This window comes from Puma concolor, chromosome C2 (genome assembly GCF_028749965.1).
Source record: "Puma concolor isolate L17-30 chromosome C2, mPumCon1.1.hap2, whole genome shotgun sequence".
Classification (NCBI taxonomy): Eukaryota; Metazoa; Chordata; class Mammalia; order Carnivora; family Felidae; genus Puma; species Puma concolor.
In genome coordinates this window covers 46,599,019-46,671,107 of record NC_141675.1, presented here as the reverse complement: position 1 = coordinate 46,671,107, position 72,089 = coordinate 46,599,019, and the positions used below count along the sequence as shown (strand labels likewise).

Here is a 72,089-nt window from a genome sequence, read left to right as displayed (position 1 = left end):
ATGATATAGAAAATATTATATGACTCTCAGTTTACATCTGAGAAAATTGAGCTAAAATGATATTTGTCTGGTACAAAGTTATTCAATTAATTCTAGAACCAGCCTTTAAACCTGATTCTCTCACCCTGAAGCCCTCATCTTACTTTGCAAATTAAGAGTAGGCTAGAAATCCAGCAGAGGTCATTTGTCCCTAAGATGCAGTAGTTTAATTTTATTGTAACAGTTTTTTGACTTCCTGTTTTTGATCCCCACTTGACCTAACTGTACAACTCTTTTCTCTCTGACTCTTTTCTGGTCATGTGAAGTTCATATTCTCTATTCTCACCTTCTCCATTTTATTTGAAACACCCCTAGAATAACCAAGGAATGACTAAGACAGCTTAGAGCATCCTACTCTGTATGGTATCTGGCCCAAACTCTAACAGATCAAGAGTACTCTTACTTGACTGAAATGACAACAACGTCAAATCTATCCACTGTCTGTTTTGACAGAAAGGCATAACTAAACAAAGCTGAAATAAAAGGAAATAGAATCAGAAACTAACCAGTGTATCGATGAGTGTTTCCATCAACACAGAGCTTATAACTAAAATTTGTTCCTCACTGAAATGTTCTGGGAAAACTATTTCTAGGATTTCATCATAGCTATAAAACATGAATTATTCTGCTCAGTGATCCTATGATATACTCATTGTCAACTCTCTGGTCCTTCCCCACATTTCACCCTGGATAACTTAAGCCAAATTCACTCTCTAAGATCAATCTCTTCCTCCTTCATTCAGCAAGTAGTAGGTGGTGAAAGAATAAACACAGACAATTAACCCCCTGGCTTTCAGCAAGTCACAGTCTACCACAGACAGGGGCAAGGAGGGCCAGGCACATAAATAAAAAGCAACAATGCAAAAAATATTAGTTGTTTTAATGGAGGGGTACAGAAAGTGTCATGTGGAAATGGCATTAGATTTTATTAAAACTGCCAGAGAAAACTAAAGAAAAGAGGAAGTAGGGAAAGCTAAAACCTGATTTATATATTTGTATGTTCTAGGCAGACAAGAAAAAATGTGTTTTCTGGAGCTTTTTTGGCCTTGTGAGCAGAGTGGGGATGAATCACACATATTTGCTATTGGGATTGGGTAAGTGCTTCCTTTTGCAGATAAGAAAATTTCAAGAAGATAAAATAGAATTTGCCAGTAATGAGAGGAGGGAGAAATCACAAAGTGTTACAAGGGGAAGTATCAGAATATGTAGTTGTCACAAACATTAAATCATGTGGGCCATGAAAAGAAGAGATTCCAAAGTCAGGTACTGAATATTCTTAAAATATCAAATACACACCAAGTTTTAAACTTTTACTTAACATTTATATAAAAAAGTCATTCTTGGGACACCTGGGTGGCTCAGTTAATTAGGTGACTCTTGATTTTGGCTGAGGTCATGATCTCATAGTCGTGAAATAGAGCCCTGAATCAGGCTCTGGATCCAGACTGAGCATGGATCCTGCTTGGGATTCTCTTCCTCTCTCCCTCTCTGCCCTGCCCCAACACTCTCCCTTCCTCTCCCCAACCCCTCTCTCATAGATAGATAGGTAGGTAGATAGATAGATAGATAGATAGATAAATGGTCATTCTTATATTTTGGATTAGAACATAGATTTTTACATCTTTTTAATATAAAAATAAAAAACATCAAAATTTTGCTTATTGCTAAGTAAGCTTATTCTTAATTAGTTCCTTTCTCTTGGTAAGCATATTCTCATTCTTCAGTAATACTGTGATGAAAAGATTTTTAAAGAAGGGCTTTGGGTAACAGGGACTCATGGAAACAAACTGAGGCATGGCATTATCAGACTTTGTCTTAGAAACCTCACTTCATTGCCAGCTAAGGCCTTTACTGCCTGTATTTGTAGAAAATCATAGAGAGGATCACATCCTTTCCTACTTTGATTTATGTTTCCAGTCTACATCATTCCATCAACACCTCTTTTCTTCTTGTCGCAGAGTGTGTTTCTCTTCCTATGTGTTGCCAATCCTTCTCCTCTGTACTAAGTCCAATTTCATCTCATATCTTCTAGATCAGGCAAACCTCATTCCATCCTCCAGCCCCCTCCCCTTTTCTACAACTTATTTCTATTAACCCCCACCTTTACCTTGAGTTTACAAACATGTTCATAGATCTCCTACAGGTAGATATAAAATAAATATAAAACATGCTTTTATACATAAAATATAAAACTTTATATTATATAAAGTAAAACTATATATATTACATATTTAACATTTATGTAAATATTGAAAATACATAAAATTGAAATACACTTTTTTTATATAAAATAAAGATAAAATACTCATACTCAACTCTTCTTTTCCATCTAACACCTTTCTCATTTCTTTCCATATCTATGCTGATTGAAAGACTAGAGTCACATCTCCATTTCCTCATTCCTCATTCACTATTCAGTGTACTCCATTTTGGTTTCATTGCAACATCCCATCATTTCTGCCATTAACAAGTTCAATAATAAATTTCTAAGTTCATGAAACACTTTTCTTTCTTCTGAAATTTGCTACAGCCTTGGCTATTGATTATCCCTTTAAGAAAGAGATTTAAAATAATTCCTTTAAACTAACAGAGCTCAAAGAAATGAATTTCAGACAACTGAAGTGTTAGCTTATCTAGGATGTTGAATAATATATCTTCTTGATATGTTGAAATCACCATCTTAATACAATGTGTGTTATATGATAAACTACAATCTCTAAAAAGGGGCACATACCAGCACTCCCCAAACACCAACCACCACCATGAATATAAAATAAGCCTCTTCTTAGTCTCTCCGGCTTTCATTTTGGTACATATATGCGGACAGGAACATTGTTGAAAGTTGTCTCCATCACAGTGACATTTTCATCAGATGTGGGTGGGACTTCTTGAAAGCTCATAAAGAACATTACAATGTTCATGGCATGGTTGATTCCCAATAGTTCAATAAACAGAACCTGAAAGGGTGGGGGGAACCACACCAGGTTACACATAGCAAATATCAATGTTATTTATGCACGTAGGAGTATGCTATATGCTCCCAATGGTCCTGTGTCATACTGTCACAGGTAAATCTGAATGCCATGGTTAGAAATTTCCATGACTGGAAATTCAGACTTTTTACCATAATAGTTGCTTTAGATTTAAAAAAAGATATGTAAAGAATTATTCAAGTATTACAACTTGGTGGGTTCTAGGCTTCCTACTTTGAGCACAAAGATCAACAGGGTAAGTTCCCTACTTTAAATAAGGTCAGAGTCAAGTGGGAGAAATGGATATATATAAGCAGTTATAAAGCAACATAATTACATAACTGCATGTCTCATAGACAAGTACAATGAACTTTGGCAAGGGTCAATGGAAAGGTAAACTAGCTGCCTGGATGTGAGACCTAGGGAAGAGTTTTCAAATAGTAGGTGACCTCTGATACGGAACAAAGTTTGGCTGGACAAAGGAGGAAATCTCACTCTAGGCCAAAATTAAAGACACAGGTATACTCCTACTTCAATCAGAGAAATGCAGGTAGCTTAGTAAAGCTAGGAAGTCAGGTCCCTACAGGGATGCGTAAAAGAAAAAGGACCTCAAAAGGTAAGTGGGAGCCAAACCATGATCTATAATATTGGAATTCCAAGAATCAAAAAAAATTGTTTTCCAACCTTACGTTGGAAACATGTGGAGTATAGTCCTAAGTGATCGATTAAAGAGTTGGGTCAACCTCTGTCCCATTTAATGAAGATAAATGCAAAGGGAATAAACAAAATTATCTAATTTCAACACCAAATTATCCCCATGTTCCTGAAAGGTAGGTCAGGGAGATACATTTCCCAGAACTCCTTGCCAGGTTAAATTGTGTTACACAGAGGCACTCTTGTAAGACTGATAGGGTAGAAATAAAGAAAAAGCCATTATTTCCTCTGAGCCCCTATGGATATTTATGTGAACATTGACAATTATGTGGCTTTCCGTACCTCTGGTTGTCCTTTTGAGAATTACCAGTTCAGTGATGCAAGCAGCTTCAAGTACTGGTGGCTTCCCTTCACCCCACACTCTAAAGGTTGTATACCTCAAATTCTATATTCTCAAACTGTTCCTATTGGGATATTTATAACAGTATCTATATTGTAAGAAAACAATGATTGATAGAGAATATAGCCCAGAAGTTCTCAAGAAAGGAGACCACTTAAGACATGTGCTGGAATTAGATAACTGACCTGGTTAGATTTACATCTAGTAAATTGTCTCATTGCTAATGCAAAATAGAATCTGTTCACACATGAAATGTAGTAGCAAAAAAGTTATTAAATTAACACCTGTAATAGTTCTTATTAAAGGATAGTTTTGAGAGATCAAGTAGCTGTTGCAATAAAATATTATGGTGAAAATAATGAGTTCAAGCACTAACTGAACTTGAAACATTACTGAAAGAAAAATTACTTTCTCAGTTATTTAGGTTTTCAGTTCAAGTTACAGTCAGTAAAGCAGATACTCTGCAAACTTTCCCTAGAAGAAATCTCATCTTTAACAGCTCTAAAAGTAGAACCAAAGTTTGATCTTGTAAACTGTAGAATTGCCATGCAAGGTAAAGTCACCATCCACCAGACATTTAAAAAGCTTGGTCTAAGTTTCATATGTGGGTGATATTCTGAGTAGATTACATACATTTTTATGGGTTCTGAACATCCTCAACTCCCAAATCCTCCCAGACCTCCCCTAGTAGAAGCAACAGAAACCAGCTTCAGTAGTAGAAGTATTTAAGGAAAATGAGGCACCAAATTTCCCAGCTATTGGAGGGGAAGAAATCCAAAGGCTGAGGGAAATAGTAATATCTAATATCTAATTTGGTATTGTAAATAAATATCTAATTTATTATTGTAATCCATAACCCACCGCAACGCTGTGTATTCAGCAAACTCCGGAGGATATCTATATAAAGACATTGAGAAATGTATTAGTGAGTGGAACCTTACCATCTTAGCATACCAAAAGAAATGAGAAAAGATAGTATAAAATCAACTAACAGATTGATGACAGGTTGATAAATACAGCTACACACACACACACACACACACACACACACACACACACATAAATATGCACTCACATGTATATAATGTACTATATATATTTATATTAAGTTATAGATCTCATTAATATCTAAGTCTAGCCCATGTACAAATCTGTATTTATATGCACATCAATATCCATGTCTGTTTCTATCTCTATAAAACTTTTAGGTATTTTTCTAGAAATTTTACTTGAACATGATTTTCAATATTTATTTTATCCAGGATTGCCAAGGTTCAGCTGGGAAATTTTTTCATATGGTTTTATCTGGCTATAAAATCACAAGCATACAGTGATAACACAGGCAGTTGTATGGAGATAGATATAAATAGCAATAATATTTACTGTGTTTAGTTTTTGCCAGGTACTGTGCTTATTCCCATTCAATTCTTACTAAGACCTGATAAGTAGTAATATATTCCAGATTTTCAGTTGAGTACATTGAGATGGGAGAGTTTAAAATTTCTGTTCATGTCCACCTAGGCAGTAGATGCTGGATGTGGGACTGAAGTCCAGGTCTGACTCTGGAGCAGATGTCACTCCTGACTGGCCAATATGCCATCTCTTAGTGACCATCACTGCAAAAGGCCCATTGAAGAAGACAGAGCGTGACAGTGGATGCAGCAGTCAAGGATCCCTCAGTATCCATAGAACTTTGACGGGTATGAGAGAAAACACAGAAACCTCTTTGGCCACCTTGCGGCTGGCCCAGGGTCCAGCAGAATGTTGTTATATTTTATGACCAGCTGCATTTTCCAATCTACGAATGCTACATCTGGGTGTGTGTTTAAGCATCAAACATCAGTATGTTAAAAATAGTGTCCGTTGTCCCTGGAGTCTGAACTGAATAAGAAGGGCTTTACAGTTTCTTTAATTGTCTTCCCTTTCATGAAGTCTGATGAGTTAGAGCATTAAGTTAATGGATATATCTTCTCAAATCATTTACTGTTTTTACACTAACTCTAAACCCTAAAAGGATTTTTAATGTAAATTTGAGATATCAAATTATAAACAAAAAAAATTCCGACCAACTCTGGAATTTATATCCTTCAGTTTATGGACAAAATGATTTCTTGCATCTTTATCATCCAAAGATCTATCATCTAAAGGAAAAATAGTAAAATAAATTTCTGATGATCCAAATTTAAGAAACAGTACTATGACTTTGGCTGCACCCAAGTTACAGATCTGCATATCAATTGTAGGTATTCAGCAATTTGAAAACTAAAAAGATAATTGGGCCTCAAAATGTTCATCCTTTATAGGCCAAAGAGTAGCAAAACGAAATAAGCAGGGCTAGAAGAATCAACGCCAAATGTAGGAAAAGAACAGAGTTGATAAAACCAGTATTTTTAAAAATGGTCTCAAACCTAGGGAACTTCAAATTGTCCCAATACAATTAAGGAAAACCTTGTAATCTGGTATAATGATGGAAAACACTTTCACAAATGCTTATAATCTCAAACCGGAGATAGAGCTGACAGTGTTATGTTATTTGATTATAATGTTACTTCTTACCAAGATGAGATGCAACCTCCAAGTCCTTTCAAGGTGATGCTGAGCCATATATCAAAGTTGGCATTTTGGTTAATTATATTTGATATTTCTATTCCAGGAGACAATGCTACATCACAGACAAGTTGACAGGTGATTATATTCAGTGACTTCCATTTTTCTTCATCATTGAATTATTAAAAGTTTGAATTACTATTCAAACAGCTTCCAACTCATGAAGAAAACAAATTAGAAAAAAAAATTGCTACAAAGTGGATGATATACTACACAGTATTGCAGAATGGATTTTAAGAAGAATGGTATGAAGAAATATCACAAAGGAAAAATATACATATTCATAGAAGACATGGACATATTTGGTGGTGATCACTAGTCAAAACAAGGAGGTGACTAAAAACTGGTACTGGTAGAACTTAGAAGAGGAATATATAATGATTTCAGAAATAATTTCAGAAATAAACACTAATGGGGCACCTGGGTGGCTCAGTCGGTTGAGCATCTGACTTCGGCTCAGGTCATGATCTCACAGTTTGTGAGTTCAAGTCCCACGTCGGGCTCTGTGCTGACAGCTCAGAGCCTGGAACCTGCTTCGGATTCTGTGTTTCCTTCTCCCTCTGCCCATCCCCCTCTTGTGCTCTGTCTCTGTCTCTCAAAAATAAATAAATAAATGAAAAAAAAAAAAGAAAAAAAGAAATAAACACTAAGTAGAAAGTAACACAAGGTATTATATACGATAGAAATGAGAAAATCAAAAGGAAGAAAAAATGTAGAAAAAGATTAAAAAGTACTAGGAGGGAAAATGACACCATTTTTGAAGACATACTGAGAGGATCGTGTATGTATTTACATGTGTATATATGTATATATACTTACAAAATTAAATAATAAAAGAAAACAAAACTATAGACCAAAATAAATATTTTAAATAAAATTCAAGAATAACTTATAAAAGATAAAGAGTTGAAGCTATACTCCAGTGAAACTGACCCAAATCCAACAACATACTTGCTAACAAAATTACTACAAATGATCAAATCACTAATAAAATGAAAATAAGACAAGTCTTGCACTTATTCAGAGCTACATTAATGCCAGAAGAGATATTTAAGAACACCTTTAAAAATTCAAGGAAAGAGATAATGAGCCAAGTGTTTAATACACAGGTTAATTGTTCTCAAATTCTTATTATTTTAATTTTTTTGTTTGTTTGTTTTTTGCTCCAGAAGGCAGTTTGCTACAAGATGTTTAAAGGAGATGAAAAAAAAAGCGCTTCAATTTCACATAATGAGCCTTACTAGAAAAGAACCACAAGTCTTTGAGGGGCAACTGGAGACACTGGATAGGGCAGCCAACTGCCCTGTCACCTTAGCAGGTCATGCTTTACAACTGGAAATCATGTACATCCAGTTTCCTTTGGTTTTTTACCAGCTGACTTGTTTACAAATATTTCAGTATGAATGCATTTGCATGCTTAAATAGAAGGTTATTGCACAGAATTCTGTAACTAATCACAGCTCTAGTCAATCTTACTGTTTCTGAAGTTCACACTTCAAAGTGCTTCATTTGGGCAGGATTCATGCCATGAAACTCACGATATGACTTTTTGTCGGTCTTCCTGTCTTTTAATATTTAAAAGATTACATTTGTCTTTTAATATTTAAAGTTAAAAATGCTTGACTACTTCCTTAATATTTATTCTATTAGGGGTCTGCATTAAGGAATAGTTAAAATAAAAAAAAAAGCTTTTAAAATCAGCAAGCCAGTTTTACGAACAAAATTTCCAAGACAGTAGAAATTTTTTTTAAATAACAATAATACAAATACTTTCTCCTGATTAAACTGTTAAATAGTCAGTCAATAAAGCTCTATAATTACCAAATCTGTTAAAGTTTTCATATATGTGTTAACCAACATTAGTTTCCATGGCTCCTCAATGTTATCTGGGACAGGTATATAAACATAATATGCCCCAAGAACCCCCATAATCAGAAGTAAAATGGTCTTTCTTCCCATGATGGTTCTCATCTGCTCTTTTGACTTGGTGACACGGCAAATACACTTGAAATATTCAGTGGCTGAAAATTACACCCACGTTTTGGGACCCTCATAAAGTGTCATCTAACTTCCTGAACACAAATTCCACTGCTTAGTCTGTCATTTCATTGGCTGTCCTGTTACTAAGTTTACTCATTAAACTTAGTAACAAGTACAAAGAACTCCTCTGTTGCAAATTTTATCATATCCAACAGCCTTTATTATGTTGCTAGTCAAGTCAGTAAACAAACATGTATTGCACAGTTACTAGGTGTAGTAACTACTAAAGAATAGGCCACGATCAAATATAAGAAACTCAGTATATGCTTCAAATAACAAATCTCAGAGTTGGGGAGAACCAACAGATATTTGAAAAGTATTGAGAGCTTTTATAAAGTAATATAGATATGGTCATATGTATTTTGTATTACTTTTATTGTCTTGCTACAATTAAAATTACCAGTGAATAATAATCATGTTAAAATTATATAATAATCATGGAGAGAGCTAACAGTTTTTGACTACTTACTCTGATACAAGAAAGTGTACTAAAACAATTAAAACTTATTTAAAGTTCAAAAGTATTGTCACATGAGAGGGAGAGAGAGAAACTGAGACAAAGTTCAGAAACTTGTGCAAGGTCAACAGTATGGAGTGAAATCAGTACAGAGTCCTCTTAAGAGTGCACATTAAAACCTCACTTGTCCCAGTCTTCAATTAGTCTCAGATTACAGATAAATACCTGAAATTAAGAAGATTAAGTAACTTGTCAAGGTCATACAAAATCAAGTAGCAGTGTTAGAGACACTTATTGTTCACTAAATACCCCTGAAATATTTAGATCCCTTCTCTTGAGGTTAAGTGAGGTTATGGGGCTAGTGCTGGTAAAAAGGACCTGATAGAAAGTCATTTGTCATTTCCAGACAGAAGTAGTTAAGTAAGATCCAAAGACCTGGAAAACATTTGTTTTTGTTTTGCTTCCAAGATTTTATTAAAACTCAAATTAGTTAACATATAGTGTAGTACTGGTTTCAGGAGTAGAATTCAGCGATTCATCCCTTACATATGACACCCAGTGCTCATCACAAGTGCCCTCCTTAATGCCCACCTCCCTCTAGCAACCCTCAGTTTGTTCTCCAGAGTTAAGATTCTCTTACAGTTTGACTCCCTCTCTCAAACCATCTTTTAAAATGGTAGGATCACAAAATGTAAGTAGTTTGGATTGCTAAGGGACCCAAGAGTTTAAGTGCTCAAACTCCAGAAGCATTTTCTTGTGGAGCAAGTAAATTTCATGCCAAATTTAAAATATGTGACATAATCCCCATATCACTTTAAATATATTATATTACTTAGCTCTCATATCAACAGTGGAATGTAAGAACTAAGACTATGAAAAGTTTCTTTCTTTCCCAAGATCACTTCATTACATATTTCCAAAGCTATCATTTTAGCCTAGATCCTCAGGCTCTGAGGTCTTTATTCTTAACTCTGCAAATTAACGAGAAGGGGAAATCCATAGGAGCTGGTCATGTCCATGTAGTGTCACTGTTAATTTTATTCAAAAAATTCTTGAACTTCTAGGACTTAGAGCCTTTTTTACCTACTTGTATCTGTCTTATCTAGCCACACCCAGGGAAGGCACTGACATCAGCTTCTCTTTCCATACTTAGTTCATCTGGGACACAGATTTATTTTGGACATAATAAATCCTTCAATAAAGTTGAGAGGATTTTGATATACAGGACATGTGGACTAAAGTATAATCAATACTTCAATTACTTGATAACACTTCAAGTCTGTTTACTGTTCATCTTGACAGAAAATCGTATCTATAGAGTTTAAGTAAAACAAGACAAAATCAAAATATTAATGAGAATTAATAAATCATGTGATTTGATTTTTTCTTCAAAGAAAGCCTCCCATGATAATTTCGTATTTCTACAATTTATATTGAAATCTTAGGAAGAAAATCTAACAGTGGTCCCAAACATCAACTAATACTGCTCAGGGATTCTTTGACTTGCTCATGATTAGCTTTCTAAGCTCCATTCTGTCAAGTCCCATTCAAATCCTATACCAGCATCCAGCATCAATGTAGCTGTCTTCATTCAATGTGACTGACATGGTGTTAGTTGCTGGGAAGGCCAAAACGAAATACGTTTTCTGATTTCAAAGAGCTCATATTGTGGGGGCACATATGTACACATCAACAGCCCTTGCCTTGAAAAGAGGAAGGTGCTAAAGGAATTCTATAAATTTTGAAATCTTTTATGAAACAAGATAAATACAAGAGCTACAAATATGCAAATTATAAAGGTTTATGGCAAAGGTTACACTGAGACACGTGTTTGGGTAAGGGTAATGGGTTGGTAAGTTAGAGAAAGTAATACTTTCCAGCTAAAATTCTTTTCAAATAAAGAGTCCTTTATTTAGTAAAGTAATGAAGGAGATTTAGTAAATACAATTTTTAAGAGAAATTTCTCAATTTAACATATAACTATTCTTTTATACAAGTTTTATCTTTTTTAAAAAAAATTTTTTTTTCAACGTTTATTTATTTTGGGGACAGAGAGAGACAGAGCATGAATGGGGGAGGGGCAGAAAGAGAGGGAGACACAGAATCGGAAACAGGCTCCAGGCTCTGAGCCATCAGCCCAGAGCCTGACGCGGGGCTCGAACTCACGGACCGCGAGATCGTGACCTGGCTAAAGTCGGACACTTAACCGACTGCGCCACCCAGGCGCCCCAATACAAGTTTTATCTTAATATGCAATTATGGCTGACTGCATTTTGTTCAATTTGTTGTTGATAAACTGCACTGATCCATAGCAGCTGGACTTTGGGTGTATGTGTTTGTTTACCATCTAGAAGTTGGATGAGCCCCTCCTTCTGCATTACCAATGGGATTCCCACATAGAAAGAGGGGGTATAAATGAAAACTTTGGATTTGTAGCATTACTCACTAAATACTGCATTTTACATCAACTGCTCTTGCATTAGTGCTCTGAAAGAACCATGATCTTAATAAACTTGCTAAGTCAGATGAATATAAGTAGAGATTTTTTCCAGGCCAAAGAATAATGAGATTTGGTTAACCAATAGTGTACAGACCTATGGATTCATTTCCCCTAGCCTTTGAGTTCATTTTCAATCTTCAATCATTAGTTACCATTACCTCCATCAGCCATTCTTTCTTCTTTTCCTTTCTAGCACTTAAAACTTTGACTTTTTCCCCTCAGAAAACTACACAATGCAATTTCTTTCTGTCATGTGTAGTGTTGTCTGGCAATAAAGTTATCTTCTGAAAAATGTTCTATTTATGTGTATTCACTTGGGAAGAGTAGGAGACAGAATTAAATGACTATTTGAGACCCAGCACAAAAGGAAGTAATATTTGAAGAGTGCCTATCAATGTGCCAGGTTCTGTGGCATGAGTTTTAAAAAATTTCTTCATTCAATTTTTACAAATATTTTATGAGTTGTGCATTATTTTACCAATTCTTACTAATGAGAAAGTTGAGGAACAGGGAGGAATAAGGACTTTGCCAGTGGTCACAGAGTAAAGGGTTTGTTAAACAAACACAGTGATTCCTAGTTCTTGACTCTCCTACCAAGAACCAGGATCTAAAACTAGATATATCTGACAACAAAACTTCTGCTCTTTCTTTTACTTCAGTGGTTTCCTACACTCTTCTACCCTCAAAAGAGTTAAGGAATATCATTCCATTAGTAATGATGATTCACAGTGGGGGTTATATTCAACTGAGACAGTCAAGTATCCCTTGAACAAAGCATCAAACCCTTAATGGTGCAGTGTTTTGGGAAGAGAGTAACACAGAGATTCTTTTAAAAACCTCTTAAATGATTCTGTCATGGCCCTTCCTCCCAGAGCTTATATTAACAATCACTATTTTATGGGCAGCTGGGTGGCTCAGTCAGTTAAGCGTCTGACTTCGGCTCAGGTCATGATTTCATGGTTTGTGGGTTGGAGACCACCAGTAGCTCAGAGCCTGGAGCCTACTTAGGATTCTGGGTCTCCATCTCTATCTGCCCCACCCCTGCTTGTGCTCTGTCTCTGTCTCTCAAAAATGAATAAATGTTAAAGAAAATTAAGAAGCACTCTTTTATATTGTTCTACCTCTATGAAAACACTCTTAAATAGTTCTAACTTAGATTTAATAGGAGTAGGACAGTGAAAACTTAATCCAGCTGATGAAAGTGAAAATCTGGATAAGTGATTGGGAAATATGAAATTGTATATCAGTCAAATGTTTTTAACTGAGAATATGTTATTATAGAAAAAAAAAAAGCTTCAAAAAATCTTCCTTAAACTTGCCAAAGTAGTTTGGACACCAAGAAAACAGAAGCTCTCTAGTTTGGACAACCTCTTTTCTACTAACCACCTAAAGTGTCATGAATATGTATTAGCTTGTTTCTAAGTGTTTTTCTCACAGGTCCCCTTGTGAAAAAAAATTGTAATATAGATTTTCAAGAAACAAATTAAGTATTACTCAAATATAAAAAAATAACAGTAGAATAAAATGCAAAGCACCTTTTTCTCTGTCCTCTTTTTGACTTGTTTTAAGTATATTGTAAACAAAATTTAATTTAAAAGAAGCCAAGGAGGAGCCAAGTTAGCTGAACAGCATGGAAGTTTTTTGTGTGTCTCTCATCCATGAAATACAGCCAGACCAACACTAAACCATCCTACACACCTAGAAAACTGATTGGAGGATTAACACAACAATCTGCACAACCTCAACTACAGAATTCAGCAGGTACAAGGCGCAGAAAAGTGAATTTGGGGAGCGAGAAGCCGCAGAGGGTAGGGAACTGCTTTTGCGGGAGGAGAGAGGACACAGACTGGGAAGGGAGGGGGAGAATACGGGAAAAGCACCCCTCCCCAAAAGCAGCTGGAGAGAAAGTGGAAAATTGGAAACAGCCACAGGGACTAAACTAAAAAGGGAGAAAGGAGAAGGTTTAAATTCCATTAAAACTGTAAACAAGGGGAGTGCAAAGGCTGCAACTCTGCAGCTTGATACCTGGCAGTGCTCTGGTGTGAAGGACGAATCCCCAGGAAAAGAGTGGGGTCTGAGAGGTTCTCGGGCCGCATGGGGAAAAGCAGTTCCACTGCTGGAAGGATATTTGGCAGAGACTGCTGAAGCCACCTGGTCCCAGCAGACCCCAGAAAATGGCAACATTCACTGAAGCTGGAACAAGGTCATTAAGGGGGAGGCCTGGTGCCAGATGTGTGTTGTGATTTTCCAATATCCCTGAGACGCTGCTGCTACACTATCTTGTGAACTTTCTCTGGGGTGGGCAGGCACCTGGCCGCAGTCTCAGGGCACCAGCAGCAGCAGGGTCCAGCGGGCATTCCTGGGTGCAGCCGACATTCAGCCATTTCTCATTCAACCATTGCTCAGTGAGACCCTCCCACAGAGGGGCAGAACGGGTCAAAGCCACAATCCTTCAGAAGTAAGGGGCCGGGGAAAACAGCCGCATCTGAGACAAAATTTGGGAGAGAGGTACCACCTTGGGCCTTGTCACAGACAGTGAAAAAGCGGAGAGTGAGGGCACAAAACCTGAAGACAGAGGACAGGTGCACAATTGCTAAACCGGGACAACAGACTGGGTAGCTGGGTGGCGCCATTTTCACTGCTCTCATGCATGTGCATATGCACCTAAAGCTCCAGACACTCCACCTCAGTAGGGTAGCAGCGCCGTCTAGTAGAGAGCAAAGCTGTTACACTGAGCCCCGCCCAACTGGGCCAACTTTGCCCTTCAAGAACAGAAGTCTCACCTCCGGCTTAGTTTATGGACTATAAAATGCTACAGAGACTGACTTCTAGGGAAAATGAAGTAATTTCAGTCCTACTTCAATCTGTTAGCAGGTTCATCTATTCAATTTTCTTTTTTTCCTCTTTTACACTTCTATTCTTTTTCTTGAATACAGAAAGAAAAAAATTTTATTTTCAATTTTTATTAAAAATATTTTTCTTTAATTTTTATACTGTATTTTTTACTTCTGTGTAAATTTTTCCAAATTCTATTTTACTTCCATCATTTTATTTTAGTCTACTTCAGTGTATTCACCTTTTCAAATTTTCAAACAAGTTCCTTTTTTTCTTTCTTTTTTTTTCATTTATTTTTCTTGAATGCAGAAAGAGAAAAACTTAATTTTTACTTTCAATTTCTTTAAAAATATCTTAATTTAATTTTTTACTATATTTTTTTGCTTTTATGTAAATTTTTCCAAATTCTATTTTACTTCCACCATTTTATTTTAATCTACTACAGTGTATTCACTTTTTTCAAAAATGCGAATGATTTTTTTCTTTTTATCTTTTCTTTCTATCTTTTTTCTATTTTTCATTTCTTTTCTCTTGAATACAGAAAAAGAAAAAAATCCTATTCATTTTTAATTTTTTATTAAGAATATTTTCTTTATTTTTTTCTACAATATTCTTTACTTTTGTGTATATTTTTTCAAAATCTATTTTACCCCATCATCTCATTTTACTCTACTTCAGTGTATTCATTTTTTCAAATTCTCAAATAATTTCCTTTTTTTTCTTCCCCCCCTTTTTCTCTCATCTGTCAAACTCCTTTCAACACCCAACCAAAACACACCTAGGATCTACCATCATCTATTTGATTTGTGTGTGTGTGTTTAAATTTTAATTTTAATATCTTTTTTAATTTTAATTTTTTTAATTTCAATTTTTCTACCTCATTAATTCCTTTTCTCACTTCAAAATGACAAAATGAAGGAATTCACCCCAAAAGAAAGAGCACGAAGAAACGACAGCCAGGGACTTAACCAACATAGATACAAGCAAGATGTCTGAACCAGAATTTAGAATCACGATAATAAGAGTACTAGCTAGAGTCGAAAATAGATTAGAACCCCTTTCTGCAGAGATAAAACAAGTAAAAAATAGCCAGAATGAAATTAAAAATGCTATCACTGAGCTGCAAGCAGGGATGAAGGCAGTGGTGGCAAGGATGGATGAGGCAGAACAGAGAATCAGCAATATAGAGGACAAACTTACAGAGAAAAATGAAGCACAAAAAAAGAGAGAGATGAAGGCAAAAGAGTGCAATTTAAGAATTAGAGAAATCAGTGACCCATTAAAAAGGAACAACATCAGAATCATAGGGACCCCAGAAGAGGAAGAGAGAGAAATAGGGGTAGAAGGGTAATGTGAGCAAATCATAGTGGACAACTTTCCTAACCTGGGGAAGGACACAGACATCAAAATCCAGGAAGCACAGGGGACCCCCATTAGACTCAGCAAAAACTGACCACCAACAAAGCATATCATAGTCAAATTCACAAAATACTCAGGCAAGCAGAGAATCATGAAAGCAGCAAAGGAAAAAAGTCCTTAAGCTACAAGAGAAGATAGATCAGTTTTGCAGCAGTACTATCCACAGAAACTTGGCAGGCCAGAAAGGAGTGGCAGGATATATTCAGTGTGCTGAATCAGAAAAATATGAAGCCATGAATTCTTTATCCAGCAAGGCTGTCATTCAAAATAGAAGAAGAGATAAAAAGTTTCCCAGACAAACAAAAATTAAAGGAGTTTACGACCACTAAACCAGCCCTGCAATAAGGGGGACTCTCTGAGGGCAGAAAAAGTGAATATGTATGTATGTGTGTGTGTGTGTATTATATATATATATATATATATATATATATATATATATATATATATATGTCAAAAGCAACAAAGATTAGAAAAACCAGAGACCACCAGAAACTCCAACTCTACAAGCATCATAATGGCAATAAATTCGTATCTTTCAGTACTCATTCTAAATGTCAATGCACTCAATGCTCCAATCAAAAGACATAGGGAAACAGAATGGATAAAGAAACAAGATCCATCTATTTGCTGTTTACAAGAGACCCACTTGAGACCTAAAGACACCTTCAATTTGAAAACAAGGGGATGGAGAATCATCTATCATGCTAATGGTCAACAAAAGAAAGCCAGAGTGGCCATACATATATCAGACAATCTAGACTTGAAAATAAAGACTGTATCAAGAGATGCAGAAGGGCACTATATCATAATCAAGGGGTCTATTCACCAAGAAGACCTAACAATTGGAGACATTTATGCACCAAATGGGATAGCGCCCAAATATATAAATCAACTAATCAGAAACATAAAGAAACTCATCGATAGTAATACCATAATAGTAGGAGACTTCAACACCCCACTCATAGAAATGGACAGATCATCTATTCAAAAAATCAACAAGGAAACAATGGCTTTGAATGACACACTGGACCAGATGGACTTAACAGATATATTCAGAATATTTCATTCTAAAGCAGCAGAATGTACATTCTTCTCCAGTGCGCATGAAACGTTCTCCAGAATAGACCACATACTGGGACACAAATCAGCCTTAAGTAAGTACAAAAAGATCGAGATCATTCCATGCATATTTTCAGACCACAATGCTGTGAAACTCAAAATCAACCACAAGAAAAAATTTGGAAAGGTCACAAACACTTGGAGACTGAAGAACATCCTACTAAAGAGTGAATGGGCGAACCAAACAGTTAAAGAGGAAATTAAAAAATATATGGAAGTCAATGAAAATGATAACACCACAACCCAAAACCTCTGGGATGCAGCAAAGGCGGTCATAAGAGTGAAGTATATAGCAATCCAGGCCTTACTAAAGAAAGAAGAAAGATCTCAGATACACAACCTACCCTTATGCCTTCAGGAGCTGGAAAAAGAACAGCAAATAAAACCCAAAACAGCAGAAGACAGGAAATAATAATGATTAGAGCAGAAATTAATGCTATCAAAACAAAAACAAAACAAAACAAAAAACAGATCAATGAAACCAGAAGCTAGTTCTTTGAAAGAATTACCAAATTGATAAATCACTAGCCAGTCTGAACAAAAAGGAAAGGACCCAAATAAATAAAATCAAGAATGAGAGACCAGAGATCACAATCAACAGAGCAGAAATAAAAACAATAATAAGAGAATAATATGAGCAATTTTATGCCAATAAAGTGGGTAATCTCGAAGAAATGGACAAAATCCTAGAAACATATACACTAACAAAACTGAAACAGGAAGAAATGGAAAATTTTAAGAGACCCATCACCAGTAAGGAAATTAAATTAGTAATCAAAAATCTGCCAAAAAACAAGAGTCCAAGGCCAGATGGCTTTCCAGGGGAATTCTACCAAACATTTAAGGAAGAGTTAACACCTATTCTCTTGAAGCTATTCCAAAAAATAGAAATGGAAGGGAAACTTCCAAACTCTTTCTATGAAGACAGCATTACCTTGAATCCAAAACCAGACAGAGACCACACTAAAAAGGAGAACTATAGACCAGTTTCTCTGATGAACATGGATGTAAAAATGCTCAACAAGATATTAACCAACCGGATCCAACAAAACATTAAAAAAATTATTCACCACGACCAAGCAGATTATACCTGGGATGCAGGGCTGCTTCATTATCTGCAAAACAATTAACATGATTCATCACATCAATAAAAGAAAGGACAAGAACCATATGATCCACTGAATAGATGCAGAGAAAGCATTTGACAAAATACAGCATCCTTTCTTGATAAAAAACCCTCAAGAAAGTAGGGATGGAAAGAGCATACCTCGATATCCTAAAAGCCATGTATTAACGACCCAACGCTAATATCATCCTCAGTGGGGAAGAACTGATAGCTTTCCCCCAAAGGTCAGGAATAAGACAGGGATGTCCACTCTTGCCACTGTTACTCAACATAGGATTGGAAGTCTTAGCCTCTGCAATCAGACAACACAAAGAAATAAAAGGCATCCAAATTGACCAGAAGGAGGCCAAACTTTCACTCTTCTCAGAAGACATGATAGTCTATATGGAAAACCCAAAAGATTCCACCAAAAAAACTGCTAGAACTGATTCATGAATTCAGCAAAGTTGCAGGATATAAAATCAATGCACAGATATCGGTTGCATTACTATACACCAACAATGAAGTGACAGAAAGAGAAATCAAGGAATCGATCCCATTTACAGTTTCACAAAAAAAACCATAAAATACCTAGGAATAAATATAACCAAAGAGGTGAAAAATCTATACACTGAACACTATAGAAAGCTTATGAAAGAAATTGAAGAAAACACAAAAAAAATGGAAAAAGAGGGGCGCCTGGGTGGCTCAGTCGGTTGAGCATCCGACTTCAGCTCAGGTCACGATCTCACGGTTCGTGAGTTCGAGCCCCGCGTCAGGCTCTGGGCTGATGGCTCAGAGCCTAGAGCCTGCTTCCAATTCTGTGTCTCCCTCTCTCTCTGCCCCTCCCCCATTCATGCTTTGTCTCTCTCTGTCTCAAAAATAAATAAACATTAAAAAAAAATTTTTAAAAAATGGAAAAAGATTCCATGCTCCTAGATCGGAAGAACAAATATTGTTAAAATGTCAATACTACCCAAAGCAATCTACATATTCAACGCAATCCCTATCAAAGTAACAGGAGCATTCTTCACAGAGCTAGAACAAATAATCCTAAAATTTGTATGGAACCAGAAAAGACCCCGAATAGCCAAAGCAATCTTGAAAAAGAAAACCAAAGCAGGAGGCATCACAATCCTCGACTTCAAGCTATACTACAAAGTGATAGTTATCAAGACGGTATGATACTGGCATAAGAAGAGACACTCAGATCAATGGAACAGAATAGAGAACCCAGAAATGGACCTACAAACCTATGGCCAACTAATCTTTGACAAAGCAGGAAAGAATATCCAATGGAATAAAGACAGTCTCTTCAGCAAGTGGGACCAGGAAAACTGGACAGAGACATGCAGAAGAATGCACCTGGACCACTTTTTTACACCATATACAAAAATAAACTCAAAATGGATGAAATACCTAAATGTACGATAGGAAGCCATCAAAATCCTTGAGGAGAAAGCAGGCAAAAACCTCTTTGATCTTGGCCACAGCAACTTCTTTCTCAACATGTCTCCAGAAACAAGGGAAACAAAAGCAAAAATGAACTATTGGGATCTCATCAAAATAAAAAGCTTCTGCACAGTGAAGGAAACAATCAGCAAAACTAAAAGGCAACCAACAGAATGGGAGAAGATATTTGCTAATGACATATCAGATAAAGGGTTAGTATCCAAAATCTATAAAGAACTGATCAAACTCAACACCCAAAAAACAAATAATCCAGTGAAGAAATGGGCAAAAGACAGGAATAGACACTTCTCCAAAGAAGACATCCAGGTGGCCAACTGACACATGAAAAAATGCTCTACATCACTCATCATCAGGGAAATACAAATCAAAACCACAATGAGATACCATCTTACACCTGTCAGAATGGCTAACATTAACAACTCAGGCAACAACAGATGTTGGCAAGGATGCAGAGAAAGAGAATCTCTTTTGCATTGTTGGTGGCAATGCAAGCTGGTGTAGTCACTCTGGAAAACAGTATGGAGGTTCCTCAAAAAACTACGAATAGAACTACCCTACAACCCAGCAATTGCACTACTAGGCATTTATCCATGGGATATTGGTGTGCTGTTTCGAAGGGACACATGCACCCCTGTGTTTATAGCAGCACTATCAACAACAGCCAAATATGGAAAGAGCCCAAATGTCCATTGATGGATGAATGGATAAAGAAGTGGTATGTACACACACACACACACACACACACACACACACACACGCACAATGGAGTATTACTCGGCAATCAAAAAGAATGAAATCTTGCCATTTGCAACTACGTGGATGGAACTGGAGGGATTATGCTAAGTGAAATTAGAGAAAAACAAAAAATCATATGACTTCACTCATATGAGGACTTTATATAGAGACAAAGCAGATGAATGTAAGGGAAGGGAAACAAAAATAATATAAAAACAGGGAGGGGGACAAAACAGAAGAGACTCATAAATGTGGAGAACAAACTGAGGGTTACTGGAGGGGTTGTGGGAGGGGGGATGTGCTAAATGGGTAAGGGGCACTAAGGAATCTACTCCTGAAATCACTGTTGCACTATATGCTAACTAATTTGGATGTAAATTAAAAAAATAAAATAAATAAATAAATAAATAAATAAATAATAAATAAATAAATAAATAAAATATATAAAGATCAATAATAAAATATTGAATATGTTCCTATATACAATAACAAAAATGAGAAAATAAAATTAAAACATCAGGACCATTCGTAATAGCAAGAAAAACCATTAAATTCCCATAATTAAATCTAACAAAATATTTGTAAGACTGTGACACTGAAAATACTGTCAAGAGAAATTAGAAAAGACTTAATTCAATTGAGAGATACAGCATGTTCGTGGTTGAAAATGTACTAATTTTAACTTACCAATTCTCCCAAAGATTCAACAATATCTGACTGAAAATTTTCAAAAAAAATTTTTTTGGGGAAAAAACTGACAAGCAGATTGTAATTTTTTTTAATGCAAAGAGCATAGAATAGTTGAGACAATTTTTAAACAGAACCAAGTGGGAGAATTTACCAAACCAGACTTCAAATTTAGTATAAAAATCAGTGAACCTGAGTAGAAATAGAAAGTATTTAAAATTAAGTACACAGGGGAGGAAACATGGAAAAATGAAGGGTTCTGTAATCTCTGGGAAAATATCAAGCAACTAAATATGTGTAATTGTGTGGGAAATGCAGGAGAGAAGCATCAAAGGAAAAGACTTCAAAAGGGAAGGGCTGGAGAAGGTGCAAGGCCTTAGGACATGTTTACATAGTTGAACGTGGCTGCAGCTCATAAGGAGTGCCTAGAGCCATTAACATTGTCCAGGGCTGGATCCTCCTTCACACCTGACCCTTCCTAGCGTTATAGAAACCAATTAACTCGAAATTCAACCTTGAAAAGCTAAACCATTAGATTGATTAACATATTTGCTTAGCTAATTTTATGCACGTAGTCTTTAGCAATTATCCCAATAAAAAGAAGCTTCATTCTGGAGTTGGGCAGCTATGAGGACCTTCATTTGAATGCACTTTGTGGACTCATCTTTTGCAACTCCGGCCATACTCCCTGCAACATAATTGGGAGTTCCAGAAAGAAGTAGCAGATATATTGTTGGGGCGGGAGGAGAAGGGATAAATTATATGAAGGTAAAAGGGGCAAAATTTTTCTAAATCTAAAGAAAACTATGAATTCAAAGATCCAAGAAATTCGATAAATCCCAAGAGAATAAAAATATAAATCACAACAAGTCACATTTTTTTTTTATTTGAGAGAGACAGAGACATGTGAGTGTGGGAGGGGCAGAGAGAGGGGGGTAGAGAGAGAGAATCCCAAGCAAGCTCTGCACTGGCATTGCCAGTGCAGAGCCCAATGTGAGGCTTGAATTCAGGAAACCACAAGATCCTGACCTGAGTGGAAACCAAGAGTCAGACACTTAACTGACAGGCACCAAGGCGCCCCACAGCAAGTCATATTTTATTCAAAATGCTGAAAAACAGTAATTAGAAACAAGTTTTCAAATTAGCCAGAGATAAAAGAAATATTACATACAAAAGGATAAGATTGACCACAGACTTCTCATTATAACATTTGTAAGAAGAGATCAACATCTTTAAAGTTCTGAAGAAAAATCATACTATAATCTTACTCAAAGTTAAAATATTTTCTTAAACTCAAGCAACATAAAATATTATTCAAGAAACAGAAGCTTGAGAGAAATCACTGCAAGCAAACATACACTACAAAAAAATGATAGAAGGACCTCTTCAGAAGGAAAAAAATAAGATGATAACCCTGATTTATACAAAAGAATTAAGAGCTACAGAAAGATAATAATGTGGATCAATACAGATGTTATTTCTCATCTTAAATATGCTTAAAAAGATAATAATTTAAAAAATTATTAATATAATGTTGGGCTCATAACATAAGTAGCACTGAAATATATGGCAACAATAACCAAAAAGATGTGAGAGAAAAATGGCGGTATACCGTTGGAAAGTTCTTACCACTTCCATGAAGTAGAATGTTATTTGAAGTTAGATGTGATAACATAAACATGCATACTGTAAATTCTAAAGCAACCACTAAAAAGGATAAAACCAAGAAGTATATCTCATAACCCAACAGAGGAGAAAACAATTAAATCATAAAAATACTGAAATAATAAAAAATAAAGAAAATAGTAAAACAAAAAAAAGAGCAAATGTAACAAAGAGGAAACAAATAGCAAGATGATTTAATCCCATACATTGAAGTCTCCAAATATGTCCTATATGTATAATATCCATGTTATCAAAAAGAAATCTCTCTGACACTACATATTACACAAATGGTATCTCAGCTCTTATCTACTGACCTTCTGCAATGGTAGATGTTTGCACCAGGGCTCTATAAGAGACTAGCAATTGTCCAAAACAGTGATACTTTGCTCCTACAGCAAGGAGATTTTGAATCCAGAATCCCAAAAGACACCACCAGATGGCAGTAATTGACTTTATCTGCAAGTGTCTAGTGAACACCTCCAAAATCATGTGTGCGTGCCAGTTGTTGTTCTAGACCCTGGCCAAATTCAATACTATTTCAGTGTATAAAGTTAGTAAGTTACTTATGTTGGTTAATACATCTAGCAATATCTAAATACATCTAACAATACTCAAATAGCCTGCAAGGACCAAGTTTATTTCTTAGTGTTCATCCAGCAGAGACTATTTTATTCTATATATCCATGGAATGTATCCCGAGATCCTGGATCAAGGTATTCTTAGAAAATTTATTGATTAGGTTAGTTCCTGTATTTTATCTAGTTGGATTAACCATCTTCAGCTACTTATGTACATCAACATAGTGTTTGGTTTTTTTCCCCAGAGTGAAATTATCCTGCTATACAACCAGAATGAACACAGAAAACAAACAAACAAAAACCTGGGGAAAAACTAGATACCCCAAAACAAGAAAATGGTTAAATAAATTGTGGTATATTCTGGTAATAAAACATTTTATACCTTGGTGAAAATGAATAAGCTTACATTCCCTGCACTATCTATGGCTAGTATATATATGATTGAGTGAAAGTCATATCTCAAAAGACTACATAACATATAATTCCATATTTGGCCCCTAAAGCAAGAAAAACTAAGCATATTGTTTAGGCCTGCTTACATAAAAAATATTTTTAATTAAAAAAAAGAGAATTGCATACCTCCAAATCAGAATTTTAGCTGTTTCTCAGGGGAAACAGAGACTGGATAGGAAAAACATATAGGTAGATAAAACATATTGTTGATATTCAGTTGAAGTGAACACAATAGCAAATTTATGGTGTTTGTTATATTATTAAGACTTTCAAAAGAGAGAGAAGATAAAGAAGGAAATGAATTCACTATTGAATGGCAGAGGGAATCTGTTAATAAGTGTAAGTCACAAAGAGAGTCCATTTAAGACCTTCCATCCTTTTATAAGCTCTCCCTCACCCCAAGACCCCTGTGCTGCTCAACCAAACTATTCCCCCAGGTTCCAAGGAAAAAGAAAAAAGTATTTTTAAAAACGGAGCTTCTTAAATGAGATTCTCTGCATAATTAAAGTGTTACAGCTGCTAATAGAGGTCTACAGAGCAAAAATGGAGACTAGACAAAAGTGGTGGCCAGGAAGGTCTTGTAAGTAGAGGAGTTTGTATGAGCACAAGTCCATAGGTATGACAGTCTGATGTGACTATGGGACTTTATGGTATTTTGAGGACTAGACTGTGAAAGGCAGAAGGGATTCTGCAAAATACAAGCTGAAGACTTCATCAGATGGATCATTTAGCTAAATGGCAATTGACCTTGCTTCTATTCTAATGTATGCATTAGAAATTATCATGTATGTTATAAATTCCCTTCTAAGACCAGCTTTACCTGCATCCCACAAGTCATGTGTTTTCATTATCATTCAATTCAAAACATGTTCTAATTTGTATAATGAGTTAGTTTTTAACTCTGAGTTATTTAGTAATACATTTATTACTTTCAAACAGATGGGGATTTTTAAATTATCATGTTGTTATTCTAGCCTAATTTCACTAGAGTCTGAGAATATGCTTTACCTGGTTTCTATCATTTTAAATTTGACAATAATTGCTTAATGGCCAAGAATATTTTTAATGTTCAAAGTATACTTCAAAAGAATGTATTATGACATTATTTGCTATTGAGTTCAATATTTGTACATTAAATCATTTTTATTAATTATGTTGTTGAAATCTTGTATACTTATCAATTTGGGTCTGTTTCTTTTTTTTTTTTTCTAATAGTTACTCAAAAAAAAAAAAAAAGAATTCAAATATTCCACTATGGGTCCTTAATTTTTGAAAATCCCCAAATCTCTCCCAGAAGAATCCACACAGAAATTTGGGTAAGAAAACCAAATCTATGGACAGCATTATATGAAGTAAAACATGAGCCAGAATATAAAGTATCCTACAAACCTCTAAGTATGAATGGTAAGAACAATCCACCAACACCTACAAGGCCTGTGCAGCATCAGTGCCTGTACAAGAGATAGCACAGGGGAGCAACAAAGCATTTGATACACTAAGATTTTAACATGTATTCACCAGAAATCTTAGTAAAATTTAGAAAACAGTTGAAACTCTCAGGGATTTGTGCACCCTATTAGTTGGTGAATACAAGCCATTTGCAATTACATCTGAAGGGGTTGGGATAGTGTAGACCCTACCATCCCTCAACATAAACCAATTAAAGCCTCTTCCGGCACAGAGCTCCACAATGACTAAACTGCTGGGAATAGAATCCAAAGTAACCAGGACAGGGGAAAAGACAATACAGATTAAATGGCCAGAACAAAACATAGTATTTCACAATAATAACAAAAGAGGGAGCTCAAGAGTCATAAAGTGAGAAAATCTGTAAAACCATGCCTTCCCCATACCTTCTAGAAGTTAAGATAATTAGTTTCATGTAAAAATGAGCATCAGAAAATGATTGTAGTTATACATCACTCAGAATTAATAAGAGCAATTTGTAAGAGCAAACATAATAAGAAGCAGAATAAACTCTATACAGGCAATGAGAGCATAAACAGAAAAACTTGCCCACAAAGCAAAGGAAAACTATATCCTAATGTTTTATAATTATCTGAAGTTATTAACACAATGATCTACAATTTGAAAGAGAAACATAATCCAGAATTATCAAAACTCAAAAATTAATTAATAACACCCAAGAAATAATTCAGAAAACAAAACACTGTTTCAAAAATGAAGATTAGACCAGAATCAACACAAAGGAAAATAAATACAGAAAATGTCAGAGGGAAAAACAGCCTTAAATTAGGAAAAAGTTTAAAGTAAAAAGGAATTTAATGGCTCCCATATGATTCCATTTATATGATAATCCAGGAAAGGTAAACTCACAGAGACAGAAAACAGAACAGTAGTTGGCAGGGGCTATGGGAAACAGGAGGAAACACAGAACAGAACTGTTCCGTGTCTTCGCTGTAGAAAAATTTACATGATACTATGCCTTTGTCAAAACATATAGGCCTATACCTCAAATGTAAAAAAAAGTGAGTGCAAAGTAGAGATTAAGAACAAAATTAAAATGATTTTAAAATCTACAAATAATGAACAGAGGGAAAGAGTATCTAACATAGATATGATAAAATTTCCCAGAGAAGAAAAACCAAAACAAGGAAATGGAACAATTACTAAAAATTATTATTCAAGATGTCACTGAAAGTTTGTAAAGAATTACTTGAACTTAGATATTAATGAGGTAAATGGCATACCTGGGGAAAAAAATCAAACCAGAAATATCAACACTGATTCATAGTTTAGTAAAAATTAGTCTTTAAAGACAAAAAAGAATTTTTTACACATTAATGAAAACAGGACCAAATAACTTCTAGAGGAAAGGTCTTCAGATAATGTATAACTATTTTCATACCAAAAGGAAATACTTATTTATGTATATGTGTGTGTATGTACATATGTACATGAAATGCTCTGAATATATCTGTCAAGTCCATCTGGTCCAGGGTATCATTCAAAGCCCTTGTTTCCTTGTTGATCATCTGCTTAGATGACTGTCCATTGCTGTAAGTTTGTTATTAATTCATGTACACGCTTGGCTGCTCTCCAGTTAGGGGCATAAATATTTACAATTGTTATATCTTCTTGCTGGATAGATCCCTTAATTATATATTGTAGCCTTCTTCATCTCATATTATAGTCTTTGGTTTAAAATCTCATTTGATATTAGTATGGCTACTGCAGCTGTCTTTTTTTTTTTTTTTAATTTTTTTTCAACGTTTATTTATCTTTGGGACAGAGAGAGACAGAGCATGAACGGGGGAGGGGCAGAGAGAGAGGGAGACACAGAATCGGAAACAGGCTCCAGGCTCTGAGCATCAGCCCAGAGCCCGACGCGGGGCTCGAACTCACGGACCACGAGATCGTGACCTGGCTGAAGTTGGACGCTTAGCCGACTGCGCCACCCAGGCGCCCCTGCAGCTGTCTTTTGATGTCCATTAGCCTGATAAATGGTGTTCCACCCTGACCTTCAATCTGGAGGTGTCTTTGGGTCTAAAATGAGTCTCTTGTAAGTAGCATAACTGTGGGTCATGATTTTTTATCCATTCTGATGCCCTATGTCTTTTAAATGGAGGATTTAGTCCATTTACATTCAGAGTAATTATTGATAGATATGAATTTAGTGCCCTTGTACCACCTGTAAAGTCACTGTTCCTGTAGATGGTCTCTGTTTCTTTCTTGTTTCTTTTGGTATCTTTCCCACTCAACGATCCCCTTTAATAATTCTTGCAGAGCTGGTTTAGTGTTCATAAAGTCCTTTAGTTTTTGCTTGTCTTGGAAACTCTATTTCTCCTTCTATTCTGAATAACAGGCTTGCTGGGTAGAATTCTTGGCTGCATATTTTTCCCATTGAGCACATTATATGTATCATGCTACTCCCTTATGGCCTGCCAGGTTTCTGTGGACAGGTCTGCTGCTAACCTTATGTGCCTACTCTTGTAGCTTAAGGACATTTTGTCCCCAGCTGCTTTCAGAATTCTTTTCTGAAATTCTTTTCTGTCAGACCTGTGCTAGTACAGATGCACCTGTAGGGAACAGCAGGGTGAGGTTTGTTGTAAGTAGTTCCAGCCTCCACTGGTGGCACTGTTTTGGTTGGTGAAGTCCCACCAGGTACTGGGTGGGGGAAGATGGCATCACTCTCCTTTCCTGGCTAGGGGAGCTGCTGCCCACCTCTGTTCAGTTAGACTTCACAGACAAGCAAACCATCTCCCTTCCTATGTCCTACACTTCAATCAGATCCCTGCCTTCAACCCATTTGTGCCTAGGTTGTCAACATGCCCAGTGTCACAGCTCTCCTGTGTTTTATCTCTGGTGCATGGCTCGTATTCAAAATTACTAATCTTAAAGGACAAGGTGAGCCAGAGGCCTGTACACCCCTCCAGAGGAGATCCTCACATTGCTGTGCCTGGTCCTGTTATGTCCATGAAAATAGGCTGCACAGATGTACAGGTGCCTGGAGTTTATGGTGAAGCATAGCCAAAAGCTGGAACCAGGTTATCTGCCCTATGCACACATTTCTGTCCCCTGCTGTTGAATCGTTGCTCAAAGGCACCAGCCAGGTCTTTTGTCCGTGGAGAGGAAATATACCATCTTCCAAATGCACAGCAGGGAAGAGAAACTTTCTCTCCCACTGTGACCCAGGGACTCCCCACAACCCACTATCCGCTGTCCACTGCTGACCTTCCACCCTCCTTTCCCCAGGAGCACTGCTGCCCTCCCAGATTGACTCCCACGAATGGTAGAGAATTACAAAACCTCGGAATTTCAGCTCCACTGTTTGCAAATATTGCAATAATCATTTCCTCCCAATTCCCCAATGATTCTCAGAAAATCCTTTTCTTGTGCAAACCCAGTGCCATGCTCTCTCACCCTGTTTCCCTCTCCTTTCTGTAAAAAGGTCTTCCTACTCCTGTGGCACTGCAGCTTTTCTCTCCCCTAATGCACATCTCCACACCTCTTAACCTGCCACATTCTCTCCTTCAAATTATGCAGATTGTTCTCTTAATCCTCAGATCAATTTCCTAGGTATTCAGAATGATTTGATGTGATCTAGCTATGTTTGAGGAAGGACGCAAGCCCAGGGTACCCCTACTACTCCACCATCTTAACTCTTCCCCTCGTTGAGTGCATATTTAGATGTGATTGAACTTTAACAAATTATAATGTTGATCTGTTGCCTTTTTAAAACATTTGACTGAAAATGTGAAAAAAAAAAAAAAAAGGCCTTCCAGAAAAAAATCTAAATCCTACTCCGTGGGAATGTCACCTTACATGGGAAAAAAAAGGCAGGTATTTGCAAATGCAATTAAGGATTTTGAGATGGGGAGAGGATGTTGGATCACTTCGGTAGAAACACATGTACCTTTCTAAAAGGGAGGCACAGATGAAGGCCAGTGAAGATGGAGCCGAGAAAAATTTGAAGATGCTAACCTTGAAGATAATGTGATCTGGCTACCCCAAGGAATAATGACAGCCATCGGATGAAGGAGACAAAGAGCTCCATCTAGAGCCTCCAGAGGGAGTGTGGCTCTTGCCAGCACCCTGATTTGGTGACCCTCTGAGAGAAAACATTTCTGTTGTTTTAAGCCACCAAATTTGTAGTAAAACATTACAGCAGTCACAGGAAACTAATCCAATTACCTTGTAACTTTTTCCCTTTATTTTTCCTTTGCCCACTCACTATTATAATTTCTCTGCCATCTTCTCTAACGTGTCAGTAGCATTCTTATTCTCAACTTGAATAGGTGTTGGTTTGTATCAGGACAAACATAATTATCATAAACTATAAATAAAAGGATTATATACATTTTACACATGCAGCTCTAGGAATAAGAAAAATTAACTAGCTCAAGGACATACAGTCACTTTTATAACTGATTTTAATCTCCATTCAGATAACACAAATGACATTGTTCTTTGTACCACACCTGTGATAATTTGTATATCACAAATTACAACCCATTAACTGGTGGCCCTATATATTTTATATATATTACATTTATAAATTCTTATCCAGCCAACTAATATACATGTCTTTTATCCTCAGACCTAGACGTAAGTACACTGGTGACACCATGAACGATAAAGCTCCATGGAACCCATTCTCAATATGGTCATGAGTAACTTGAACTCCAACATTCTGAAGTCTTGTGACATACATAAGTCCATCATCCCTTACACAATCATACTGACAGGTAAGAATATAGGTTGATGGCAAATTCTGTAACTGAGAATCACTGGCTAACAAGGGAGATGCTCTGATATCCATAAGTGCTGGCAATGAATAATTATGTCTTCCAAGAACTGGTTCAGTATAAACATGGTTTTTTCTATACTTCTTGGGTAAAAGAGTACTCCAGTTAACAAACTTAAACAGGTGTCTTGATTCCAGAGGCATATGTTGGTTTCTTCTCATTGCTTGGGTAACTGTTTCATCAGTGGTTAAATATGAGCTAACGAGTTTTATGCCCAAGTCCTTTGCTAGAATTATACCATGCTCATTTTCTTGGTGAGATGGCAAACAAGAATCTATTATCTGTAAGACAGGGTAAATTAAAGCTTGAAGCTTGATTTTATGCTTTATTTCAAGATCAATCTGCACCTGAAAAAAACATAATGATGTCCTATAAGCAAGAATTCCAAAACTTCAGGAGGGAGAGATTTAATTTTTAAAACGTAAGCAATCATGAGATAAACAAATCTACATAAATTGATGTGATAATATATTATTTTCACAATATTTATAATGACCTTCAGTGGCATAAAAACTTGTCAAGCTCATTTCAACAGTAAAGTTTTAAAAATGTTCGTTGTGTGTGAAAAAGGGAGAGAGATAGAGACGCCCAGGTATAAAACAAGTAAGTCCCAGGGATGTCATGTATAGTGTGGTTACTAGGTTAATAATCCTGTGTTGTATATTTGAATGCTATTAAAATAGTAAATCTCAAATGTTCATATCACAAGAAAAACAATTTGTAGTTATGTGTGGTGATAGATGTTAACTTGACATATTACTATGTTGATCAATCTGCAATACGTACATCTATCGATTATACTGTATACCTGAAACTAACATCATGTTGTATGTCAATTGTATATTGATTAAAAACAAATTTAAAACAGACAATGTCAGGAAGTGAGGCACTACTGGGCTGTACCCAAGAGCAATTTGAGAGACTGGGAGCAGCAGCCACAGGAATCTCAATCCCAGGTGGTGTCAGAAGTAGCAGCAACCTGGCTTTGAAACCACTAATATCACATACCTTGCTAGATTTGCTTTAGCAATTTGATGCCTTATTGTCAACTGGGCTGGTGCATCAAATGAGTTCATTACATTGGGTAAATGGGAAGAGAGAGAGAGAGGGACATGCATACATACATACATAGAATGAGGTTTTTGTCAAAAATCACCAATGCAAATAATCTAAATAGGATAACCCTGGAGGAAACTGACACTATAAATAAATCTGCAAGAATTATTGACTGGATGAAACCAAAGTGAATGGAAAAAATAAATATAGCTATTGAAATAATATTTTATCATAAATTTGAAAATTAAAATTAAAAATTAGCATTACAATTAAAATATTTTAAAACAGTGTAAAGTTTAAAATAATATTATTTGGCTGTTAAGCAAGTTCCCAGCAACATACTGTAAATTTTAAGAAACATTATTTAAATGCAGAAGTACAGAGACAGAAAAGCGAAAAAAAGCCAATGGATAGGTAGCTTACCTTCTCAAAGAATGGTGATATTTGGAAAACAAAGGGATGAAATTATTTTTAAAAACCTTGTTGATATTCCATTTGACATACAAGGAGAGAAAGTGGAATATGTAACATAGAGCCCTTTTTTCTTTCCAGAGGTGAAGGGGGGTGTCCTGAGGTTCACCTATGACCCTGAGAACCCTAAAGGAGAACCTGAAAATAATTTCCAAAAAGCAAGTGTCTAGGCTAGAGTGTGGCATCTGAGACAATGATATCTGGACAAATGAAAACGCCTGCTGTGACTAGAAGATGTACCTGTAAGTCAACCTCTCACCAGAGTGGCTGGCTGAACTCAAAGGAGGGAATCAATTGAAATCCAAGATGTACCTCAGAAAGGGAAATAGTATCCCACCACCTCTATGATGCTCTCTCAGGGCATTAGAGGCTTCACAAGTTTAGAATGAAAATGAGCCAAGACAATGTTTCCTGACGGAAACTCCCAAATCTCTCCCAAGTGCCCTCATGTAGATAGATGATTTACTGAGCCAAAGTCTACCATCAACATCCCACTGCCAATGTCCCAAACCTAGACAAGGAATCAAACAGCCCACATCCACAGGGAGAGGGCAAACAGAAACACACCAACCAACACCTTATCTGGCCCTAACTGTCCTTTCTGGAATGTCATATGAAATAAATTGTTTTCCCACAAATGTGTCACTACTTACTATGTCTATGACCTTACTATATCATTTGTTGCTTTGCCAGTCAATACCTCTTCCTATCTCTCTGTCATCCTTTGAAACTCATTTTAAAGTTAACTCTTTGAAAATACTGGAAGGGCACCTGCTGGTCAGATCCACCAAGTTTGGCAATTTTACCCTAGTTTTAGCAACCATGTTATCAGTCTAGTATGAATCTTCTTAGATGTTTTCTATATATTTACATATATTTCTAACCAAAAATGTATGATTATGCATGTAAGTACCTGATCAAAGTTCACTTCTCTATCTTAGATCTCCTCTAAACTTCCAAAACTCTCTAGCTCTTTCAGGTCAATGATCAATTTCCCCTTACCTTTTAAAAATGTATATAATGGATCTCTCTCCTCGATTTTGAATTCCACAAGCACTGATAATATCTAAGTTGTCATTGTATGTCTTACCAGTTCTAAGATAATAAAAGGCTAAGTATAATATTTTTTAAAAGCAGAGAAATAACTAAATCAAAATTGCTGCTCAGTTTCTAATTCTAAGAGGACATTGTGTTCTCTTAGAACCAGAAACCAGAGGACATACGAAGCAGTAAGAGACTTACAATGAGTAGGTCCCAACAATAACACTTAATTATTGAATTATCTATAGCATTGTTCTTTCCTTCTAGATCCACATGGACTCAAAGACAAATGGCCAGAGTGCAAGAGTGCAAATAAGCATTAATACTGAACCATAAACATTACTACTGAAAAGCCCTGAATGAACCTTCCTATAACATAAATGTGAATATCACATTAATGGATACATATTTCTCATTCTGTGAGCAATCCATATGTACCTGGCTGCAAAAAGTGTGTAAGACATTTATCTCAGTATATTATCACTTCAAAAAGAACAAGAATGAAAATACAAAAGCAAAAAAAAAAAATTGAGAGAACACATGTTGCTTGTTGTGGTATCCTTGAGGTTTAAACACTGGTAACTGTTCTTAAATTGTCCACTTAAATTTTTATTATTGTTTTCAGTATAACAAAGACCTCTGGGTAACTCAGTAGAAGGTTACAGAATACATTCAAAAAAGCCCATTCTTATTTTTAATCCCTTCTAATAATTAACATTATTTCAATGAGAACACAATGGATGTGATATATTTCAACTTTTCTTTTGTACTTAAATACCATTAATTCTAAACTCATGAAATCTAAAATAGAATTCTCCCATATAAACTATTCCCTCTGCTCCTCTTTTATTAAACCATGCAATTTAAATTTCTAACTGGCTTTTCAAGTTATAGGTCATGCCACTGATAGTATTGTTACCATGAGAGTAGTTTATTAACACCATGGTAAAGACTGATCTCCTCAATCTAGAAAGTTGGCAACAAAATTCGAAACCAGTTCATAAAAGGCTTCTGTATCATACTAAAAAGCTTAGAATGACATGTAGGTCAGAAGGATTTTCACCCCTGCGTTAATTTCTTTATTCACAACTAGCCCCCATTAGTTGGGAATGGTGACTGAGGGGTAGCTGATAGGAAAGACAGAGAAAAACCACTCATGACTTTACGCCCTGCCCAGAGAGCCCTATATCAGTTTACTGACTCAACTGCTTTGAAGCCCATGTATTTGCCTGTCATGAATACTTGTGTCTGACATAAAGCCTGCTCCAGACAGTCTGAAGCATTACTGAATCCTCTCCCATTCCCCAAATGCCCCAAGGCCATCTATTAGGGCAATGGTGCTTTCCTAGAGAATGGCCGGTTCTTCCTGCCCAGCGCATACATTACTGTTCCTGCACTGAGTCCCTCATTATCCACAGCCCAGCTCAAACCAGTCACTGGTTTGCAAAGGCCCTTACCATCTAGCCCCCTGGCTTAGATGTGTATTATTTAACGTTCTGCACATCCACAGCAACTTATCCTGTGCTTGTCATCCATAGAAAGATAGATGTATGTAAAATATTAGTTATATATGGAGTTCCCACATCACTACTGATAATCCTGTTCATCAAACTTAGCAGATCTACTATTTTTTAATCTGGTGCACCCAGCTTCATAGCAGTTGTGATTGCTTCCCTCACTGCTCTTCCTTTTCATTGATCACCCCCACCTTGTACCACATCCAACTTCACCAACACACAGATAGCCAGTGAGTATTTGGGTGACTACGAGCCACCATGAAGGAACTCCAATACAACAGGACTTTTGGCATCACCCTAGAGCACATGTTCCAACTTTTGTAGAAGCTGGAGAACTCCCACATGGAGCCTACTGTAGTCTGAATGTTTATATTCCTCCAAATTCATACGTTGAAAAGCTAATGTCCAAGATGGTGGTATTAGCCCATGGGGTGTTTGGGACTCCTTAACGTCCAACACTTATTTCACCAATTCCCCCACCCACCACCCCTCTAGTATCATCAGTTTGTCCTCTATGGTTAAGAGTCTATTTCTTGGTTTGCTGCTCTCTCTTTTTCCCCATGATCATTTGTTTTGATATTTAAATTCCACATGAGTGAAATCATATATACAATGGAATGTTCCTCAGCCATAGAAAAGAATGAGATCTTGCCATTTGCCACAAAGTGCCTAGAGCTAGAGGGTATTATGCTAAGATAAATACAACAAGCAACAGTATTTTTTAAATACAATTGTGATTAAAATTTTTCTATGACTTCACGATGCCCTTGGAGAAAAAAAAATCATAAGAGGCATGATTTGCCCCTGCCATCCTTTCTAACATCACTATTCACCGTACTTCCACTGATGTAGTATCTATGCACTTAGTTTTTTGTTTTTGTTTTTTTTGAACCAGGATTCCAAAAGAGACAAACAGTAACTGCATAAATAGGGAGGGGACAGAATGAATCCGTTCAACTCTTCTCAGCAAGTCGCAAAAACAACTTGATTCCAAGGTCAATAATCAGTTATGGTTCAATTCAGCAGCATGTAGGACCAGTGTCTTTATTTAATCTCTAAATTTTTCCCACAAAGATGTGTTGAGGATAATCTGTAATATCGTGCTGTGTTACACAAGGGGACAGATAAAGAGGCTGCCCTCAGGTAAAACAGGCAAAAGAGAGGCAAAGGTCCAACTCTGGAGTATTCTGAAGGGAGGAGGAAGAAGACAGCAAGAGTACAGGTATGATGGCAGGGTTTGGATATATAAAGATTAAAAAAAATTATTGTCCCAGATTCCAAAATACTTAGAGTCCAGTTGGGATTGTGCACATGCAACAAATAATAGGATAATCACTAGAGTATAACTGCTTTGGGTAGTATAGAGGAGGTTCGCCTGTAAGGGTTTCTAGTGCTTATGGAATATCCAGGTGGGGAAAACTATTTGGATACATGGGTTTTGAGCTCACGACAGTGGCATTAGTGGGAGGCATAACTTTAAGAGCCTTCAGCAGATCATTCAGAGCTGAAGTCATGAGACCAAGCAGAGAATGGGATAAAAGCCAGAAGGACCAAACGTTGAGTCCTAAGGAAAATCAGACTCAAAGGAGTGTATAGACCAAGAGTTCATCTCCCATAAAACTGAATGGAAGAGAAGATAAGAACAGGGAGAGTGAGTATTTTAAGACAAAAGTTGGCAAGAGTTTCAAGTGATGCAAAGAAGTTAAAGAACAACAACAAAAATGCCCTTAGATATAGAAATAATGAGATCCCGGACCTACTTAGCCACAGCAAGTTGAGCAAATGGCCAGGGGAGAATACAAAGTGATTAAATGAGGAAGGTATACATTAGGAGTATGTAGAAAAAGAGCTTAAAATGATGAGAGTTGAATATCTGATGTTAGGCTGTAGCAAAACAACTTACTTACCAAAGTGACCTCCACCTGTAACTCCAGAGTAAGGCAACTTTGTTGTTACTGTGTGTCAGGTAAACAGCTTTCAAATGTTGAAAGGTAATCATTTCAAAGCCAGATGAATTTCAGGCTTAACTTGCACTGTTAATAAAGGTCTTTTAGTTTTACAGAACTGAGCAACCTAGCCAATCTTTTATTTAATCTAGCAAACGTACTAAGTCATTTTTTCCCTGAAATGAAGATGTAAATCCCAAGACAAGATGCTTTTCCTAGACATGTCTTCTGCTTGGCCAACACAGGGAGAGAAAGACCTACTGCTAATCGACCCATGAAAGAAGAATGGAAGAATTTCTCTTAGTCTTAAGAGAGGGATAATCGGTCCAAGATCTAACAAATGATGACAAAGACCTCCTGAGACTACACAGTGGCTTCAGAAAACCATCTTGATTGTGCTGGCACAGATGGATAGAGGTTTCCAGAGAGCAATGGTGATGCAAGATTGAAATTAACAGAGGACTGGTATTTCTACGTTCAGTGGATTTCATGTAGTCCATGTGACACTGATATGTTGTGATTACATGGAGATTAATAAACATGGCAGAAGATAGTATACCTGCTACAGAAACTATCCCAGGTTGAAGGGTGTGTAGTGTCACTTTTTTTTAAGGCATCATCATTAATTAGTCTCTGATTTATATTTACTCTTAAGACTGGTAAAGAAAACATTAAAAATATTTTTAGAGAAGTGTCAAACATATAAGATCATATGTGGCCATAGAAATATGTAGAGAAGTCACAGAAATATTGTTATAAATCGATCACAAGGCCACGTTGACACCTTATGACAAATGATGCAAATTAGTAGGAACAATATATTTAGAAAGGTTAACCTATAAACAAATAGAGATATCTTATATTACCACTACCTTTTCAAATTTCCTACATAGAATCACATAGTTTTTAAAAACTGAGAAGTGTGGAACTTAATAATTACTTCAGAGTATTGAATCAATTCATATTATTTTCTAAAGTTAAGAAGATGTTTATGCCATAAATAAATAAAAATAATGCATAAATTACTCTAAAATATAATTGGATGAGATGGCCAGGAAATTGAATTTAAATGCTATTAAATTTAAAAAAATTGCTCCTTAAAGATTAAGGAACTTTGTTGAGAGAAAGTTTTTCAACTATAGTGATTATTCAGATCATTGTAATTGGTAAGCAACATTAGTAATTTTAGGACACATTATGTGACTTTGCCAGAAAATCTCAGAATTGTAGGGAAAAGATATTCATTTCTCTTTCAGTAAGTAGAAGAGAATTGAAAAATGGACAAAGTCCAAAAAAGAAAATTACAGAATAAAGAAGAATCTATTTAACCTCTTAATCCACGAGAACATCTTTTTACACTATGAATTATATATATATTATAATATATATATAATATTATATATATATATATATATGGTATCCATTAGGAAGGATATATCTAATATGTCGCCTGAAGTCTTCTCAGAGTACACAAAAATACCACTCTAAATGAGTTATTCTTACTGAAACTGAGCTTTTCAGGCCATAAATCTGTAACATACTATTAAACGCTTTGTTGAAACATGAGACTTTGAAAAAAAGGGGGGGGGGTGGTATAATACTTACAAAGTAAAAGGTGATTTTAATTAGCCAGATAAAGAATAAACCTAGCATGGGGAATAAAACTTTTTGATTAAAATACAACTCATGTAGAAAGTTTAGCTGACCATGAAGAATAAACAACTTAAAGTATGATCATAAAAAACAGGAGGGACACCTGGATGGCTGAGTCCGTTGAGTGTCCAACTTTAGCTCAGGTCATGATCTCGTGGTTCATGGGTTTGAGACCCACATCAGGCTCTGTGCTGACAGCTCAGAGCCTGGAGCCTTCTTAGGATTCTGTATCTCCCTCTCTCTGCCCTTTCCCCTCTCTGTCCCTCTCCCTCAAGAATAAATAAACATTAAAATTTTTTAAAAAATAAACAAGAGGGGCGCCTGGGTGGCGCAGTCGGTTAAGCATCCGACTTCAGCCAGGTCACGATCTCGCAGTCCGTGAGTTCGAGCCCCGCGTCGGGCTCTGGGCTGATGGCTCAGAGCCTGGAGCCTGTTTCCGATTCTGTGTCTCCCTCTCTCTCTGCCCCTCGCCCGTTCATGCTCTGTCTCTCTCTGTCCCAAAAATAAATAAACGTTGAAAAAAAATTAAAAAAAAAATAAAAAGAATAAACAAGAAATGCTAAAGGAAATCACTTTTTTGTCATACTATGTAACGATGTTGAGTTCTGATACAGTATTTTCAGCTGTAAAACAATTTCTTTGATCAGATATATCAGAAAGTTAAATAGATATTATGTTCTTCTACAAGTAGCCAATTCAAAGAATACGATAATGTCAAATTTTAATTCACTTCAGGACAACAACTTGTACTGTCCTACAAATTGTACTGAGAATCGCATCTGTTTTTGGTAGCTGTGTTAATATTCAGGATTGCCCTGCTGGAAAGGTCTTCACATCTTGATGGATCTTTATGGCTACATGTCATAACCATTTCAAAAGCTTTCTTCATTTACAAAGCCTGGCATATATTACAAAATGCAAACAGACATTACAGGTGTTAAAGGTGCTTCTTGATCATCATTGGGTAATTATTGGACAGTTTCCAGAATTTCTATATCCATAAAACCAGTTTTAGATAAAATTCAAGATTCGATTGCTGTATGATTTGGTGTAGCGATTCGTATGTAAAACAGGGGACAGTCTCCAATATTCATTCTCTACCACACTTCCCACCCCATCCCAGCAAGATTTTTCAAATAAGTGATGTATTAATTCAAATACATAGCAAATTAGTTTAGGTTGGAAGAGGCCTCGGGAATCAACAAGTCTAATGGCTTACAAATTTTCTTTTTGGTAATGAAATTCTGCAGAGCCAAAGGTGAAACTTTGCTAACTACTGACATTCTGGCTCCACAATAGGGTTTTGTATGTGTATGTGGTGTTACAGATTAGTATACATGCATATGTATATGTACACTTTCATATTATGAATGTGTGTATCTCTCTTTGCAATGTGCATATGTATATATAAAATATAAATATATGTGTCTGTATATAATTTTCTTCTGAGTGGTCTGAGTATTTTATTTTCACTCCTAATTTTTTTTTTTAATGAGCAAGATTCTGGGTTTGTGAAGAGGTGGAAATTTGGGAAGAGTGGAACACCTGGAGAGGGTTTCAAAGCTCTGTGCACTTGGCCCATACCTTGCCCTATCCATGTCTTCCCTATCCTTTTATAATTACCTGCTAATCTAGGACATTCTCCCTTGGTGGTTGGGCATTGCAATGAGATGGTCTCTTGTGCTGCACTATGAGGAGAATATGCTGGATTTCTTTACACAGGAAAACAGATTTTGATGGTGTGTGCCATGAAATTGAAGCAGAAAAAGATCAGGTGACCAGAAGGAACACAGACATTTCCTCCAATCCAATTTATTTATGACTCTATTCCCTACATGTGTGAAATCCAATCCTTATCGCCCTACCTGGATAAAGTGTCCACAGGAAATCAGTCACCATATCAGTCACCAATCAGAGAAATGATTTCGCAGCTCATCATGCAGGAGAACTGATACTGGCTGTTACCCCAGCCAATACCAATCTTACAAACTAAGATCATGGAAGATAACTAAATAAGTTGATTCTCAGGGTGCCTGGTTGGCTCGGTCAGTTAAGCATCAGACCCTTGGTTTGGGCTCAGGTCATAATCTCACATGCTGACAGCACGGGGCCTGCTTGGGATTCTCTCCCTCTCCCTTTGCCCCTCCTCCACTCATGCTGTGTCTGTCAGAAAAGAAAGAAAGAAAGAAAAAAGAAAGAAAGAAAGAAAGAAAGAAAGAAAGAAAGAAAGAAAGAAAGAAAGGAAAGAAAGAAAAAGAAAGAAAGAAAAAAAAAGGAAGAAAGAAAGGGAAAGGAAAGGAAAGGAAAGGAAAGGAAAGAATCTGATTCTCAAGGTCTGAAAACTACTGGAGTCATCACCAAACTAGACTTTATAGATGAAGAAACAGATGCCAGAGATGTCCTAGAGAACAAGATGCTACCCCTTCACAGGGATTATGTGATGATGGCAAACAGAAGCTGGAAGAATATATATGGGAAGGAGGAAAGGAAATTGTTTCTCTCACATTCAGCTTACAAACATAATGCCAGTCGGATGGGCACCCCATACTTGGAGAAGTTCCTTAATCAGCAACTTACCAACCACATTTGACATAATCTGCCAAATTTCAGGAACAAATTAGAAGGACAGTTGTCCTCCACAGAATGACAGAATGTGAAGTAGGAGCCTACAAACACTCCAAGCCAGAAGAGCCCACCAGGAATACCAAAGCATTGCTGTAGGTAGGTCAACAATTTGCTGTGGACTTTGAGAAGAGAATCACAGTGTGAGGGGATCAAGCAGTTATCCTGGAATTCTCAAAGGGCTTTAAATCCATTGTATTTTCTATGAAGGCTTTCCTTCTGAGACAGTAAAGATGGGGTTCAATGAGAAAGAACTGTGAAGAGAAATAACCTATGCAATCAAAAACATACACTGTATCAGGACAGGGTTGTTTACTCGAGACATGGCATTTTGAGCAATAGTCAAGAAACAAATTGCAAACCCTTCCTTAAGGTGTGTGGATCTGGTAAAACAAATATTTATCAACAGTGTCAAAAAGTACACCAAAACAAAAAAAGACTGGCAAACTTCCCCAGACTCTTCAAGTAAATGGAAAGGATGATTGGTGACCACATTTGACAGCAGAAGGGAAGACAAAGTACTAGATCCTGATATTGATTGACATCCAGTCTCCTACACCAACACTAATCATAAAGATTTCATAACTTTGCAAATGTTCAGCAGAGAATCAGTCAGGTTCACAAGAAAAATAGATTTGGAAATTAAGTAATTTGAAAGATTCAGCTAACCATCAGCATCAGTGGCATCATGAAAGGAGGCTTTAAAGGATACTGGTTTATACTTACCCCAAAAGTTTGTCCTGGTACAAAGATGACAAGGCAAAAGCAAAGAAGTATGTATTTCCCTGGGACAACCTGAAAGTCTGGGATGTGGACAAGAGCTTTATGCCTAGCAAACACATATGTATATTCTTTAATAAAGAACAAAGGGCTGTATACAAAGACTGTTGCTTCCTTGAGCTGGCATGTGATTCACAGGAGGATGTAGGCAGCTGGAAGACGTCTCTACTAAGAACTGGGGTTTCTCCTGATGAATCTTTTACTGCAAATAATGAGAATAGCCAAGCAGAAAACTTTTCCATGGACCCACAAGTGGAGAGACAAGCAAATACCACTCATAACCTGGTAGATTCCTACATGTCTACCACCCACAAATGTGCCAACATCAAATTCCCAAAATGATAATGCACCTGCTAATCAAAAATGTTAAAGATTTTTATAACTTCAGACCTCTTAGCACAGTTTGGTTCTTTACAGGACCAAAATACTCTGATGAAGGAATCTGCTGAGCAGCCTCAGCACTGAGATGAGATATACCAAACCCTTAAAAAAGCCCTTGTGATCATTGGTGATATTAACACTGGCACTACCTTCATCCTAGGGATTTCTGTGGATGGCTCCTGCAAACAGCACTCCTGTAGGTCACCACTTCCAAGTCCCACAACCTACAACAGACACTGAGTGCTCCCCTCATATGGCCCACATGGCCCACATCTCTCCCAAGGTCTGCCCCCGCCAATCCTCTCCTGCACCCCACTTGGGAGCTACCCCAGTTGTGTTCCAGCTGACCCCTTACTTCTTTTTCCCAACAGCAACAGTTCACTTGGAGTACCTCTGCAAGTTTCCTCTCAACCCACAAGAGTCCCTCCCAGTGTTCTAAGTCATTCCCCCAAATTTTGAGTGAGGGCAAACCCATGACTCTTTTGAGTGTCTCTTTGAGTCTCTCTTTGCATATGTAACATCAAACTTTGGTGCCGTCAATGATGAAGCTAGTAAGCCTTGAGGACTTGGGCTCAGGAAACACAGACAACTAATTGACTTGTGTGACTGGCCTGTGTCTGATTTCCCCACAATCACATGGTGGAAATTACCTAACTCAGTCCCTCCTCAACATCCCTCTATAAGTTTGACTTTTAGGAGCTGAGTGTCATTTGGACAAACGAATTCAGCTTGTGACTTCTGATTTCAGCTGTGAGCTTTCTATTTTCCTCACCATTCTTCTCCTTTAAAGAACAAATAAATATATTTATGATTAGGTATTCTGAAAAAAAAAATTGGAGGAGGAGTTGGGATGCTTCCCAAATGACTGAATGAGGCCAGTATAACTTTATGTCAAAACCTGACAAGGGGTGCCTGGGTGGGTCAGTCAGTTGAGTGTCCAACTCTTGATTACAGCTCAGGTCATGATCCTGGGACATGGGATTGAGCCCTGTGTAGGGCTCCACATTCAGTGTGGGGTAAAATTCTCTCTCTCTCACTCTCTCTCTCTCTCTGTCTGTCTCTTGGGGCAACTAGGAGGTTCAGCTGGATAAGCATCCAACTTTATCTCAGGGAATGACCTCATAGTTCATGGGTACGAGCCCCATGCTGGACCCTGCAATGGACTCCACATTGGTATCTGCACTGACAGCTCTGAGCCTAGAGCCTGCTTCAGATTCTCTGTCTCCTTCTCTCTCTGCCCCTCTGCTGCTTACACTCTCTCTCGAATTAAATAAACATTTAAAAAAAAGGATTCTGTTTCTCTACCCCCACACCTTCTTGCCTGTGCTCACTCATTCGCTCTCTCTCTCAAAAAAAAAAAAAACAAAAAACAAAAAACAAAAAAACTTTGACAAAGAACTTTTAAAAGATAGACATCAATCCCTCAAATCTTTAATTTCAGCAAAAAGAAACCAGCAAAATATAATAGCTTTAAGTCATCATGACCAGGGAGGCTCATGTCTGGAATGCAAGCATAATTTTACATCTGAAAGTCAACTGACATAACTTACTACATCAGAAGAATAAAGGAGAAAAATCACACTGTAATCTCAATAGATCCATTAAAAACATTTAGCAAACTTAATATCTATTTATGAAAACACTATCATCAAATCAGGAATAGTAAATACTTTCTCAGCCTGACAAAAGCCAACTGTAAAAAGCTTTCAGTTAACATCATATTTATTGGTGAAATATTGAATGATTTCCTTCTAAAATTCAGAGAATGACAATTGTATTCAATATAGTACTGGAAGCCCTAGCTAGTGCACTAATTAATAAAAGAAAAGCATAAAGATTAAAAAGGAAGAATTAAAATGGTCTCTAGTGGCAGGAGATATGACTATGTAGAATATCCTAGGAAACGTTAAAAAAAAAAAACCTAGAATTTATAAGTGAAATTTTTAAAGACATGATTGTAAAAGGTCAGTGTAAAACGCAAATGATTTCTGAATACTTTCAAAGAGGCACTTGAAAAATATTATTTTACATGAAAATTTTCCCAAATAATTCAGGAATAAATTTAAGAAAAGATTTGTAAGATTTCTACACTGAAAAAGGAAAATACTGAGGAAAGTGAAGAAGACTTAAATAAAAAATGACATAAACCATGTACTTTAATTGGAAGTACCAGGATTATTAACCTATAGATTCAACACAATACCATACAAAATCCAAATTAGCCTTTTTGTTTTTAGAAATTGACAGGATATCCCAGTATTTTGATAGAAAAGATCTAGAGTATTAGAAACAATTTTGAAGAAAGACCAAAGCTGGAGTCAGAATAGTATCAGGCATAAGAACAGACAAACAGGTCAATGGAACAAAAGAGAGGATTCAGAAATAGTCATATTGATAGTTAAATGATCTTAGACTCCAGTATCACTGTAATCCAATGAGAAAGTATGGTCTTTTCAACAAATGATGCTGAAAGAACTGGTTATGTGTATAGGAAAAAAAAATGATTTGTGACCTCTACCTCTCAGAATAAAAATAAATGCAACATACCTGTTGAGTCACAGCTGCTGCCAAATTGCCCCCAGAACTGTCTCCTGAAACACAGATTCGGGTGGGATCCACTCCATATTTTCTAAGAATTTTATCTTGAAGAAAAAATTTGACTGCAGTGAAACTGTCTTCAAACTGAGCAGGAAAATGGTGTTGAGGAGCTAGTCTATAGCTTTAAAAAAGAATGATTTATTTAAGCAATTTTTTATAATGTACCATTTATGGTTGTATCTTTCCATGTAGTTTTTCAATACCAAATAGATGCAATTTAACACCAGTTTCTATTTTTAATCTGTCAAAAAAATCACACTTGAGTTTTCCACTAACTCCTTAGTATATGGGAAAAAAAAGAAAAGAAAATTCATATAAAGGTTTTCAACCTTGTATCTACATTCCACGGATAGCATTGTGTGTGAGGGGTAAGGAGATATTAGGAACTTCCGACAATTGTAAGCATAGTTTTTAGTTCACATGCATTTTAGATTGGAGATACTCTATAGTTTATACCATATTCTCAATGTAACTGGAGGTCCAAACATTAAAAAAATTATTGAAAGACTACCATGGATATTTGAGGACAGCAGATCTGAGAGATTATTATAGGGAAAGTGTTACATTTTTCAAGATCATGTGGATAAAAATCCTACATGCTTGCAATGTATATATCTTACCAAGGATAATGTCAAGGGGTTGATTTTAGATAAAAATTTTGAAATATAAATAACCTTTTAGTATGCTAGGAAGATTGTTTGTTTCTGATGAATTCATTTCTGAGGCAAACTGTCACACTATTCTTTTAATGGATACAAATGGATTTTTTCCCCCACTATGTACATGGACCAGTAAACATAGGATAATGGTTCTATCAGCCTGTTATCTATCAGGGCTAACTTTTTTCCTCATGCTCTTTAGAAAAACAAAATTAGTAAATATCTGTACTTAACATTAAATGTTAGTGTGATGACCCTTAAAATTTTATCATAAATTATCTTTAGAAAATCCTAAACAAAGTATGTTGGTATCTATTACTTTAAATGCAGTATATTTAGACGTTAGGGCAAAGAACACAAATCATAAGGATATGATAAAATATATAAGCCAGAAACAGACATATCAGTATATTAAAATAGATTTAAAATGATAAGTTTTAGATTACTTCGAAAGTTATGGAGGTATAAAGGATATATCCTAATGTTATAAATGAGAAGTATCCCTGAAAATAGAAGTTCTAGCCACTGCAAGTAATCAAAACAAACAGCATTGGCAATCACTCCTTAGATGACCAAATTGTCACTTTAGTTTTCTCTCTAAACTTTCATAGCTTCCTAGCTAAAAATCAAAACAAAACAACAACAAAAAAACCCCAAATCTATGTCACTATTACAGATTAGAAGTCTGTAAGTATGTTTTTGTTACTATGGACTAGGGAAGAGAGGTACGAAAAAATCCCTCCTGGGGATGTCGGCTTCAGAAATACAGACTGCATAAGTATGAGAAAATATTGAACTGTCCTGACACATTCTGATCTTTTCTAGCAAAATCCAGAAGGTAAAATTCACTTTTCCTGACAATGACTTAAAATTCTTAGCTGATCCCAACCTTTACCTCCTACATTACTCCAAACAAGAATTATTATAAAACATTTTATTACCAACCCAAATATAATCTACCATCCCAAATTTGTAGGATTTATTTATATCTTCTTATCTAGCTATGTTACTTGGGGCTTGAGTTGGGACCTGAGTTTTAAGTGTCTAGAGCAAAAGTGTATCCAAAAATGCTCACTCAGGGATGTTACTCAGAGATTTCCAAAATCACAGAAGAATATGAGATAGTAGACCCTTCAGGAATGGTTTACATTGCAATGGTGATAAATAAATAGAATAATTTTTTTAAATTGATATTTCAGGCATAGCTAACTTGATTTGGAAATCAAACCTCTACCTGGTGAAGGCAAAAATCATAGTAGGCAAAGAAAAACATTCTCTTACTCCAATCCCACAACAACAGCATTGAGTTTGTTTGCAGTCCATCTATTCAGGGAGTCATAAGCGCTCTGCTCTGGAATGAAGAAAGAAATGTGAGAGTACTTTTGGTAAAAAAAACAAAAAAAAAAAACAGCAACAGAAATGCTTGTAACTATGAACTTGGAAAGAAATGTGAGTGTTATATAGAAACCTAAATTTCCCACTCCATTTCTATTCAGAGGGACCAGAATCAGCCTGACACAGTCTGGAGGAGTGTCTCCTCTGTCACTGTCTCCAGTGATGAAAAGATGACTTTGCAGATTGGTGTTTTGAGGAAGGGAAAGTAGCCTTGGGCCATTCTATTTTTTCTATTTGCATCCGCTGCCTGTAAACAATGATCCTCCCAAGAAAATTTTGTGGCTTGTTGCGTTTTACTCTGCTTGCTTTTTCAGGCAGCAAGTTCCATAGGGAGGAACTGCGTGGCTGGTTAGCAGGGCCAGCCACGACAGATGAGTCAATCTAACTCAGTACCTAAATACACTTTCTCCCAAAACCTTCTTTAGAAATAATGGTTAAGTTTTGACTGTCGTTTATTTGAATTTTGTATATAATCTTCAGTTGGTTCAGAATTTGGGGGGAAAGAAAGTAATAGATACACTGACTCTGTAAAACCACAGCACTCAATAATACGGTTCCTTGAATCTCCATATTCTTTGCATATGTCACATTAGGAAATGGTGTAATAACCTTGGTATTGAAGACAGAGTCTAAAGAAAAGTAACTTAATTTTGAGAGAGCCTCTGGCGAGTGAGAGATTTCCAAAATCACAGAAGAATATGAGATAGTGGACTCCTGAGGAATGGTTTACATTGCAATGGTGACAAATAAGGAGAATTATTTTTTTAATTGATATTTCAGGCATAGCTAACTTGATTTGGTAATCAAACCTCTGCTTGGTGAAGCCAAAGAAAATTATTCTCTTACTCCAATCCCACAACAACAGCATTGATTTTGTTTGCAGTCTATCTATTCAAGGAGTCATAAACCTTCTGCTCTTACATGTTCATTTTAGCACATAAGGCATCCCCTCTCTCCCTAGTACACATGTGTCTCTAACCCCAGGTACCTCCAAACCCAATTTACCAGTAACCTGGCCAGATAACTTTGGCAACTCTGTGACATCTGCTACTACTTTATTTACCACGAGATCCTAGAAATTCAGAGAAGCTGTTCCAAGATGTCTCCTGCACATTAACAAAACTTCAAATTAAAAACTAATTAAATACTGGGTATGTGAATACCATGAAAACAGAAAAGTAAATCAACTAGCCTTTTAGGTAGATAAATGTTTTCATTCAAGACTGAGTTGATAATTTGCAAGAAAAGGCAATGGGTGGATGAACACCAAAATGTACAAGACATAAGAAGTCACTGATACCCACAATGAAAGACCCTCAATGATATATTTCAAACCTGTCTTCATTTTATCTCCCAATACTTTTTATTTATCATAAAGCAAAAGTCATTTTAAGTTTTTTGTTTCCTATTCTTTATCTCCAGCTGTCCGAAGTCACACCATATTTCTGATAAAACTTGTTGGCTCATGTTTTTCCCTCTTCAATGTCCAATAATTTAATTTATATCACTTGTAGAACCCAGGTAGAAACAGGAAGGTATTAGTATTGAGGTTGAAAAATAACAACCACTGTTTTATGTAAATAAATCGACTAGAGAAAGATATTCTTATATTTCTTAGTTCTCAAAACAACTTCAAGTTATAAAGAAGAAAAAATAGGAAGCCTAGGAAACAAAAAAGGAAAAATGAAATTTATAAATAAATAGTTATATTATATATGTCCTGATCTGTCAAAAAATAGAAGCTATCTAAGTCCTTTCTAGTTTATAAATATAAGCTCTCACATATCTATAAACAATACACAAATATAAAGCCAAGACACAGAATAAAGACACAATAGGAATTTGCTGAACAAAATGTTGGAACATGCATCCTGAATGATAATTTGCACATTTTTTAGGAACTACTGATCGCAATCATTGCATTTGTCAATAAAGGGGAAATCAACATGATAATCAGGAGAACTTCCAAGTATTTTCCAAAGTGATATTTTCCTATCTGTGAGCATTTGTCTTGTGTTCACTGAAGACCCAGGTAATGTGTATATAGATACTTGGATATTTCATAGACCTTATAAGAACTTTAAGGGTATTAATACATCTCTTTAGAGAAGCATCTGGGCGGCTCAGTCAGTTAAGCATTAGATTTTTGATTTCTGCTCAGGTCATGATCTCACTGTTGGTGGTATAGAGCTCCATGTTGGGCTCTGTGCTGAGAACATAGAGTCTGCTTGGGATTCTCTCCTCTCCGTCTCTACTGCTCCCCTGCATACACACTGTCTCTCAAAATAAATAAATTTTAAAAATGCATCTCTTTTGAGACAAATGAGGCCAAATTGGCCTCATTAATTTATCTTTTTATATATCTCAGAATATCTTAAAATGTATTTTATAAAGGAAGCATAATATTCCAACTACAAATGCCTAGTATAAATTAAATTATATGTGAACTCTAATTTACAGAAAACATTAAGGAAATAAAAAAGATATAGAAATACTAGGAAAGCAAGGAGCCAAGATGGCAGACAGCATGGAAGTTTTCTGTGTGTCTTGCGTCCATGAAATACAGCCAGGCCAACACTAAATCTGATCTGAGGATTAACACAACAATCTACACAACTTGAATGACAGAATTCAGCAGGTATGTGGCATGGAGAGGTGAACGTGGGGAGACAGAAACTGCAGAGGGCAGGGAGCTGCTTTTCATGCAGAGAGAGGATGGAGACAGTGGGCGGGGGGGAAGAATATGTGAAAAGCACCGCTCCCCAAAAGCAGCTGAAGAGAAAGTGGAAAATTGGAAACAGCCACAGGGACTGAACTAAAAAGGGAGAAAGGAGAAAGGAGAGGGTTTAAATTCCATTAAGACTGTAAACAGGAGGAGTTCAGAGTCTGAAACTCCACAGCTCGATACTATCAATGCTCTGGTGGGAAGGGTGAATCCCCAGGAGCAGAGTTGGGTCCAGAAGGTTCTCAGGCCACACGGGGAGAACAGTTCCACTGCTGGAAGGACATTTGCTGGAGGCTGTGAGGCCACCTGGTCCCAGAAGACCCCAGAGAATGGCCCCATTCTCTGGCGCTAGAACAAGATCATTTGGGGTGAAGACTGGTGCCAGATGTCTGTTGTGATTTTCCAAAATCCCTGAAATTCTGCTGCTACACTATCTCACGAACTTTTTCTGGGGCAGGCTGGCACCTGGCCACATTCTCGGGGCACCGGCAGCAGCAGGGTCCAGCAAGTGTTCCTACGTGCTGCCAGCACCCAGCCATTGTTCAATAAGACCCTTCACAGAGGGATAGAGACAAAGCCACAGTCCCTCAGAAGGGGGGGCTGGGGAAGGCAGCTGCATCTGAGACAAAACTCGGAAAGGAGGTGCTGCCTGGGGCTTGGTCATGGACAGTGTGAAAGGGTGGAGTGGATGGAAACCGAAGATGAAGGATGGGTGCGTGATTGCTGATCAAGGAGAACAGAGTTCCGATACTAGAGACTGGGTAGCTGGGTGTCGCCATTTTCATCACTCCCACATATGCAAATATGCACCTACAAGCGCCACAACAATCCACTCCAGTAGGCTAGCAGCGCCATCTAGTGGAGGATGGAGAATGCAAACTAGCAGAGCTGTGACACTAAGCTCCGCCCAACTGGGCCACCCTCACTCTTCAAGAAAACAAGTCTCACCACCTACTTAGTTTATGGCCTGTCAAGTGCTTCATACTTTGACTTCTAGGGGAAAACGATGTAATTTCAGTCGTATTTCATTAGCCAGTCCACCTATCCGATTTTCTTTTTTTTCTTTTTATTGAATACAGAAAGAGAAAAAAATCATTTTTATTATCATTTTTTATTAAAAATACTTTTTCTTTAAAATTTTTTTTTTCAATGTTTATTTATTTTTGGGACAGAGAGAGACAGAGCATGAACGGGGGAGGGGCAGAGAGAGAGGGAGACACAGAATCGGAAGCAGGCTCCAGGCTCCGAGCCATCAGCCCAGAGCCCGACGCAGGGCTCAAACTCACGGACCGCGAGATCATGACCTGGCTGAAGTCGGACGCTTAACCGACTGCGCCACCCAGGCGCCCCAAAAATACTTTTTCTTTAAATTTTTTCTACTATATTTTTTACTTTTTTGTAATTTTTTCCAAACTCTATTTTACTACCGTCATTTCATTTTAGTCTACGTCAGTGTGTTCATTAATTAAAATTTTCAAATGATTTCCTTTTTTTTTTTCTTTTTTTCCCTTTTCTCTAATCTATCAAGCACTTTCAACACCCAGACCAAAACACACCTAGGATCTAGCATCATTTATTCCATTTTGTGTGTGTGTGATTGTTTGTAATTTTTTAATTTTAATATTTTTTTAATTTTAATTTTTTTAATTTTAATTTTTCTACCTCATTAATGCCTTTTTTCTCATCAAAATGACGAAACAGAGGAATTAACCCCAGAAGAAAGAGCAGAAAGAAACAACAGCCAGGGTCTTAACCAACACAGATACAGGCAAGATGTCTGAACCAGAATTAAGAATCACCATAATAAGAATACGAGCTGGTGTCGAAAATAGATAAGAATCCCTTTCTGCAGAGATAAAAGAAGTAAAATCTAGTCAATGAAATTAAAAAATGCTAAAACTGAGCTGCAATCTCAAACAGATGCAGCGGTGGCAAGGATGGATTAGGCAGAACACAGAATCAGTGATATAGAGCACAAACATACGGAGAATAATGAAGCAGAAGAAAAGAGGAAGACTAAGGCAAAAGAGCACGACTTAAGAATTAGAGAAATCAGTGACTCACTAAAAAGGAACAACATCAGATTATAGGGGTCCCAGAAGAGGATGAGAGAGAAATAGGGGTAGAAGTGTTATGTGAGCAAATCATAGTGCAAAACTTTCCTAACCTGGGGAAAAACACAGACATCAAAATCCAGGAAGCACAGAGGACCCCCATTAGACTCAACAAAAACCGACCATCAGTAAGGCATATCAGAGTCAAATTCACAAAAGACTCAGACAAGGGGAGAATCATGAAAGCAGCAAGGTAAAAAAAAGTCCCTAAGCTACAAGGGAAGACAGATCAGGTTTGCAGCAGACCTATTCACAGAAACTTGGCAGGCCAGAAAGGAGTGGCAGGATATATTCAGTGTGCTGAATCAGAAAAATATGAAGCCATGAATTCTTTATCCAGCAAGGCTGTCATTCAAAATATAAGAAGAGATAAAAAGTTTCCCAAACAAAAATTAAAGGAGTTTGTGACCACTAAACCAGCCCTGCAAGAAATTTTAAGGGGGTCTCTCTGATGGGAGAAAAGATGAAAAAATAAACAAACGAATAAATAAAGACCAAAAGCAACAAAGACTAGAAAGGACCAGCGAACTTCAACTCTACAAGCAACATATTGGTAATAAGTTCATATCTTACAGTACTCACTCTAAACGTCAATGGACTAAATGCTCTAATCAAAAGACATAGGGTAACAGAATGGATTAGAAACCAAGATCCATCTATATGCTGTTTACAAGAGACCTACTTGAGACCTAAAGACACCTTCAGATTGAAAATAATGGGATGGAGAAGCATCTATCATGCTAGTGGTCAACAAAAGAAAGCCAGATTAGCCATACTTATATCAGACAATCTAGACTTGAAAATAAAGACTGTATTGAGACGTAGAAGGGCATTATATCATAATCAAGGGGTCTATCCACCAAGAAGACCTAACAATTGTAAACATTTATGCACCAAATGGGATAGCACCCAAATATATAAATCAACTAATCACAAACATGAAAAAACTCATCGATAGTAATACCATAAGAGTAGGAGACTTCAACACCCCACTCACAGAAATGGACAGATCATCTAATCAAAAAATCAACAAGGAAACAATGGCTTTGAATGACACACTGGACCAGATGGACTTAACAGATATATTCAGAATATTTCATTCTAAAGCAGCAGAATGTACATTCTTCTCCAGTGCGCATGAAACGTTCTCCAGAATAGATCACATACTGGGACACAAATCAGCCCTAAGTAAGTACAAAAAGATCGAGATCATTCCATGCATATTTTCAGACCACAACGCTATGAAACTCAAAATCAACCACAAGAAAAAAATTGGAAAGATCTCAAATACATGGAGACTGAAAAACATCCTACTAAAGAATGAATGGGGGAACCAAGCAGTTAAAGAGGAAATTAAAAAATATATGGAAGTCAATGAAAATGATAACACCACAACCCAAAACCTCTGGGACGCAGCAAAGGCGGTCATAAGAGTGAAGTATATAGCAATCCAGGCCTTACTAAAGAAGGAAGAAAGATCTCAGATACACAACCTAACCTTATGCCTTAAGGAGCTGGAAAAAGAACAGCAAATAAAACCCAAAACCAGCAGAAGACAGGAAATAATAAATACTGGAGCAGAAATTAATGCTATCAAAACCAAAAAAAAAAAAAAAACAGATGAAACCAGAAGCTAGTTCTTTGAAAGAATTACCAAAATTGATAAATCACTAGCCAGTCTGAACAAAAAGAAAAAGGAAAGGACCCAAATAAATAAAATCAAGAATGAAGGATGAGAGATCACAAACCAACACAGCAGAAATAAAAACAATAATAAGAGAATAGTATGAGCAATTTTATGCCAATAAAATGGGTAATCTGGAAGAAATGGACAAATTCCAAGAAACATATACACTACCAAAACTGAAACAGGAAGAAATGGAAAATTTGAACAGAGCCATTACCAGTAAGGAAATCAAATTAGTAATCAAAAATCTGCCAAAAAACAAGAGTCCAGGGCCAGATGGCTTTCCAGGGGAATTCTACCAAACATTTAAGGAAGAGTTAACACCTATTCTCTTGAAGCTGTTCCAAAAAATAGAAATGGAAGGAAAACTTCCAAACTCTTTCTATGAAGACAGCATTACCTTGAATCCAAAACCCGACAGAGACCACACTAAAAAGGAGAACTGCAGACCAATTCCCCTGATGAACAGTCCTCAACAAGATATTAGCCTACCAGATCCAACAATACACTAAAAAAATTATTCAGCACGACTAAGTTGGATTTATACCTGGGATGCAGGGCTGGTTCTGAAAAACAGTTAACATGATTTATCACACCAATAAAATAAAGGAAAGAACCATATGATCCTCTCAATAGATGCAGAGAAAGCATTTGACAAAATACACAAAGCTTTCTTGATAAAAACCCTCAAGAAAGTAGGGATGGAAGGAACATACCTCGAGATCATACAAGCCATATATGAACAACCCAACGATAATATCATCCTTAATGGGGAAAAACTGACAGCTTTCCCCCTAAGGTCACAAACAAGACAGGGATGTCGACTCTCGCCAATGTTATTCAACATAGTATTCAAAGTCTTAGCCTCTGAAATCAGACAACACAAAGAAATAAAAGGCATCCAAATCGTCCAGGAGGAGGTCAAACTTTCACTCTTCTAAGATGACATGATACTCTATATGGAAACCCAAAAGATTCCACCAAAAAACTGCTAGAACTGATTCATGAATTCAGCAAAGTTGCAGGATATAAAATTAACGCACAGAAATTGGTGCGTTGACTGGTTGCACAGAATAGGTTGCATTCCTATTCACCAACAATGTAGCCACAGAAAGAGAAATCATGGAATCGATCCCATTTACAATTGCACAAAAAAACATAAAATATCTAGAAATAAATCTAACCAAAGAGGTGAAAAATCTATACACTGAAAACTATAGAAAGCTTATGAAATAAATTGAAGAAGACACAAAAAAATGGAAAAAGATTCCATGCTCCTGGATAGGAAGAACAAATATTGTTAAAATGTCAATACTACCCAAGGCAATCTATATATTCAATGCAATCCCTATCAAAGTAACACCAGCATTCTTCAGAGAGCTAGAACAAATAATCCTAAAATTTGTATGGAGCCAGAAAATACCCTGAATAGCCAAAGCAATCTTGAAAAAAGAAACCAAAGCAGGAGGCATCACAATCCCAGACTTCAAGCTATACTACAAAGCTGTAACCATCAATTAATATATATATGTAATCATCAAGACAGTATGGTACTGGCACAAGATCAGACACTTAGATCAATGGAACAGAATAGAGAACTCAGTAATGGACCTACAAACATATGGCCAACTAATCTTTAACAAAGCAGGAAAGAATATCCAATGGAATAAAAGACAGTCTCTTCAGCAAATGGTGCTGGGAGAACTGGACGGAGACATGCAGACGAATGAACCTGGACCACTTTCTTCCATCATACACAAAAGTAAACTCAAAATGGATGAAAGACCTAAATGTAAGACAGGAAGCCATCAAAATCCTCGAGGCGAAAGCAGGCAAAAACCTCTTTGATCTTGCCCACAGCAACTTCTTACTCAACACGTCTCCGGAGGCAAGGGAAAAAAAAGAGAAAATGAACTACTGGGACCTCATGAAAATAAAAACTTCTGCACAGTGAAGGAAACTTTTGCAAAACTAAAAGGCTACCAATAGAATGTGAGAAGATTTTTACAAACAATATATCAGATAAAGGGTTAGTATCCAAAATCTATAAGGAACTGATCAAACTCAACACCCAAAAAACAAATAATCCAGTGAAGAAATGGGCAAAAGACATGTACAGACACTTTTCAAAAGAAATCCAGTTCTGGGGTGCTTGGGTGGCTCAGTCAGTTAAAGCATCCAACTTGGCTCAGGTCAAGATCTCAGAGTCTGTGAGTTCAGGTCCCGCATCAGGCTCTGTGCTGACAGCTCAGAGTCTGGAGGCTGCTTCAGATTCTGTGTCTCCTTCTCTCTCTGCCCCTCCCCCATTTGCACTCTGTCTCTTTCTGTCTCTCAAAAATAAACATTAAAAAAATTAAAAAAAAAAAAAAGACATCCAGATGGTTAACAGACACATGAGAAGATGCTCCACATCACTCATAATCAAGGAAATACAGATCAAAACCACAATGAGATACCACCTCACACCTGTCAGAATGACTAACATTAACAACTCTGGCAACAACAGCTGTTGGCGAGGATGCGAAGAAAAAGGATCTCTTTTGCACTGCTGGTGGGAATGCAAGCTGCTGCAGCCACTCTGGAAAACAGTATGGAGGTTTATCAAAAGATTAAAAATAGAACTACCCTACAACCCAGTAATTGCACTACTAGGTATTTATCCAAGGGATACAGGTGTGCTGTTTTGAAGGGATACATGCACCCCAATGTTTATAGCAGTACTATCAACAAGAACCAAAGTATAGAAAGAGCCCAAATGACCGTCGATGAATGAATGGATAAAGATGTGGTGTGTGTATATATATATATATATATATACACACACACACATATACATACATACATACATACATACATACATACATACAATGGAGTATTACTCAGCAATCAAAAAGAATGAAGTCTTGCCATTTGCAACAACGTGGATGGAACTGGAAGGTATTGTGCTGAGCAAAATTAGTCAGTCAGAGAAAGGCAAATATCATACGACTTCACTCATATGAGGACTTTAAGATACAAAACAGATGAACATAAGGGAAGGGAAACAAAAATAATATAAAAATAGGGAGGGGGACAGGGGCACCCGGGTGGCTCAGTTGGTTAAGCATCCAAATTCGGCCAGATCATGATTTCACAGTTTGTGAGTTCGAGTCTCACGTCTGGCTCTGTGCTGACAGCTTGGAGCCTGGAGCCTGCCTCAGATGCTGTGTCTCCTTCTCTTTCTGCCCCTCCCCAACACGTGCTCTGTCTCTATCAAAAATAAATAAATGTAAAAAAAAATTAAAAAACAGGAAGGGGGACAAAACATAAGAGACTCTTAAATATGGAGAACAAATAGAGGGTTACTAGAGGGGTTGTGGGAGGGGGGATGGCCTAAATGGGCAAGAGGCATTAAGGAATCTACTCATGAAATCACTGTTGCACTATATGCTAACTCATTTGGATATAAAGTAAAAAAATGAAATTAAAAATTAAAAAAAAAAGAAATACTGTGAAAGCATTTCGACTAAGAATCCCTCTAGAACAACAACAACACAAGTTCCTTTCAGTAATTCAGTATATTTTTTCCAGAAGACATTTATCTGTTTAACCTTCATTATAAGGAATGTGCTTATTAGCTAGATGCTCAGTGGTGATCCCACTTCCTGGAGACAGGCTAACCCAAACATGCAACACGATTCTAAAATAAAACAAGGATTGCTGCCAGCAGGTAAACACAAGGTGCAATGGACACATGGAAACATTACTAAAGTCTTTTAGAGCCAAGGAAAAGTACACACACACACACACACACACACACACACCACAAAATGATACTTTACTTAAATATAAAAGGGTGACCAAGAGTCTTCTAGCAGTAAGATGGGAAGAACATACTAGAAAAGCACAGGCAGAGATAGAAATAAGAATACACAGGTCGGTGGGGAACTAAATATTAAGTTCAGCATGATTGAAACAAAATTATGAATGAGAGCATTGGCAAGTTAAATATGTAAGAACCTGGAAATCTGAACACTATGCTAATGGATTTAAATTTATTAAGTGATAAAAGTGAAGAGTTTAGACAAAGAAATCATATAATCAGACTTGCATGTTAGAAAGATCCAGTATACTAAGTGTAGAAGATGAAATAAGGTTGAGCAGGGAAAAGGCAGAGACATCAGGGAAGATTATCTGTAAAAGATGACGAAGTACTAAATTGTGTTAATGAAGTCAAAATGTTCAGAAGTACAATGAATGGGATATGGTAATTAGATGTAAGTGCTAAGGAACTATAATTAATTGATCATAAGTGCTATTTACTGAGAGCATTCAATGTTGCTTTAGATCGATAGTGGTTCTTTTGTTTGTTTCTTCTGAGGCCATTTGGACACAAGACAATAAATTATACTCGGTCATGTGGAGCTTGAGATGTCTGTGGTTTGTCCAGTTGTAATGTCTAAGTGATAGGTGTATGTGTGGAATCAGGACTCAGGAATAGTGTCAGAGAAGCAGATTCAGGACGGGATGTCAGCAGCATGTGGGTATTTGGAGAAGATCAGGGATTGGAAAAGAGAGTATGTACAGTCAAATCCCAAAGATAGGGAGAGAATTCTGGGGGACAAGAATATTCATGAAGAGTAAGTATGGGAAACCTGTTATTTTGTTTGCTTGGTTTGTTTTTAAATGAGAGAGGGAGGGAGATGAGAAAACAATGAATAACAGAGGAAATCTAGGAGATACTTTGTCATAGAAAGAAAAAGGAACAGCAGTGAGAATGTCAAAGAGGAGAAGAGACTAGTATTCATCAAATGCACTAGAGTAGAGAGATTGAGGAATTAATTAAAGGTGGGTAAAGAAGGAAATAGGGAAGGCCTAGAACCTACAGTGTATAGAAATTGGTCTGAGAAGGAAAGGGAAATCAAAGGGACTAATGAGACAGAGGAATTCATGGCCAAGTGGAAAAATATTTTTTCAAGATAAAAATGAGCATAACAGGTTTTTCAAAGTTAAAAAGCAAAAAACAGAGTATTCGTGGAGATACACTGATGAAGCCAAATAAGAAGGAAAGAGATATATGATATGGAGCAAAGGGAGAAAGAGTGATTTTGTCTACAGATTTTGTCTGATATTCCTGTGAGAATATTAGAAAGAAGTGAGTCAAGGATGGATATGGTGGATAACAAACTTACAGAAGGGGGGATTGAGCCAAGGACACAGCGTTCGAAATGTGAGGGCATACAATCCTTCATACCCTCTTTCCTCTGAAATAGCAACAAGCTTGCTCTCTAGCTGAGTGGGAGGCACTGGGAGGCCTAGAGTCAAACAGGCTGTGAGTGACACACGAATGAGAGATAGAACTCAGATACATGGGACAGGATTTCTGAGACACCGCAGGGCACAGGTCATTGATCTCCACAAGCAGTCAAGCATAGTGTAGTGCCTGGATCAGTATCATCAACAGCAACTGGAAATTAATTTGAAATGCAAATCATCGGTCCCCACCATTACTTGTTGAATCACAAATTCTGTAGGCCAGGCCCAACAGTTTTTAACAAGTCTACTAGGTCATGCTGAGACACTAAAATTTGAGAAGCACTGTCTTAGGGCTTCATACATTACTAGAAGTACGACATGACTGTCCTTCCCTTCCTTGTCACAGTGTGTGCTTTAGAATTCACTTTCCAGAATCTTTAAAAATCTTTGAGAAAGAAAGCAATCTTTATGAGGACTTCCTGAAGGACATTCAGAATACCTGCTTCCCTGGATGTTATAAAATTCACCTATGAATCACATCTTTCCAAGAGTCTTGATCTTTACCGCATCCTATTACCTGCTCCTAGAATTGCTTTGACTGGGCTGCCTGGGTGGCTCAGTCAGTTAAGTGTCCCACTCTTGATTTCAGCTCAGGTCATGATCTCATGGATCATGACTTTGAGCCTTATGTTGTGCTCTGTGCTCACAACTCAGAGCCTACCTGGGATTCTCTCTCTCCCTCTACCCCTACTGCATTCTCTCTCTTTCTCAAAATACATAAATTAAAAAAAAAAGCAGAATTGTTTTCACTAATTATTGTCTTGGAGGCAAGCTATCATCCTATACTTGTAAGGATGATCGTAAATTCAATAGTGACTATTGGGATGGTTTTCAGGAATCTACCAACCAACCAACCAAGGGACATGAACACAGGGACCAAGCCCCACCCACGAGTTTTGGTTAAAGTTGAATATTGCCTCCTGAGCTGGAATTACAAGGACTCAATTTTTCCCAGCTTATCCTAACCAAAACCCAAACCCAAATCCCATCATCCTTCTTCAAGTGAGGACCTGTGGGGTCATCAAATGATTTTCAAGTGAGCCTGGCCAACTAAACTCTCTAATCTATATTTAAATCACGTAAATAATTTTTCTTTTGACAAGTCACTATGAAATTTTACTGACTATATATTATTTCTAATTTGTTAGTTGTCAGAAAGCTAGGAAGGAGAAATCTGGAAAGCCAAAATTTCAGTCTAACTGTTTTGGCCTTTTGTATATTCATCTGAGTGTTTGTGCCTCATCAATTTTCCATGCCAATTTTCTCTGTGACTAATCCTCATAACTTTTGTTTGGTGAAGTGTAGCTTCTTATATGCACATATTTTTATAAGGTTCTCACTATTTAGAACCCAATGAGGCTTAGAGCAAAAGGTTAAAAAAAATCACTTCTTACCTGTTTATCTTTCCTCCATTCTCTTCATTTGTTTAATTAAATAGAATGTTGTCTCCTCCTGATATACCAGCACCATTCTATCAAAGAGTTTTCCAAAGCTTTCATGATGGAAAATTTATTCATGTTTTTGGTTTGAATCTTCTACCTATTCCTCTTAAATCATAGCCAGAAATGAACGGGGAAATTAGACTTCATAAGAAGGAGTTTAATGTAACCTATGTCTATTTTGTGTTTTCCTTTAAAAGAATTGAGACTAGCTATCATTCTAAGCTTTACTAACTGTTAGCATTATTGTTATTGGTATTTACAAACTTGATCTTGTAGCAACCAACAACATGTGATTCCGATTTACTGTTTACAACATCCATATCACTTCAACGTTTCTGCTCCTGAATATATTCTAATGTCACAGAAAAGAAGTTGTACTAATTGACTCCTTCATGTCTTATTTTCATTTGATATGAGCTGATTCAATATGGAAGCTGAGAAGAAAGAGCTTATCAAAACCAAGCAAAACAAAAACAGAAATAATGGTCTGCCTATTTTTCTCCAAACATATGTCTACGTCTGTTCAATATCTAATATTTATAGCTATACTTATCCCTATTATACATATAAGTATGTATATTTATATTAAATATTTCTTATACCAAAAACATATTGCCAGTTATAGTTTTTTCCTTATGTGATAAACTTACTGAAACTTCCAAAGCAAAAACCACCACCATGAATATAGATGACAGCTGGTCTTCGGATTTCTGACTTTCTCTTTGGCAAGTACAAACGTACTGGAGTATCAACAAATATTGTATCGGTCACTGTGACATTTTCATCTGAGAGTGGCTGTGTATAGTCCAGACTGAATATCATGGAAATTAAGTCCCCATGTTTCATAATACCTAAGTTTTCAAAACACATATCCTGTAAAAGCAAAACAAAATTGAACATTTTCATCTTATATTACACCAAATTTGTAATATTTATTTCCAAGTAATACTGTATAGACTTTATTCCATACTTTTTTGCCTTTGAAAATCTAAAGTATCCTGTATTTTATTAGTAACTGGGTCATTCAAAAGCTGTCAATTAACTGGAAGTTATTTTATAATTGTAAATTCGTACCTGGAAAATTTCCAGGTCTTATAACATCTTTTCTTTTCTTTTTGTTTTATAGGAATGCTGTCATATTTTTCTTCTTTATTGTTCATTTTATCTAATCCAAAATTTTAAAAGTTCTCTTATGCTCACACTAACAGTTATTTAATGCCCTGGTTATCTTTTTTTTTTCTTTTTAATGCTTTTTATTTATTTACTTTAATCCAATTTAGTTAACATTCAGTGTAGTATTGGTTTCAGGAGTTGAACCCAGTGATTCATCACTTACATATAACACCCAGTGCTCAGCCCAACAAGTGCCCTCCTTAGTGCCCATCACCCATTTAACCCATACTTCCAATTACCTCCCCTCGAACAACCCCCAGTCTGTTCTCTGTATTTAAGAGTCTCTTATGGTTTTTCTCCCTCTGTTCTTATTTTTCCTTTCCTTCCCCTATGTTCATCTGTTGCATTTGTTAAATTTCACATGAATGAAATCATATGGTATTTGTCTTTCTCTGCCTGACTTATTTTGCTTAGCAAAATATATTCTATCTCTATCCATATTGTTGCAAATGCAAGATTTCATTCTTTTTCGTCACTGAGTAGTATTCCAATTTGTGTGTGTGTGTGTGTGTGTGTGTGTGTGTGTGTGTGTGTGTGTGTGTATGGGTATGGGTATATGTATATATACACACACACATACCCATACACACATACATACACACCATATTTTCTTTATGCATTCATCAGTTGATGGACATTTGAGCCTTTTCATAATTTGGCTATTGTCACTATTGCTGCTATGAACACTGGAGTCCATATGCCCCATCAAATCAGTATCTTTGTATCCTTTGGATAAATGCCTAGTAGGGCAATTGCTGGATTGTAGGGTAGCTCTATTTTTAATTTTTTGAGGAACCTCCACATTGGTTTCCATAGTAGCTGCACCAGTTTGCATTCCCACCAACAGTGCAAAAGTCTTCCTCCTTCTCCGCCTTCTTGCCAACATCTGTTGTCTCCTTAGTTGTTAGTTTTAGCCATTCTGACAGGGGTGAGGTGGTATCTTGTTGTGGTTTTGATTTGTATTTCCCTGATGATGAGTGATGTTGACCATCTTTTCATGTGTCTGTAAGCCATATGGATGTCATCTTTGGAATAGTCTTTGTTCATGTCTTCTGTCCATTTCTTCACTGGATTATTTGTTTTTTGGGTGTTGAGTTTGACACATTCTTTATAGGTATTTCATATTAACCCATTGTCTGATATGTTATTTCCAAATATCTTCTTCCATTCTGTAGTTTGCCTTTTAGTTTTGCTGATTGTTTCCTTCATTGTGCAGAAGCTTTTTATCTTGATGAGGTCCCAATAGTTTATTTTTGTTTTTGTTTAATGCCCTGTTTTCAACTTTAAATAGCTGTGTCCTAGCACCCAACCCCCATCTCTCAAATCCCATATTTGATAGCACTGAAAAAAAAATCTCCCTGTTATTTCTGATAACTTTTCTAGGAAATTCGTGACATGTCACTGGGCAGTTTACCCAAAAGAAAAAAACTTAAAAATACATGGTCAATAGTACATCAAACACATTCCTATAATTATTTCAGAGTATGGTATTACAGGGTCTTAGAGAATGTCTAATTCCTATACTTTAACAATGAGGAAGCATGCAGAAGCCCTAAGTTGCAGCCAGTAAAGGTCAAAGCCAAATCTGCACTCATTTTTCCAGACCAACCACTTATACCATCACTTACTGAGTATATGATCTGAAGCAAATTACGCTCTACCTCAATTTTTTTATCTATACAATTGTAATCATAATAATAACAACAAATCCCTCAGTGGGCTGTTGTATGATCTAAGTGAGTTAGGACTTCTCATGTACATAGAGGAGTGCCTACTACATGTACGTATTTAATGAATCTTGCCTTATTTAAGTATTCTTTACTACTAAAAATTCTTAAGTAATTTCATGCTAACTGAATATAATCAGGTAGAGTGTCCTTTAAGGCAAGATTTTGGGAAATGGGTAAATTAAGCTAATTTTTCATTTAGTGAAGCGAATTTTAAAAAGTGAATTGCTTTTTTTTCTCATTTCTCAGACATTTTGTTTTTGAGCTGGTAAGTATTTTTGAATAACAAAAGTATCACCTTAGAGATTATTTTGTGCTGTTCTACCATACATTATCTGTAATTCTCAGAGCAATCCTCTAAAGTATTTATGATTAATATCCCCATTTTATAGGTTAAAAATGTACAATGGAGGATTAGGAAAGTTTAGAAGATTGGACATGCTTTCTTTTACCAAACTCAGCCTTCCAAGTTAACATATGACTCCATAGCAATGCATTTTATTTATCAAGATTACTTCCTCAAAAACTTTACTTTTCACTTCCATTTCCTATGATACAGTAATCTATCTTCTGGTATCTCAACTTTGAGTTACAAAATTCAGTACTGACAAGAATAATTTTTTTTTTGAGAACAGCCAAGGACTGTTAATTTTACTAGAATAATCTTGCAAGTAAATACATGGGTGCTCTTCTTAGCATCTTTGTAAAAATAAAGAACAATCCATATACAACGTGAAATCTATAAAGTGCATAATTGTGTTATAGATGGACAACGGTGGGAATAATTTGTAGCTGAAAAAGGAAAAGACTATGGAGTCGGCACTTGTTTCCCCACATCTTCTTTCATGTTACGTTAAATCAAGGAGTAGGAGCATTGGAGAAAGAGGCAGTTATGCTTAAGGTCAGCCGCTAGAAGTGATCAGGGAGAGAAATAGCAGGACTCAGCAGATGCAGACAGGAGACGGTTGTGTTTTCACAGAACCACTGTCTGCTGTGCAAAGTACCATGGGACAGCCTCTCCTTATATCATAGATTGTTCTCTCTTCTCTAATCATTTGCTGCTGCTTTGTCTTCTCCTTTCAGCTTCTTACTGTTTCCATCATCAAATGACCTTTCTGGGAGCCACTTGGTTTGGCAGAAAGAGTACAAGTTTTGGAATGAGGCATTTGTGGCTTCAAATTTTGAAGTGGTCGCTTTCTAGCTGTGTGAGATCCTCTGAACTTCTTTTCCTCCTCTGTAAACTGGTCCAAATAGTCGGAAGGTGGTGGGGATTCAGAGAAGTATACATTACTGAAAACCTGTGTATTCTAAGAGCTGAAAAATGCTATTCTAACCATATCTCTCCCTTACCAAGAGCTGTTTTTGCTTGAATTCATAATCGACCCTGCATATTTCAAGTCAGACAATCTCTGAAATCTAGAAATTTTGATTAAAGATAAGCAATGGAGTGGCACCTGGTTGGCTCAGTTGGTTCAGTGTACGACTTTAGCTCAGGTCATGATTTCACAGTTCGTGGGTTCGAGCCCTGCATCGGGCTCTGTGCTGACAGCTCAGAGTCTGGAGCCTGCTTTGGATTCTGTGTCTCCCTCTCTCTCTACCCCTCCCCCACTCATGCTCTGTCTCTAAAACATGAATAAACCTTAAAAAATTAAAAAAAAGATAAGCAGTGGAAACCAATGAAATACTGAGAGCCGTAAATTAACAACAAATAGGCACAAGTCTCAATAATGTTGATAAGTATCACTTATATATAAGTAAAATATAACTGGAAACTCAAATACATTAAATATAACTCAAATGTAAGGTATCAAGTAAGCTTCAAAGCTTTCCTGTCAAGAATACCACTTATGCATATCACAGTATACACAAACTTTACATCTGGATACAAACTCCTTAGAAGCAAGAATTCTGTCCCACTGTTTGCAAAGATGTAGATATAGCTGGTTTTATAACTTAAGTTAATTTTGTGTAATTAATTTTTTCTAACAAAGAAGCAATGGTTATTTCAAAACAGTAATTTCTAAAAAGTTCAAAAGCACTGATTTTTAGTCAACAAGGCATCCCAATATCCATAAGAAAAAATGTTAATCTTACCATAAATGTACAGGTTTTAGCAACTGTAAATAAGGCTATTACTTTCCAGTATTCTTCAATGTTGCCTGGAATGGTGATATAAATGTAAGAAGCACAGAGAGCACAAAACAGACCCAAACAGAGAGCTTTGAACCCCATAATATCCCTTTCTCCAGTCTCTTCACAGTGCTGAGAAAAAGAGATTCTGAGACAGATACTGCAAAACATTAGTTCAAGCCTTAATTATTATTAAGCAACTCCCACAGTGTTTCTTCACCCTGTGACGCCGTCATCTTCCTAAAGCACCATAGGTGTGAGTCAGAGCCTAGATGAGAATTCTTAATAAGCCACAAAATCCAATTTTGTGATTGGTTGGTTGCAGCATTTTGTAAGAAGAGGTTTTAAAAAAAAACTGGCTAATATGTCATCAAGATCCTGGCTCATGAAATTAGCATGGATTACTAACTCTGTTGCTTGTTGTGCTGGACCAAAATTTGAGCTAAAAGATAAGAGGTGTGGGGACTTTTCCACATGACATTATTCATCAAGTTGGAACTTTAATAGTCTGAAGTACAACAAGGCTCGGTATAAGTATCTCAGGAAACACTTTTTTAAGTGATTGTATAGTGACTTTATTCTAATGGTTAACTGGTAAATCTTTAAAATCAATCTACACCAAGGAGGCTAGTGTGGCAGGCAACCACGAGCGCAAATATTGGACTTACGCTTGCTGCAACCTAAGATAGCCTGAGAAGCTCCTGTCCATAAAGCTGATCATTTCAATGTTCTTTAGAGATGTAAGGCACTGGAGATTTTCTGTCTGATCTGTTAGGCCCTAGGAATTAAAAGAACAGTCATAAATCAATAAATCCACAATTCTCAAGCTCATTCCCAGAGATTGGGACTTAAAGAAAGTAAATTTTAGTGATAGAATTAAATTCAATCAGGAGTCTAATTTAAGTATATACTGGACCTCTTGAAAGCATAAGTATTAACTTCAAAGTCTCTCCTAAACTTTATTACTACAATTTTTATTTTTGTTCATTTACATTGCAGTTCCCCTGAATCCCCCAGGAGTAATTTAGGAATATTATTTGTTTTTCAAACTACAACGCTATAAAAAGTGCTTTCACTATTAATAATGCATTTAAACTGGAAATTTCCTGGAGAAACTGGTACTAACAGACCTACCCTAATTATGTAACTCTTTGATCACATTCAATTGTTAAATACATATTTTTAATAAATTAATGTATAAACAAGTTAAGTGATTAATTAATGCTTACGAATATTGGGAAGGGGGAAATCTCAAGTTCACCGACAACAATGAAGTTTGAAAACTAAAATCAGGAGTGGTCATTGATGACAAAGACTGAGAGGAGAATAGAGTTAAAGTTAAGATAAAGTTTCTGCCTTCACATCACATGTCTCTCCTACTCCACCCCCACCCCATGCACATATGCATGCACACACACACACTCACAGAAGGGGACTGGGAAGAAACAGAAATAATGTTATCAGGCTAAATATTTGCTGTACCTGTGTGAACATGAAGGCCCTAATCAGAAGCAGTTAGGAGATATAATCAAAGTAACATATGCCAAGAAGTATGCAGAAGGTGTTTAGAATCTTTCAAAAGCCAGATAAAATGTAGCTGATGTGGTTTTTTCTCATATTTTGAAAAATGAGCAGAGGCATCTGATGTAATGACTGAATTACTTTGATCATGGCAGTTTGCCTAACACATAGTAAGCAATCAAGAAATATTACCTGTTATTGTCATGACGTGGTTTTTTCTCATATTTGGAAAGATGAACAGAGGTATCTGATGTAATGACTGAATTACTTTGATCACACAGTTTGCCTAACACATAGTAAGCAATCAAGAAATATTACCTGTGTAATATTACTAGTATTATTTTATTATTGCTGACATCAAAGAAAAGAGGTAACTTAAGAGTATGGGATCCTCCAAGAAGACCCAGATCTATGTAGTGAGGTTATAGGGGGGCTTTAGATCTCTGACTGTAGTCAAATGTTAAAAGCATCTGAAGAGCTAGAGAGAGGGGTGAAGAAAAGGAGAAAATGCCTCCCAAATTTATTTCACTTTGCAGTTCCTTAGATTCAGCCCTAGGTTTCTAAAGATCTCTAACTTTCACAATTTTGCAAGTCCCTTGGGTCACCATTGTTCAGTATGGAAGGAGAACATATCAGATGCACAACATGAAGAAGGAATAAAACTAATACCATCTCCTCCAAGATTCAATGGCTGTGGGTCTTTTCCTACTTTAAAGAGCTGTCAACAGCATCATACTAGGTCTGTCTTTAATCTTCATTTTATTTTACTCTCTAAATGAAAGAAAGGTAGTGTTTTTTGCATACGATAGTTTCTTTTGGCATTTTTTGGCCTTTGGCTTGTGAGATTACAAAAACACCATGCACTCAGTTGACAGCAAAGTGTGCTTAGTTTCCCCACAGGTTTCCACCACACAATATTATAATCAGTCAACTAACATCTGTGGAGTAACATCTCAATTCTATGCAGATTGGACAATCTCAAACATCTTTATATTTTTCCCATTTCCTCCAAGATAAAATCCAATTTTTTCCGTAGCACATTGTATGTTTCTAGTCATCTTCACAGAGTCTCTCCTTTGATCCTACAATCCAGGTCAACTTCAACTACTGAAAGTTATCCTATAGCAACAAGCCATATAAGCCCTCTGGAGCTTTTGTCGTATCTCTTTTCCTAGAAAAAGCTTCTCAAGTTCTCTCTGCTCATACCTGCTTATCAAACACTTTTCCTGCTTTGAATACTCAAGGCAGTCACTTCTATGATGCTTTTTGTGATCCCTGACAGATAGGATTGATCAATTTCCCTTTCTTTACACCCTCCTAAAGAAGTGTAGACTTTTGCCATAGTCCCAGTAACACCAAACTGAATTTACATAGTAGGCATGAATCTCTCTTAATGGTATGTACAAATATTTCTTTAAACCCTGTTATAGACTGAATGTTTCTGTTCCCCCAAAATTTATATGCTGAAAATTTAATGATCAAAGTGATTGTATTAGGAAGTGACCTCTGGGGAGCTGATTATATGTCGTGAAAGTAGATCCCTCATGAGTGGGATGGTGCCTTTATAAAAGAGACTTCAGGCAGCTCCTTTGCCCCTTTTGCCAGTGAGGACACAACAAGGAGATGGCTGTCTGTGAACCAGGAAGCAGTCCCTCACCAAACAGCAAATCTGCTGAACATTGATCTTGGGCTTTTCTAACTCCAGAATACTCAGAAATACATGTTTGTCTTTTAGCTACTCAGTCTACAGTTTGGTTTTGTTTGTTTGTTTATTTTATTTATTTATTTTTTTTTCAACGTTTATTTATTTTTGGGACAGAGAGAGACAGAGCATGAACAGGGGAGGGGCAGAGAGAGAGAGGGAGACACAGAATCAGAAACAGGTTCCAGGCTCTGAGCCATCAGCCCAGAGCCTGATGCGGGGCTTGAACTCACGGACCGTGAGATCGTGACCTGGCTGAAGTCGGACGCTTAACCGACTGCGCCACCGAGGCGCCCCTGTTTGTTTTTTTATAGCAGACTAAGAGAAACCACAAACAACATTAACATCAATGTATTATGCCAGTTAGGCATTACAAATAAAACATAAATAGGTCAGGGACAAGACAAGGATCCTGCTTCACCTCTATTACTTGACACTATACTGGAAGTTCTAGGTAGAGCTACCAGATAAGAAAAGAAAAGCCCATCCAAATTGGAAAGGAAGAGACAAAGCTATCTTGATTTGCAATTTACATGGTCTTTTTAAAAATGTTTATTTTGAGACTGAGAGAGAGCAAGCAATGGAGAGAAAGAAAGAGAGAGACAGAGGGAGAGAACCCAAAGCAGGACCCACACTGTCAGTGCAGAGCCTGATGTGGGGCTCAAACTCACAAACTGTGAGATCATGACCCGAGCTGAAATCAAGAGTCAGACACTCAACTGACTAAGCCACCCAGGCACTCCTGCAATTGACATGATCAGAGGTATAGAAAACCCAGTAAACCCACAAGAAAGATACCAGAGTTAATAAAATAATTCAGCAAAGTTGCAGAGTTCTAGACCAACATATAGCTGTTCACTAGCAATTACAAAGGAAGTTAGGAAAGTAATTCTGTTTATAATAGCAATGAAAAGACTTACATACTTAGGAATAACTCTCACCAAGGAGGTGAGAAGCTTGCATGTTGAAAACTATAAAACAGTGCTGAAAGAAACTTTAAAATACGTTTAAAAAATAGAAAGACATAACATGCTCATGGATAGGTAGACTTAACATTGTTAAAATGTCAATACAACCCAAAGTAATCTATAGATTTAATGCAATTCCCATCAAAATTCCAACAGTCTTTTCCACATAAGTGGAAAAGCCAATCTTTCAATGTGTATGGAATTGCATGGGGCTCCAAATAGACAAAACAATCTTGAAAAATAATAAGAGTTCCATACTTCCCATGTGGGGCCAGTGGAAGTTACTACTGAATCAGAAAATATCTGAAAGCAAGACACTCTACTTTTTAACACTTCATAAAAACTGAAGCAGGAACTCTTGATATTAGAAGAAAATATCTGAACTGTCTCTTTCTACAAGTTCAAAAAACCAAATTAAAAAAAATGGTGAAGAAGAAAAGTATGAAAGTCCAAGTCTCATACAAAATATACAACATAGACAAGAAAACTAAAATAGAAGAAACAGAAAGAAATAAACACAACTAACCATTTAGATCAAGAAATGCAATGTGGAAAAGGAAAAAATTAAATATTAAAAAGAAAAGAAGGGGTCGCCTGGGTGGCTCAGTTAGTTAAGCATCCGACTCTTGATTTCAGCTCAGTTCATGATCTCAGGGTTTGTGAGATCAAGCTCCGTGTTGAGCTCTGTGCTGACAGTGTGGAGCTTGCTTGAGATTCTCTCTCTGCCTCTGCCTCTCACACTCTCTCCCGCTTTCTCACTCTCTCTCAAGAAAAAAATAAATAAAACATTCTTTAAAAATAAAAGAGATAAATGATATTCAAGGGATAGTGACAAATTTAAAGATAGGCAAAGAAATGACAAGTTGGACAACTGCAGTTATTAAAAAAATTAAAACAAGAGAAAAATATTAAAAAGTATAATTGAAGAAACTTTCCTAAAATTAAAACAAAACCTTGAAAATACATAATTAGAGACTGCTTTTGTGTACCTGAGAATATTGAACCAGAATAGCCAACAGCAAGATATATTCTTGTAAGTTACTATACTGAAAAGAACAAAGGAAAGAAATTGTATGTTCAGGCAAAAAGTCACTTGGCTTATGAAGGAAATAATTAGACTATCATGAGAACTTAATTATCATTATTCATGTCAGGAGAAAATATAATACATATATAACATATTTAATAGAAATAATGTGACTAAATAATTTAATATCTGGAATTATTCAACATATAATAAATCAGTGTATTGTACCAAGAGTGTTTCATAAGAAATCTAGTAGCGAATGAGCTTCATGTAATCAAAATTAATAGTGAGACAACCTAAATACTGCTTAACATTATTAAATATATTGTTATTGTAGAGTCAGTGTTCAATTATGGTTAAAAAGGGGCGGGTGTAGTAGTAAGGGCATTGTAGTCTAATAGCACCAAAAGGTGAAAGCAGATCAAGTAAGGAAGAAAAGAAAGAGCAGAGAGGAAAAAAAAAATTTAACTGTTTTTAGTCATCAATTAGTGGTGGTGACGTTCATATTGTTATTCTAAGACCACTAAATTTGTAAGGTGAGTAAAAACAAGTAAGAAATTGTGGGACAGGGGTGTCTGGATGGCTTAGTTGGTTAGGGACCAGACTCCTGATTTCCATTCAGGTCATGATATCACAGTTTGAGAGTTCAAGCCCTATGTGGGGCTTTGTGCTGACAGCGCTGAGCTTGCTTGGGATTCTTTCTCTCCCTCTCACTCTGCCCCTCCTCCGCTAAAACTCCTTTTCTCTCTCTCTCAAAATAAACATTAAAAAAAATTGTGGGATGTCTTTATTCTCTCATATATATGTTTCCCCAAGTGCCTAGATTCTTGGGTTGTCAGTGTGGAAAAAAAGGGAAGTGATACTAAAGAGATCAAGTAAAAACCCTATGGTCTTGAATTTGAGATGGAAATAACAAACTGCAATTATTATCAAGGATATCAAGAATTATTTTTTCTTTTAAAATAGGTATTTGTAAAAATTCCTAGTTTTGCCTGCTGAATAACCCTACTGCTCAGATTGTGGTATTCAAATATCACCACCATTAAAATATATCAAATATTAAAGGAAAACCAGGGATCTGGGATGAATGGCTAATCCAAGATCCCTTTCATAAAATGTGTAAAATGAGCCTCGAAAATATTGACATATCAGGTTGCAAAGAATATCATACCAAGAGTCATGTCAAGAGGACTGAAAGGAGCTTCCACTGGCCCAAAGAGGGAATACTGAACTACTTTAACACGAAATTAATCAACATGGGGCACCTGGATGGCTCAGTCAGTTGAGTGTCCAACTCTTGATTTTGGCTCAGGTGATAATCACATCACTTGTGGGGTCAAGCCCCGCATAGGGATTCTATCTCTCCTTGTCTCTCTGCCCCGCCCCTGCTCCCTTGCACTCTCTCAAATAAAATAAATAAACAAAAAATGCTTCAAAAAAAGAGAAATTAACCAATAAAATAGGCTTTAATTCTCAAGTGTGTACTGATATGTTATTTTTTAATTAATCGGTTGATTACATTCTGAAGATAACAGGGAATCAATTCGTTATCTTGAAAAGAGGAAATGAATACAAGGAAATAAATACTAAAAATGAAGGTAACCATCTTGTATAATACTTTCAAGGTAATGTATAAAAGAAATAATCAAATTAAAATATTATTTTGCAATCTCCACTGGATTAATAAATCTGTATTTTCAGCCTCGATGGCTTTTAACCTAACATGTAGTGACAAATACGTGTTTCCTGATAAATTAAAGCCCCATCATATATATTCTTGCTAAACAGATTGAACCTAAGTCTGGTCAAACTTCTGGATTCCAACTGATAATTCCCAGGAAACACAGAAGACAGAGGAACATGGTAAACTGCCAAGAAGTGTGCAGTCAGCAAAATCTAGACTGTAGGAAACCGTACAGGCTGAGATTCCTCCACAGATAAATTAGAAATAAAGTGTACTTGTAGGAGAGCCCAGTGGCCAAAGGGAAAAAAAAAAAGTATGAAGCGTACTTGGAGATTGATTAAGAAGACTGCCATGTTTCAAGTTGTGAAAGAATAAACTAGAGTTTCTAGGGATTCATACTTGGGTGATAATATTATATAGAAATGCAGTGAAGTGATAACTAAAATTAAGGACAGCGGTTCCATTTGGAAAGAGGGGAGAGTAGTGATTTAATTGTGACACAAGGATGGGCACATGGGTAACTTAGCAAAGTTGCATTTCTTAACCAGAATGGCGGTTGATACGGGTCTTCACAGTATCCTAATTCATTAACTATATACTTGTTTAATGTGGTTTATCATAACTGTGTTTGATTTTACAGTAAAAAGTATTTTGAAATAAACATAGTCTAACAACATATAAAAAAAAATTAACTCCATAACCTAATATAAGACCTAAAACTATTCAACTAGAAGAAAACATGGGGAAATTGGATTTGGCCATGATTTC

The 72,089-nt window shown here is 36.6% G+C and overlaps 2 protein-coding genes and 1 pseudogene across 2 annotated transcripts in view; 1 reads left to right on the top strand and 2 right to left on the bottom strand.

Annotated features, from left to right (window-relative positions):
• The window catches only part of AADAC (arylacetamide deacetylase), a 21,459-nt gene extending 10,852 nt beyond the window's left edge, over positions 1 to 10,607 (bottom strand). Inside the window, 3 exon segments of the mRNA XM_025913610.2 lie at positions 443 to 512; positions 2,774 to 2,996; positions 8,494 to 10,607. Coding sequence (XP_025769395.2) covers positions 443 to 512; positions 2,774 to 2,996; positions 8,494 to 8,643 — 443 coding nt within the window. The 5' untranslated portion in view covers positions 8,644 to 10,607.
• Positions 10,608 to 29,614: 19,007 nt separating this feature from the next.
• On the bottom strand, positions 29,615 to 65,768 carry LOC112849483 (arylacetamide deacetylase-like 2). The gene is made up of 5 exons (XM_025913118.2): positions 64,384 to 65,768; positions 60,040 to 60,262; positions 46,013 to 46,082; positions 44,022 to 44,193; positions 29,615 to 30,354 (listed from the first exon to the last, which is right to left on the bottom strand). Exons 1-5 carry the CDS (start codon positions 64,588 to 64,590, stop codon positions 29,752 to 29,754), a joined length of 1,275 nt encoding a protein of 424 aa, XP_025768903.2. The 5' UTR covers positions 64,591 to 65,768; the 3' UTR covers positions 29,615 to 29,751.
• On the top strand, positions 39,382 to 41,933 carry LOC112849379 (dynamin-3 pseudogene; annotated as a pseudogene).
• Positions 65,769 to 72,089: the final 6,321 nt, after the last annotated feature.

Coding starts and splice junctions, on each gene's coding strand:
- LOC112849483 (XM_025913118.2), bottom strand. CDS start 64,590: ATGTTTTGCAGTATCTGTCTCAGAATCTCTTTTTCTCAGCACTGTGAA. Junction 44,194..46,012: donor GCTGTTGTTGTGGGATTGGA/GTAAGAGAATGT, acceptor TCTTTTTTAAAG/CTATAGACTAGCTCCTCAAC. Junction 30,355..44,021: donor CAGCAGCTGTGACTCAACAG/GTATGTTGCATT, acceptor TGTTTTTTTCAG/GTGCAGATTGATCTTGAAAT.